This window comes from Microchirus variegatus (assembly GCF_963457635.1).
Source record: "Microchirus variegatus genome assembly, chromosome: 7".
Taxonomy (NCBI): Eukaryota; Metazoa; Chordata; class Actinopteri; order Pleuronectiformes; family Soleidae; genus Microchirus; species Microchirus variegatus.
This window is the reverse complement of record NC_139808.1, coordinates 11,213,446-11,285,333: the sequence shown is the minus strand read 5'-3', so window position 1 is coordinate 11,285,333 and position 71,888 is coordinate 11,213,446. Positions and strand designations below refer to the sequence as shown.

The window sequence follows — 71,888 nt, the reverse complement described above, 5'->3', positions numbered from 1 at the left end:
TCAGCAGTTTACCGCCTGCTCCGTGCCGTTACCCGAAGGGATCAATATTCAATTCAGACTACGATGACTTTTGCCAATAACCACCTCACAGGCTGAACCGCTCGTTCCTAAAAATCTGCCTCACCTCCACTGCCTTTGTCTCTCCTGCCTCAGACCTAATGAGACGTCTCTATGACAATGACCCATCACGCTAAACGTCACCGCCTTCTCCATTGCTGACACCAGTCAGATGTTATTAACATCAAGTACTCACTGTGATAGTAAAATAGTAAAATAGATAGTAAATCCAGTGCAACTCAGCCATACATAAACATTTTACATAGATAATAATGTTTATTTTTAATTTCTATGGCCAATGGGCGTTATGTCAGCACAGCATTGACAGAGACTCTTTTTAATAAGTTTATCTGATTCTACTTGGTACTAAATGTACAATATTATTGAATATATCTGTGAGTAAATCATGTTGTAAGTCTTCTCTTTCACCCTGGGTCTCAATGGCATTACCTGTATAGAAAAAGGTTAGATAAAAAAGTACCATGTCCTTGTCAATCTGCGTGTGCTTGTGTTTGTCTGTAGATCAAGGTTTAGTTGTTGTTTTTCTTATTTGGACGATTCGTAATAAATAATTATTTTTTCATTCACTTGTCTATCCTAATTGAACGAGGTTTAAATACTGCCAAAAGACTTCAACACATAAACTGCTCATATTTTTACTAATTCCACACTGTGACAGGAAGCGTGGCGGAGGTGGCTGACAGGAAATGTAACTGTGCTGTGATGAAGGCAATGTTTTGTAACATCGTTATTTCCTTCCAAATCAGAATAAATATTTCAGATGGTGGTGATTCAGGTCAACATTGAGGCTGGAGCAGCTTTTACTGAAACATAACTTTGTTAAGTTTTTTATTTTCTCTTCATTAAAATCCCACAGATAACACTGCATGAGCCCTTGGCCTCTATAATGAGCAAAACACTTTCTTTGCAGAATTCTGTGCGCTGGTGTCTTTATTTATTTTTGCAGTCCACAAGCTGTTAAATATGTGTCCTTGACAGTCATTCTTTAAAAAAAAAAACATGCAATTTTTGTATGCTTGTCATTTTTTTTTTTATTATTCATAAACTTTCTGGTGTTGGATGTGTATAATTTGCAATTGTAAGACAATATAAAAAGTTTTGTATCAGCATCAACACATCGTGCACAAAGCGCATGACCTTTTAATTAAAGCCTCTTTGCTCCCAAAACAAAGCTAGAAAAACATAATGTCAAATTTCTCACCAGTGTCTCCACTGTAGTTCCCCATTTTTGCAATGATTTTTTAGACAGAAAATAAAGAACGGAATCATATTTACAAAAAAAAAGAGAAAAAAAAAATACTATTTCGAAGCACAAAAAGAAGCCTCTATAGTCACTATGTAAAAGCTCTTCGAGGACAAGCCATCCAGACAATTCGCACCAATTTCTGCCAAGCAGAGACAAAGACAGTGTGAAGGTGGCTGAAACGCAAACAGCAATACACATTCCCCATTCCACCAGAGAGACGGAGATGGGGGGGGGGGGGGGGGTAATAGAACAAGATACATGGCAGACATCGCAAATAGCACTGACACTGAAAAAGTTCAACAGTCAACCTGAAGACAAAAAACTGAACAAAATGTGAATGCAACTTTTCCTGCATCACTTCTCATGTGTTTTTTGTGATGTGTGGTCAGTTGGATATAGGCAAATAATTTTTGCTCAATATCATTGCAAGATTGCATATAAAAAAGACACCTGCTGGATATGCTTATAATAACGTTAAAAAGCCCTTATGCATCCTGCCTATAACACTGACAGTTGCTGACAAGCCTGTACATTCTCCGCAAGAACAGAGAAATATGTTATTTTTCTCGAAGGTGGCAAATACAAGAACAAAGTTAGTTCTGGCCAGGAACATTTAATGCTCCAGAGAAACTCGAGTGCAGAACTCCTGGGAAGTCCTCATAGGGAATGACCAGATTTCAGACATCACACAAGGCAAATGTTCTGATGCCCAGATGATGTGTTCTACAACAAGCTGCAAGAACTCAAGCCATTATTTTATCTCAGCCCTGGGAAAAAGAACAAATTCCTATTCTTTCTTTTCTCTCCCCATCTTTTTTACTTGCATTGTGACACTTATTGCATGGAAGAGTGAGGTCCTGCTGGGATTTGAACGCTGGACCCTTGTTTACGAGACAAGCACTTTGACCCAGTGCGCATCTGATCTTAGCAAGCTGCGAAAAAGCAGGAGTCATCGGAAAGATTCTGACACTTAAATAAAAGAGGGTGCAATTGAAAAGAAATGGCAGGCTTCATAGAAAACCTGATAACATGGAATAGCTTTTACTCCAATTTCATAAACAGGGCCCTCACTTGAGGATTCACTTACCTCTCATTTAATGAAAGCTAATGCTGACTTGTCATCATATATACTACTATACCTGAGCTCTTATTTAAACATGCAGACGTTACGTAAGTTCAGTTATTTTTTGTATCTGTGCACCTGAGACATTTTGAGAGAATGTATAGCTTCCTTGCCAAAAAGGTAGTAGCCGATCAATATTTCATGCCTTGTGCCTACTAAAGGATCCAGTCTGCGTACAGATGTTGTCGGCATTAAAGTGTTGTTGTGGAAAGGGTATAAGAATGTGCATTATAGTGTCTTTTTTTTTCAGCACAAACTACACAATATATGAAAAACATTTTTACCAAACATACCGGAATAGCACAAAAAAATCTGATTGAATATGTGAGATTTGGAAATATGTCACAGTTCAAGGCTCACTTTGCTCATTTGTATGAACAAAAACAAAATCAAAACGGTCTATTTTGTGACTTCCACACAGTTATTTATTAATGTAATTTTTTTTTAAAGACTGAAAAATGTGACCTTTAAACACAACCCCCCCAGGATGTCCATATAAGGAGTGGTGTATTATTCCCACAGCAATTTACCATGGGTGCACCTGTGTCGCAGGTTAAGGTCTTTGCAGAATATTGTAAACTCTCACAAGAGTGATGTGACTTTGAACAGTTTTGTGCTTTTCTTTTTGGACCAAGGACAATTTTTCCTATTTCAATTGGTCACTTTCTTTCCAATGTCACATCCATATGTTCAACATTGCTTGATGGATGTCTCACAGAAAGTTGTTCTTTGTGATGAAAGGGCAAAAAGATACAAGGGCAGCGGTTTCACAGAAGCAGCTGTTTCAGACGTTTCAGCTCCTCAAGTGAGCACCAAGTTCTCAATATTGAGTACACCAAATTTTTATTTAATCTTAATGTATACTTACGTATGTAACTTTAATTTGTTTCTGGTTATGTGGAAAGTCATTTACTCATATTTTATTTCATTGGACTGGCAACATTTGCAAACAGCTTAAAATGTTTGCATGTTTTGTTTTTTTGTTGTTTTTTTTGTGAAGTTTCAGTGAATAAACAGAACTGGGGTGGGGGGTATACTTTGGCAGATATCTCAGGGGCTGTGAACACAATGTTCTAACAACCAAATTAGAAGACCAAAGGAAAGGCATCGTTCTCTAATCATAGATCATCTAATCCTGTGGTACAGCCTCCCTGTAAAATCCTGATGCGTTTTTTTTGTTTTCAATTGTAAGAGGCTGTTTGTCTACATCCTTCCATTTCTATATCAGGTGTTCCATGTGAATCTGAGGGGAGTATACGTTAAGATGCGAATGAAAGTGATAATTTAATTTAATTATCAGATGACAGCGAAATGAGCAGAAGCAGTGGCTTCTCAGTCCTGAATATGCAAAGATATCTGAAGTAACTTTTGCTCATGCAATATGTACCTCCACATACAGCATGGTAATGTGTTCACCGCTCCTCTGTCCTGTGCTACCACTCTGCTGCCTTACTCCCCAGAGACATCTGTGGCATTATGAGCTATGAGAACTGCGGCTCTTTAAGCCTTCTGGCCTCCTGCAGAGAGGATGCTGCAAATCCACCGCGCACAGGACGGAGGAAGCCGCGAAGCACACCAGGCTTTTACAACAGGTTGGGATATGTAAATGTCATTATTGTTTTGTTTGTTTGTTGTTGGTTTGTTTTCAATAAATCCTCTGGCTACGAGCTGCTGTCTCATGTATCTTTTCATTGATTAATATTGCATGGTTTCCAACTTGACTGTCCAACCGGGGGCTGCATGGTCCCTTTATAAAATGTGAAATGGTGAGGTAAATTAAGGCCTAACTGCAGTGGCGCCAGTTAATTATTAATTTGCTTTTCAAACAATCCAGGCCTACGTATCTTTACAGACAAAGCTTCTGATGTGATGGCAAGGCAGAATTAGCATTCAGAGGACCTTCTGGGGCAGAAATAAATGATTGTATATACCTGTCACGGAAACTGAAATGCAAATGGAATTCTATTACAGCCTCTTTTTTTTTTTTTTGCTTTCTCAGAACTGTGTTCACTGTGTGTTTATCTTGGAATTACCATTTTTATTCACTGAAAAAAATAATTATTACAGCAGATGTGACTGCGCTGCACTCTGCCACTCTTTAGCTCAGGAGGACAAGTACACACGCGTTACACAATGAACTGCTGATACTGTAGTGTCTTGATGCATTCAGGGTTTTAGTTGAGTTTCTACGCTGGGGTTGACTCACGTAATAGTGTGTGAAGGTTTATTTAATTATACCTAGGTAAAAAAAAAAAAAAGAAATAAAAAAGTATAAAAGAAATGAATGAACAAGAAAATAAAAACCTTATATGAGTTTTGTGTCGTCCCTTCCAAGTAGCTAAATCTAATTTCTGAAAGGTGGCACTTGCATTGTACTGCATAATCCATCATTTAACACAGGCATACAAGGCATTTGTGTACGTGTCTCCACAGGACAGTCGCTGCATCCTTAAATTCCTCCACACACCTCTGTATATTAATGAGAATGCAAGTGCTGATGGTTTTTAATCGCGGCATCAACGCTCAAGGTCTCTGGAGTTGCTGAACATTATGTGTACCTGCACCACACTCTGATGCTCTGTGTCTAACCGTGTGTGTGTGTGTCTACTTTGCATGGAGAAAATTTCATAACTACCTCAAGCAGAAAATAAGCAGTGCACAGATAATATGCAAAAGTGCATTGTCCAGTGTGTCGTATCTCTGCTTCTCGGTGGCATACAGTGAAAATCCTGTCGACTATCAGCAGGGAACCGACTGTAACGCAAATCTCATTGCATAAATATTCTCATAAATGATCTCCACGGTGATGTATCCAGCACATTCAAGTATTTCTGGCTCTGATTTAGTTTTCGCTATGCTTTCATTAGGTGTTAGCGCGTACATACACTTCACTCCTCAAGCTGACAAAGCTATATAGTTATGAATTCATGGATAAATGGATTTGCTAAATCTCGCAGAAAATGCCTGCGATGCAGCCATGGCATCGCAGAGACACTAATGAATGCAGCTAAAACCGGCACATAAATAGGATGAATGAGTCATTGACCCAAACAGTCACACATGATGAGAATCGAATTATAAAAAGATAGAAAATGTTTAAATCTGTCCAGTTCTTGCACAGACACAAAAAAAGTTATTGCAGCGTAAAAAAAAAAAAAAAGTCTGAAAACAAAAGTGATTGTTTTGTTGTAATAACCTCCCTGTTACATGATGCAATTGTTGAGCTGCTTTTTAGTGACACAACACCTGTCCATGAAGTGTGGAACAGATATTTATGTTCCTCTCATTTATCACCATAATAAGGCCAATAAATAAGCATTTGCAAAACCTGGCTCACGATTAAACTAAGCACATTGGGTAATTCTCAGCTGTATTCTGTGTTCAGCATTAATTGCTACATTTTGTGCATTCTAAAACTGGTTTTCTACAGACATAGAGACAAACAAACAGCGCCATAACTGTAACTTCTTTGACAGAGGTAACCACAATGGGCAACATGTTAGTATTTATAGCTTCATGTGCCGATGTGCCTCAGCACATCCTCATTTTGTGCCTGTAGACTGTGAACTTTTCTTTTGTGTCTTAAAATTGAACGGAACAATGGGTCAGAAACGTGTTTCTTTTTGATCCAACACGAGTCTGGACCAACAATGTCTCTTTTACCGTGTTGGTTCACAGCTTGAGCAAGAAGACAGATCAAGACATGCAGACACACACTGAGTAGAGGGAGGCTTTTATCCAGTGAGGAAATAAAAAAGACTGCCTTATGCAAATGTGTATGTAAGGTTCTTTGTTTAAGCTGCTTATTGTGATCAGTCGTTATGGTTCCTCATTAAGAAACTTTCGAGCAGCCTGCAGGTTTAATGTTGGTTGACAAAAGAGACACAAGAATTGAGCAGCTGCCTCCTGTGAAATAGCCAGCTTTGTGTCTTTTATCTGTGACTTTTCCACAACTTTAATGGGGAGCTTTGTGCAATAGTTTAGTGTTAACACTGTTAGCGATGGCAGAACGAGTCCCGCAATTTTCCAGATTGGACATTAAACCATAATTACTGTGTATGACAATTAACAGTAGTGGTGCAAAAGTATAATTGGTTAAAAAAAAAAAAGAAGGACCATATGTTCATGATTTATTTCAAATTTGAACATTTTTGGTCCAAACATTTTGAAGTAAATTGTGGGTCACGCTGTATCTATCTTTAAACTATGTTTTTAAAAGAAAAACACAGCTAGAATTGTGTTTTATAAATGTTAAAATTTGTCCACAAGGTGCCCCAATCATTAATTACGTGTAGGGCTTTTATGTTTATTCTTGTCTGTGAGCAAAAAACATTTCTTATTATTTTCTTTTTACAAGAATCATTAACCTTGCAAAGTCGGCAAGTGTGTTGACAGTTTGGCAAACTGGCTTTGAGGTATGAGCTCTCTGAGTCTGAGTCTGTGCTTGGGGTATGGGTTTTTTTTTTTTTTGATTCACACAGAGGATTTTATTCTCTGTGAGATTGAGATCTCGGCTTTGACACAGTAAATACCACACTGTTTGCATGCGCAGGTCCTATTTATACAGCAACTCCCCATGTTCATTATGTTGTCCTGCCACTCTGTGAAAACTGCAGAGCATCTGAGCTGCTCTCAATCTTTAAGCCACGCAGGAGGTGGAGATAATGATAGGAATTCAAATGTGTGCACTCATTGCTGGTTTGACTGACACCAGAGCCCGAGCCCAAAGAGTCTCGTGTTGTAGCGGCGCTCATGTCTCTCAAATGTTATCGCTCAATAGAAATGCCATCTGCTGAGTCTCATAGGTGCAAAAAGACAGCGATCCAAAATAGAAGCAGCAAATTACTGTGTCATGGCATTGCTCTGTAACACTGTGACAGATTCAGTACAGATCTGAGATGTCTTTTCTTTACTGGTGAATATGCTTTGGTCACAAATGTTTTAAATTATTAGTTTTATCTCCAGTATAGTAATGACAACACTAATGTCTGTATGTCCTCAGGATAGGAACCTGTCCATGTCTTTGATATTTAAAATATGTGTCGGGAACAGTGTGAAATTGCCTCTTAAAAACAGATTTGAGTTGGATCAGAGCCCGAGTGGCAAGGCCACAAATAGCAGGAGATAAATCTGCTGATGCGTGTTTTCCTGCATGGCAAATCCACATGATTACCGTGCTCGTCTGTGTTTGGTATGAATGATTTTCTGGGGCTCAATCAGTGGCTCAGTCATTCAAAAATGGATCTAAACTAACCTCTCCCCTCACTCAGGCTTGAAAACTCTGATCTATGGTACTGCAGCGGGAATTGACCCTCATCGGATAAACCGCTCCAAATTGCCTGCCTGATATATAGCTGGCCCTTGTTACCACTCGCTCCCCTCTTGTCAATTTTCCCTTCCCCTCAAGGTCAGCTCTCCACGCTGTTGGACAAAGTAGCAGAACAGCTCTCGTGTTATTGCCTTCCTACAGCACACCCCGCTCCAGCCCGGGTGCCTCCACCCCCCCCCCCCCCCCCCCCGAGCCCCTGTGGTCCAATCACATTTCAGATACATTAATGACTACAACCACCTTCTTGCTGCACCACGGGGGTTAGAGGGGAAGCAATATGTTGACAACAGAAAATCAAGGGGATACAGGGTTTAGAAAAACTATTAAAGCCAAAATAGTCAGCTCTCTCTGATGCCTCAGAGGAGTTTGGATCATATCATTATAGTCCCAAAAGTAAACCGACTTTAATAAAAAGGTTAAGCAATTATAATTATTAATCTTACTAATTATCAGTAATTTAAATCATTAATAGTCGACCACTTTATCGCCCACATGAGGGAGCTGGAGTCAACCCCACACTGAACAGGACACCAGTCCATCGCAGGGCCAACATAAAGAGAGAGACAACCATTTACTCTCACATTCACATCTACTGTCAGTCTAGAAAGTCCATTTCCAACTAACTTCTGTATGTTTTTGGACTGCAGGAGGAAACTAGAGTACCCAGAGAAAACACGTGCATGTACAGGGAAAACATGCACCCAGACCTTCTTGATGTAAGGCAACAGTTTGCCCAAGACATGGGGTATAAATCTGTGCAATGATAATTACTAAATAATTATTGTTATCACTAACTTGAACAGGCGACCTGTAAGTAGAAAAAGTGGTTGTTCATCACAGCCGTCCAAAACGCAAACTGCATGACTGTTACCGAAGAAATGATTCAACTACAGTTTGTTCAAGGCTATAGAGGAAGGTTGTGATTGTTTTTTGTTTTAAAAAAATGACTTTGTGCAGTCACCCATCCACCACAATGCTACTGTACTGCCACGTTTGCACACTAGAGACACTTATATTCACTCAGCCATGAGAAATCCACATCAAGAAAACAAAGCTAGTGATTTTGTTGTATGTTGTGTGTTTTTCATATTTTCCTTCAAACCCAGAACACAATGGTCATAAACCATATTATATATTATTATATGTCATAAATATATGTATATTATTTGTCATAAAGCAATTATTATCTCACTTCTGTAGAACTTCTGGTTGTAGCACACAATCTTCCTCAGCAGATGGCGCTGTTCAGGTGTCAAAAAACAACCAAAATCCCTTTAGGGCAGCTATACATTAACTCTGTGTTGAAAATACTGGCTATGTGGTTCTCAATAAATGAGAGTTGTTGATGGTAACACACATATACAAAAAAGATGCACCCATAGAGTAATTGTAAGCTAGCAGGCATGAATAAGAAATCATATATTGTTTACTTATTTATTAAATTGTATTTGTTACTGTAAATGGGGAAGAAAGTGCGTAGACCTCAATGATACACACAGTATCATCAAAAAATAAATTGTCAATGTATTTGAATGTAAATAGCTGCTTTACGTTCAAAAGAACAAGTCTGGCAGGTGTACAGACTGGTCCAGGGGGAGAGGAACCAAAGAGGAATGTATTACTACAGCTGTCAGTTTGACATAGTTTACAGTGGAGCCCAAGATTAAAACCTTTATGGCAGGAAGTATAATAGAGCCGGATGTGTTGTCGACACAAAGGAGTACTTGAAGAGGGTGTGTTTGGGTGTGTGTGTGTGTGTGTGTGTGTGTGTGTGTGTGTGTGTGTGTGTGTGTGTAGTTCTGACCTCGGGGACCAAAACCGGTTCCAAATTGGGCAGAACCTCATTTCTATGGAACAATTTCAGGGCTGAGATTTGAATTGTGGTGGGGTTAAGTTTACAGGGAACGGCATGAATCCGTTATGGTTAAGGTTAGAGATAACACATTGTTTAGGTTGTCCAAATGAATGGAAGTCAATGCACAACCTGTGTGCGTGTGTGTGTGTGTGGATGTGCTACCCGTGGCTGGAGTCAATTTAGAGTGTCCAAGTAATAACGAGCAATGGGGATTAGGTAACACACTCAAGGGTAGCAGAGCCCTTGACTTGGTGGGGATTCAAACCAGCCACGGTTCTGCATGTGAGTGCAGTTGTGTAGGTTTTGTGTATTGCATGAAACTGACCATCATTAAGTGCGTTAATCCACATGTGATAACTGTGCTAACTCTCACGCATCTTATAAAAGCATTATATCTTTTAGTCAGCAATGTCCAGCGAACTGCTTTCCTGTGGAAATGACGCATTGCTGTCATGGCCAGAGCAGAGAGACATGCATTCACTTTCAGACTCAGTGTCTCAGTGACTCTGGTGCCTGTTCCAAAGAAGTAAATGTCTCCCAAAGACTTTTTTTTTGTCTGTGTGACTGAGGTGGAGGCACCACAACCACAGGGCCTTTTCACACAGTGAAAGCTCACCTGTCACCACAGCCACTAAATGAAACAGATGCTTTCCTACCTGTATGAGAGCTAATTGGCTTTCGCAACACTCTGCCCTCACTCTGACCCTTGCAAAGTCTACACTGTCTCTCAGTTCAGAAGAACAGGATTTACTCCACTCTCATCTTTACCACCATGCCTGGGCTGAAAGGTCAAGTCCACTTACTTTTGACCTGTATGTGTCAGTTCTGGGAGCCACAGTGCAATTGCATTCTGTCCAGTCACAGCTGAAGGTGGTGCAGTGTTTATCCAATTCTGGTTTCACTGCAAAAAAATTTATTTTGAAGCTTTATTTTATTATTATTTCACCTACTTTGTAATGCATGAATAAGAAGAATGTGCTATGCAGTTGATGGAGGGCACGGCCTTTTTGCTTTTGAAAACAATGCAAATCATTCACAGTAACAAACAAAGAACACTGGTCGTGTTTACTAAGAACGTGTCACTGTACTGTAGCTCCTGTACGTTATAGCTATGTTTCACGTAGCTGGGCTTAGAATTTAATCCCTCTGACAATGCTATACAGTGTTGTACAGTAGTGGTTCTTAACCACTGCTGCAGGGCTGCTGTATAGCACTATTTGGCCTTGGAGCATTTCGTTCCAGGCAGAGAAATATGTTGATTCATTAAAAAAGTTGAATGAAGTTTGTTTGTTTTGGTAGAGTTTAGAATTCACCTCTGTCGTCACTACCACATTACTCAGTCACCCATTATAGACAAGTTGTTTTTCTGGTGTTTATTTTTGTCTATATATCTTCTGTCGTGAAGTACAGAGCACGTTAAGATGCAGTAAACTCCAGATGAAAAACTCCTCAGTTGGTTGAACAGCATCCATCTGTCTGCATATATTGTAAATGCCATCAGATAATTTCTTCTAATTTGTTAAAATTAGATGAGCTGATTAGATTTTGGTGGACAAATGCACTAATAAGTATGATAAATGGATACAACAATAATAATGCAACCATTTGCTTTTATGGAAGTATTATATGCATTTGTTTTGATTGATGAAATCATGCATTTTACAGGATACAGCAAACATGAACAAATAGAATTATAGCCAAGGTATTATAATATAAAATTATAGTAATACATTCAAGGGAGGACCAAAGCCACGTCCCACTGGTCAGCCGTACTGCAGGTGTTGTATTCAAGTGCAGAAACACACAATTGCATATGTTTTAAATGTTGCATTTAAACTTTAAAATAATTTTCTTATGATGGCTGTGGAATCTCCTGCAGCCGGTTTACTACACACAAATCCCTGACTAAGCATGGCCCTCCCCTGCACAGTCCACAACTCCTCTGGATCTAAGTGATCACTGCTAAAGTGTAATGGGATTAGAATAATTTACTGCAGCGACAGGTTTGGCACGTAGACCACTGATACCCACGCCACACATGTTTGGACGAGGATGACGATATTATATTCATGTTTGCTGTTTGACACGCTCCACACCAAGAATTGGTTACGCCGACGAGCTGCATGACCACAAATATAATTTGTTGAATAGCATTGTATTAGAAGACCAAAAAGAGATAAAACACAAGAGATGAAAATCAGACGAACTAAAGAAAGGCGTGCAGTCGTGATACCGTGACAAAAACAGTCATTTTCAGATTTCAAGCAGATATGGCACACAGTTTTTTTTCATTAATTATTTATTTCTGATTGTTTTCTTTTCTTTATTTGTATTTATATATTATCACTTTGTGATGTTTGAACTAGAAAGTCACACATACAGTGACATTTAAATGAAATATATGAATGGCAACATCAGAATTATTGGAATGGATTCCCAGTACAAAATTTCATGGCAACCAAACATTGTTAATATATTCATAAAAAGTGTGAGCCTCATGCTGTTCTCATACAGAGACAATTTCAAGGCATGACCAAAGTCTTTAGAATTCATCATTTATCAGTGAAAGTACTGCAGGTGTACTTTAAGAGGTCATGCAAATAAAAAAAAAATACTATCATTATCAGAAAGTTGCTGTGTATCTTTGTTCCATTCACATGGATGCATTCTCACTCACTCACTCATCATCACATCACCACTCTATACTCTGGATGCATTATGCATTAGCATTAATCCTATAATATATTAGCATTAATCCTATAATATATTATATATGCAAAAGCCTGATTAAAGTGCTTATCTCATTTTCTAGCTGTTAATGAAATAAATGATATGTATGGAAATTTTAAGTGGCAACTGGTCATGACATCACCAATAGAAATATGAACTTCAGTTTTGGAGCCATGCTCCGCCTTGGTCTCCGCCTGTATCTCCTCCTTTCTCTCCTGCATTCACCTTTTGCATGCAATCAGTTCACCTGCGGCTGGAGTGCACCTGCTCCCAATCTAATCATCAAGCCTCTACTTATTTCCTGGTTTTCCTGTCTCTTGTCACCAGATTGTTACAGACCTCTGTGTGGTAAATGTCTTGGGTCTCTTGAAGAAATCTGGTTCTCTCGTGCTAAGTTACTTTGCTTTGTTAACTCTTTGTGCCTCTTCCGGCGTGCATGCTGCCGCTGCCACTGACACGTTCCTTCGCCCTGAATTCACCTTCCAGTTCCTGCATTAGTCCATCTCATCTGTAAACCCGTTCATGAATAAACTGTTTAAACTGGAATCTGTCTTCGCCTGTATGCTCTTGGGCCAAGCACCACCTCGTCTTGGCGCTCAAGATTCGAGAATTGGCCAACATCATGTTGACATTTTGCAAAGTGCGCAGACATTCCCTGCAACCAGGCACCAATTGGACAACACTAGCTGTAAATCACTTATGTGTCATGCTTTATAGTCCATTTCCCTCTAAATGGGAACATAATTTACAAAGGTGACATTATGTGCTGTTGAAGAAGCCCTGAAACTAGTGATTGAGAACAGCAACTCATCAGGAAAATGTTAACCAGTGTTATAAATCATGTGGGAAGTAGGATAATTTTCCCATAGACATCATTCAAATCGTGTTCCTTTGCAACCAGCTGTGGATATTCACTATATTCTAATTTCCTGGTTGGCTTCAGGAGGAATCCAAAAGACTGCGTTCATTTTGTTATAAGCATTTTATAGAAGTTATTGATCCTGTATTTGTTATATCCCTATATATCAGAGTTGTGATTTAAAGCTGTACTGCATCACTTTTAAATAAAAAAAAGAGGTGTTGAATGGTTTAACGGGATACAATTCATGCTCCTGCTTGCCTCTTTGTATAAATGCTCCCGTGGTTAAGGCTGATGTTTTTGCTTGACATAACCTGTTTTCAGATGAAGGACACAGCATACAAATATTTCTTACATCATTTCTGTTAAAGAAGATCACACAAAAGCAGAATACTAACATCAACAACAACCCAAATAACTAGAAGTTACACTACACTACAGCTTTCAAAGGTTTCTGGGCCACAAGAGATTTTCTGAATTTAAAATGGGCTGTGACATTTGGAAGTTTGGGAATTGGCTATAGTCTGTATGTATCAGTGTCAAGTTTAATTGCAAATCGACAGTAAATCACAGGTGTCATAAGAGATCATTATGGGGATTGTGAATGACAGTGAAGACAGATTTACAGAGATATTTTGCTCTGAACTAAAACTGACCAACTATTTGGCAATGCCAATAAAAAAAGGTTCTTTAAAAAGAGTTTACAGCCCAACAACAGATCTTGAGTTTTTAAAAAAGTTTTTAAAATATTATTTTGTTACACAAGCTTGTAAGTTAGAGTTGTGCCAACTCAAAATTCTGTTTTCAAATTAAAAAACTAATCAAACTAATCTTTTGTTCATTAAATTAAAAAAATACATTTTGACTTTTAACTTACAAGTTTGTCTAACAAAATAACATTAGTTGATAGACCTTTTTAAAAACTCAAGATCTGTTGTTGGGTGTGTGTGTGTAAAATCAAAAATCAAAAATATTGCCAGTAACTTTTGAGTTTTCTCAACTTTTTTCTTTTTTAACAGTGTAGGTTTTAACACATTGTAGTTTTATAATGTCTTTAGACTTTTAAAGCACAAAAAAATTGAAAAAAAAATTGAAATTGTGTTTTTGGGTGACTGTGTGGAAACATGAACATTTTTGTCCCAAATCCTTCTCCCAATCCTCCCAGCCCATGCAGAAAACAATAACTTATGGTGGCACTCTATAGAGACCTCTGTTTGAAAAGTAATAAAAGTTCTTATAAGTGAAAAATGGAGTGGAGCAACATAAAACAGTGTAACAAAGAGAAATTATGTATCAAGGGTGTCAAGAATGTGCAAGAACTGTTTTCAACAACTGCCAGTGCTCAGGCCTTTCCTTTTCCCAAGCACTGACTCATTAATGTCTCCTCTGGGACGTTTGGATAAAGGCTCGACCAGGTCTGACCTCTGAGGGTTCCAGAAATCTTTCTTTCAGGTGGATGAGGCAAACAATGTGTGTGTTTTTTTTTAAGTTAAGTAGATTTCTTATAGTTACAACTTCCATGATTAAGTTGACTAACACATCAGCGTCCCATAAAGCATCTTATCTCTGAGAGTGCAGACATTATACGATATCCTTTTGGGTCACACATGCTATAGGGCCATGGAGTCAAACTGTGTGTGTGTGAGAGAGAGCTCAGCACATGACAGAGGGGTGGAGATATTATTGTGGGGGCACAAAACTAAGCCTCCCACAGCCTATAAGAACATGGCGTACCTCACCCTTCTGCACCACTGTGACCAGGCTGTCCAGCTGTTTGACCTGGGCACTGAAGAAACCCAACTGCTCCACTTTAGTCACTGGGAACAGATGAAGTCTGAGCTGGAGGTGCCACTGCTGGACTGTCACACTGGATAAAGATCCACCGATCAATTCTGGAGTATCTGTGATCCTATATGCAGTGATTTTTTCCCCACCTTTTTTGTGTATTTCATACATATTCAGACTTACTGAGTCCATTTCAATAATGTCTGCAGTGTGTTAGTTTGCCTCGGAGACTTCTATTTATCTGCAGAGCTGATCTGGTTTTGTTTGAGAACTTCTGCCAAGGTAAGATATTTGACAAAGATATTGTCACTTTAAAACAAACTACTATATTCTTGTTAAGTTGCTCATTGTTTTCCATTCTTGCTCAATGATAAATTTAATTGTTGTATTGTAACGTTAGACAGAGTTTTTTTTTTTTCCTCAAACATTCGACGATCAATAATCGGTGGAAACAAACCCTATGAATGTCAAATATATGACCAGGATATTATTATCAGTTGCACTTTTCCTAATTTTGGTTTATTGACTTCAGATTATGTTGTCTGTTCTGTAAATGTCCTCTGCTGGGCTCACACTGCATGCTTTGTGCTGATATCTGTGTGTTGTCAAGTGGCACTTTAAGGCCACTCATTTTGAATGCTTTATTTAGACCTTTACAGTGTGAAGAGAGCAGGGGAGCCCATTTGTCTATACTTAAGTCTTTCTCCTACCTGGAGTTGATGAATCAACTGTCCTCTTTTCCCTGAAATGTTTGATTTGTTTTCTTCCTTTTCCTCCCCACAAGCCAAACATTCAGTGCTTTGTAAAAAAAAAGTTTTTCTGTTTTATTTTTGCAATTTTGCCATTTGTTCTGAAGTCCTGTCTGTCTCAACTTGTCCCTCTATTTATCACCTATGTCAGTGCTGGAGTTTATCATTCTTTAAAAATACTGGCAGAGCACAGAATGACCCTAGAACAAGATTCTATTTGAGACGATACCATCCTCAGCTTCAGTTAATTCCCTGTACAATAACTTTCTTGTTGTTGTACAGGCCCTCTATTTTGGAGAAGTGTCTTCAGTTCATGAAATGTGGATACAGTTGCATAATCAAACTTTAATTTAACATGAATTGAATGTTGATTGTAATTAACTGCTAAGAAATAGGCCTAATTTATGTACAGTATTCATTGAGTAAAGCTAAAATAGAAAATGTGTGAACTTGTCAGTATATGGTGTTAGAAGTTGTTGTACACTGTAATAATAGCTATAGAAAATTGCACCATCCATATTTATAATGATGACCCTTGCTTTTCACTGTGTTATTCTCTTTGCCAAAGCTGCCAATCCTTAAAGCACGAATGATTTGGATTATTCTGCATCCAAAACAAGGGAATAAAAAGTGTTCAGTATCCACCAGAGTTTTGTATGCAGGGTTGCTTAACTCAGCACTGACTCTGAAGAAAAGGAAGGATACCAGTCTCATTACTGGAGTCTTGCTACTGCTGAGTCTTTACAACAGTGACCAAACCAACCGGATCAATAATACAGCTCCAAGTTGTCTGTTGTCTCTTTGAATACTGAGTAGACAGTGGTAGAAACCAGTTATGGCTTATAAAGTACAGTAATGAATTAAAATAGATAACTTTTGCGCCATGTCCTGTGCTAATTATAATGTAATATTGTATTGTGAAAGTTGCATGTTGTTATCAAGTTTGAACAGAGCTATTGCTATTGCAGGCCCGTAGTGTTTATGCTGTAGGCTATATAGATCAGAGGCTTCTAACTTGCGGCCCGTGGGCCACATGCAGCCCTCCAGTCCATTTCATGTGGCCCACCACTTAATATCGAGTTATTTCTGTATCATATTTTTACTAATATATTACTTTTGCATCATAAACACATTGCCATTGTGAGCTATACATTGTTGCACATCAACACAGACACGTTTATTTTGAAAATATTTTCAAATAGGTGATCGTTGAGATATCATGGTAGAATTTCACCATATAAATTTAGGCTAATATCGCACTTGAACGGCCCCCTACTGGCCAGACTAGACCCTCAGTGGCCCCAAGGTCATTTGAGTTTGAGACCCCTGGGCTAGATAAACTACACCAGCCCCAAGTTATTATCAACAATATTTTTATTTTTGATATTAGTAGGTGTAAATGTGATCTTTACACCACAGACAAACTCAAATAACCTTCTTCCACAGTAGAAATGTGTTCACATGGAGCCGTAGATCAAAAGTAATCGCTGTGTGTAGGCTTATTACACCAATAAGTTACCAAAAAGCAACATAAGAATGTATTCTTAATATTATTTATGATTTACATGAACAAATCTTTGCTCATCTAATCAATTAAACGTACAGAATCTTATGTTCAAATATGCAGAATTTACTTCTTATACCCAAGTGATTACTATGTAATTATTTTGATCCATAATGTCTGAATAAATAAAGAAGACATCCAAGTCTCTGCTTCTTTTCCATTAGCCTCTTATTGTGTCTTATTGTGGAATAATGCAGAATGTGCATTTACAGCTGCATAGCAGCAGCTAAAATCCCAGCTCAATAACAAAAGTTCTTTAACACATTAAATATTCACTACTTGCTGCACACAACTGGCTTATCCAATAAGTTTTCAGGGAGCCAAACTAATTTATCAACCAAATCAAGCCCTCCTTGGCTGGAAAACATTACATCATCACCCAGTCCCAAGGATCGCACTGAGCCTTTGAGTGGTGTAAATTCAACCTGCATTTACGGCCTGATCAATGTTCTCCTCAAATAGTCTCCTCTGTGTATACAATACAGTAAGCTGTTTGACTCTGTGGATGGACTCGTATTATTAATCACTTCTAAAGTGAGACTGTAGACGATCAGTGGGTGGGAGCTCTATCAATATCACGCGGGGAGCGATTCGAAGCGAAGCGGGGCTGAAAATAGCATCGTTGCTCTGAAACTCTTTTCCTTTTGTGACAAATCTGATCTTTGGAAGTATGCACAAGGTAGAGGAGTGTGTTCTGTGCACTGGCTTATGATGCACATATTGATGGTGAATGTGTGAACGTTAATAGCTACTTTGGTTAGTTAAAATAAGACAAAGCTAAATCTGTGGGCTTATATATAAACAAGATTGCATTCAGTACTGAGGTTATAAAGATAATTAACATGGCTACAGTTGTATCAAGAAAGGTTGAAAAGGACTGCACACAATTGTAATAGTCATTGAATAACGTTCTGCTCTGGCATTTCTTTTCTATTTCTATCTACCTAGGTAACAACTAGGTAAGAGTTTTATTAGTTTTAAAAAAAGAACTATTCATTGGTGGATTGTTGTATTTGAAGTAGCTTTAGTAATAACATGATCTCCTTATACCTCCTTATAGTTCATAATGGTACATTTTAAACATCCCACACACCAAAAACTAACTAAGAACTTTTCTCTCTCCTGAACAGGGTGTCATATTTGTTGACTGTGCAAACTTAAAGAGGAATTTTTCTGAGCAACGATGGCGCCTGCCATTGGTGGTCCTCAAGGATACGAGCCCCCTGAAGGTGGCTGGGGATGGATGGTGGTGGTCGGTGCTTTCATTTCCATCGGTTTCTCCTACGCATTTCCAAAGTCCATCACAGTCTTCTTCAAAGAGATTGAGGTGATCTTCAACGCGTCCAGCAGCCAAGTGTCGTGGATCTCCTCCATCATGCTCGCAGTGATGTATGGCGGAGGTGAGCTACGATCTCAAACAGAACCTGAAAAAACATGGGTTTGTTTGACATTTAGCACATCAGGATTTATAGATTGAATCGATTTCTGTCACTTCGCACAACTGTAAAAGATTTATTCCGGCAGTGTTCTGGTGAAAGCCAATCCATTATTTCTGCTCTAACACGGACACTCATCAATCAATCAGTTGATCAAACTTAAATGATACAGTGCTTTTCAAACAAGCAAAATGAAACTCATGTTCTCCTTGAAATCCATGTTCTCCTTGTGTGTGTGTGGGTTTTCCCACAGTACAAACACATAAGAGGTTAATAACTGGATGCTCAAAATTGTTCATCTCTAAACCTTGGCTTTGCGGTGGACTGGCGATCTGTCCAGGGTGTTTTATCCCTGTACTTTCCCTTTGTTAGACCGACAAGGGTTCGGTTGTGTTCGCACTCTAATAAGTTGAATTAAACACTCGGTGACGTCACACAGATCTGGCCGTGAAGTCCCATGATGACAAAGCTTCATTCTCATGCGTTCTCAAGAAAAGGATCAACAAGGAGCTCTCCCTCCCCCAAGACCTCCGACTCTGGAATCAAAACACTGCACCTCGTTTTATTTTAATGTCATTATAATTATTTAAAATCATGACGCTAACCTCTTTTTCGAATCTCAGAGAGTTTCAGTAAAGTTCCTACGTGTATTGTGCCAAACTGATGTGAAGTGGAAACTATAGCACCACATAAAACACTTTATATTGAATCCTCTATTCTAGCACGAGGGTAAAAATTTATTTGCAAGCTCTGCAAGCAATCAAATTAAAGTAGACAGTATTTTCTAGTTAAGTTAGAACTGCATCTACTGCATTAAACTTTTGAAAAACTTTATATTATATCTCTGTGGTGTTCAAGGGAAGTATCCAGATACAACCCGTTAAAGGAATCATGCTTTATTGCATTAACTGGGTGCTGCATGATTACTTGCACACAGAAGAGGACATACTTTAATTGAATAGGGACAATTACATGAATGTTTCTTGTCATTCGCATAACATTGTGGTTTTAAGCTTCTGTGTACCTAATGTAATTCCCCCAAAAGTGAATTATGCACCCGTCCTTACAAGTTTATGAGTCACGGTATCATGGACTGTTCAAAATAGGGGTGTAACACTATATAACAACTACAGTGCTGAATGTTTTCTGTGATGTGGAAGAAAGGAATACAGATAATTTGAGTCCGTGGAGTCTGTAATGCTGCCGAAACCTATAAAAAAAGCAGATTTTACAAATCACAATAGACATTCTCTCAATTCAATGAAAATAGCAAAATAGGCAGTTCCATACCAAACTGAAGGGCCTAAACCGTAATGAAACCTTTCAGTTGTGATACATGAACCGCAACAGTCGTTTTGTTCATGTGTAAAGCAGCAAGATGAATGTAGCTACACCCTAATGAAAGGAATCTATTAATGATAATAAAGGTGTTAATCAGTGATGCGAGAAGATGACAGGTGACTCTGCTGCTGTTTCTCAGGCCTTCTGAGCACTTCAGCGGGAGTTCATTAACAACCGCACTCCTGCATACTTTGTGCTCTTTCTATTTTGGATTCATTACATTTACAATACTCTACACGGGTTCATCTCCAACCTTTTTTATTCTGAGCAACTACGCCTGCACGGCGGATGGAAGAAACTCATTGTTGGAGTGCAGTCTCCCTGTATTACAATTTAGAAACCCTTTGTCTTGCACCGTGCTGGCAAATGAGTCTGGACAACCTCTAAACAAAAACTGTCAGTTTCTATTTAGCGTCGCAGCGTAGTGCAGAGTTTTGGCAGACTGGCACAAGTGTCTTCTGCGTGGACCTTCATACTCATTTAAGCCAGTTGTTGTAAGCTGGAGATGGAGATGGTGTTTTGCGACCTGGACCCTTTACATTTCAGGCATTTGTTTACAAGTCATAGTGATTTTCTTGAATTGATGTTGAATCCAAGGTGCATTCATCATCATCCCTCTCACACACATGCACATGCACCCCCACCCACTTGTCTGAACTGGGGTACCTCTAAGAATCATTTTGAGTCCGTTTTGAGTCCATTTAGGAAGATTTCACAAACAAATTATACTTCTGTCAATTTTTATGAATCTGAGTAGCAAATAAATGATTATTTCATTACAGCGTTGATGGTTTTCCTGACAGATTGCAATATTAATGGCATGAGAACACATCCACTGCAGTGCAGCACTGACAAAACAGGAAGAAAAAAAATTGCAGAAGTTGGTTGAATTTGGTGTGCCACAGCTGTGGCACCAGAGCCCTCTGGTGGTTGTATATAGAAGTGTGCATTGATGATTAAATGCAAAACCATCACCTCAGCCTTTTTTTACGTGAATGTGTCTGTCTGTTTCTCTGCTGTTTTAGGTCCTATCAGCAGCATCTTGGTTAATAAATATGGGAGTCGTCCTGTTATGATGGCAGGAGGGTGCCTGTCTGGATTGGGCCTTGTTGCTGCCTCGTTCTGCAATTCTGTTGAAGCCCTGTACTTTTGTATTGGTGTGGTGGGAGGTACCTATTTTTACCCCCCCTTTTTTATACTGTAAAGTTTGGTCATGACTCACCCATTTTTTTTTTCATCTGTGCACTGTTGCCATCTAGTGTTCCAATCAATATAGTCATGTGAAAAATACCAAACATTTCCAAGTATTTTTTTTTTATGCATAAATCCTTATATTTGAGGTCAGATTTAACTATGACACATTTTGTTATTGTTTTAGGCTTGGGATTGGCCTTCAACCTAAACCCTGCTCTCACCATGATTGGAAAGTACTTCTACAAGAAGCGCCCCATTGCCAACGGCCTTGCCATGGCAGGCAGTCCTGTTTTTCTTTCCACCCTGGCTCCTTTAAACACCTGGTTCTTTGACCACTTTGGCTGGAGAGGAAGCTTCCTGATTCTCGGTGGTTTGCTTTTCAACTGCTGCGTCGCTGGTTCCCTCATGCGACCTATAGGACCAAAACCCAAGCCCGTAGAGAAGACCACAGAGAGGAGGACTTGCATGCAGGTCATTAACAGCTTCATTGACCTCTCTTTGTTCAAGCACAGAGGATTTTTACTCTATATCATGGGCAACATTATCATGTTTTTCGGCCTCTTTGCACCGCTGGTGTTCCTCAGTAATTATGCGAAAAGTAAAGATATCCCGAAAGAAAAGGCCGCTTTCTTACTGTCTGTGCTGGCCTTTGTTGACATGGTCGCCCGGCCTTCAATGGGTATGGTGGCCAACACCAAATGGGTGCGGCCCAGAGTTCAGTACTTCTTTGCAGCCTCTGTACTGTACAATGGGGTGTGTCACGTACTCGCTCCAATGTCAGTAGACTACAAAGGCTTTGTCATTTACGCTATCTTCTTTGGGTTTGCATTTGGCTGGTTAAGCTCAGTGCTTTTTGAGACCTTAATGGACCTGGTGGGAGCGCAGCGTTTTTCCAGTGCTGTCGGTCTGGTCACTATTGTGGAGTGTGGGCCTGTGTTGTTAGGGCCCCCTCTACTTGGTGAGTACATCATCCACTATATGACCTTCTAAATTGACTGACATTATGATTAATGTATGGGTGTTTCTGTTTGTAACCTGATTTTTTCTTTTACAGGAAGATTCAAAGATATCTATCATGATTACAAGTACACGTACCAGGGCTGTGGGATACTCCTCATCGTTTCCAGCATTTTCTTGTTTTTTGGCATGGGATTAAACTACCGACTGCTGAAAAAAGAGAAAAAAGAGGAGGAGAGTAGGCCCAGGGTGGGCGAACAGAGATCCAACGGGGACAATGCTGCTAACGAAGTGGCAGAGCGTGAGAAGAGAGAAGACTGTGTCTAACACTCGGTCTACACCATGTTATGAAAAATTCATATTGTCTCTGAGGTGTGTGTTCTCTAAAAACACATATACTCAGATAAACACTTTGTTTGATAAACAGACAAACAGTTTGTTTTTGACGACTGCCATAGAAATCATATTTGCAACACTATGTAAAATATTTACACACCTAATAAAGCCCTTTAAAGTCCATTTAACAAGATGCATATCGCACCTCTAATATTCTCAGAGGGATTATATATGTGTTTTATAGACTATTCCAGTTTATATTCCAGCCTCATCTTGTGTGTCATTATATATTAATAGTATGATTTATTTTATTAAATATCAGATTGTATCGCTAAAACTCTGTACCCTCACTGTAGCACATTATATATAATTATCTTCTAAAATGCGTCATAAGATATTTTTCTTTTACTATAGAAGGCTTGCAGTGCAGGTTTGTATTTTTTAATGATGCTGCATGTACTTTCTTGCTGATCCTAACTTTGCTTAGATTTAATAACACTGTGATGACACTGTTTACCATCTGTAAACACCCTTAGTGCCTTTATTGCTTTGTATATTCTACTTGATGTCACGTGAAATTATTCATGCCAATTCCCAGTTCCTCTTGGAAAATGTTTTTTGTTAGTTTAATATGTCTTCACTTGATAGGAACATGTACTACTTCTTAAAAGTTACTATATATGAAATACATCAGAAAATGAAATACACTGGAATTTGACAATAAATCTAGTCCTCAACGTTGTATGGTTTATTTCCTGCTGCCATTCACAATGATTGTTACAAAGACGTATCTCCCAGTTCGTTCTGAAATTGTGATTTCTTGGCAAAGGCAAATCCATTAACTTCTGCTTTTATTACTCATAATTACAGGTCTCGATTAAATTAACGACGAGTATTTGTTCAAAGTGATGAGCTTTTCAGTTCTGATTGTGAAGGAATGACTTATTGATGAGCAGCCATTACCAGGTCAATAATTGGACAAATGGACTACCAAATAATATATTTGGTGACATCGGTACACATCTGGGGCATGAAAAATTAGGAAGGGATTCAATGTGCTGCATAATATGCCATCAGAGAGCACAAACCTCTGCAGGGGCTGCTGAAATACCCACAGTATAATGGAAGGTTGACGCCTGTTTTAAAGAAACATCTGGATCAACCATTTTTATTTGTACTATAACTTAATATGCTTTTGCTGTTATGCTGACCAAAAACATAACTAAATGACAAATTACTAAAAAAAAAATTCAAAAAAATGTCAATTTACTCAAACATTAACATCAGAACTTATCTCTTTGTTTATTTTAGGATTAGGATAACCCAGGTAAACAGGTATTTTTGATCTGCTGCTTTGCTAAATTAGTTTACCTGCTCCTGCCACATAATTAGCTGACACACAGCGTAACAGGTGTGCCTAATAAAGTGGCCGGTGTGCGTATTGCACGTTGAGGATAGCTACCGTTGCCGTCATCAGCTACGTCAGACCGAAAGCCAGTTAGCTGGGTCACTGGTTTTTTTTCGTTATTCATACTAATTAGTGAATATTACTTAATTAATATTGAACAATACCAACAACAGGTGGGTAACATTTTGTTCGTTCTCAAAATAACGTCGTGACAACAAAAGTGCTACGTTTTTTTCCCTTGTGTCGTTGCCTCTTATGCTAATTTCAGGTGACAACGGTTAATTTGCTAGCTACAGGTACGGTGACGGTTGACGTGCTGGTTGAAGTGGAATTGCAGTAGCAAGTTAACGTCAGGTTAGGTCAGTAAGTGGAATTAAAACATGTAAGTGCTAACTGACATTATCTATTATTTAAAAAATGTCTTCCGTATGCTAAAGTCTAAGTACGTCTGCAATAAAGTTAGGAAATTACCTAACGAGTAGAATATATTATTATTTGAGTATTTGGGCTACTTTAATTTCTGTGTGCTTTAGCTTATTTTTTAAACACAGCTATAAAATGTAAACATTTGTTTTCCCATTTACTGTTTACTACATCTTCAGGGACATACTTGTATTGTTCTCAACAATTGTTGAATGCCCTCTCAAATATGTTAAATTGTATACATAGTCACAAAAAACAAAATGCAAATATAAGAATAATGCCAAAAACTTTACCACCTGAAATATCATTGTTTAAGGGTGTTACCTTTGACTCAAATATTAATTTACCTTTTATATTGTTCTTTTTATAAAACAAGAATGTTGTGCTTGTTAAATATGCTGTTAAGTTCACTGCTCAAAACAGAATGATATATAAAGTAACAACACCTGATAGTATTTTTGATCTTCTGCTGTTTGGCTAAATTAATTTAGTTGCTGCCACAGACCTCGAGACTAGGTCGGGTCTCAGGAGATGTTTTTAGGTCATCAAATCAATGTGATCTTACAACCTGTAAGAATCCAATTTGATCCAGTCTGGCCATTCTCCTCTGACCTCTGGCAAGAACTTAACAGCAACTTTTGTTAATTTTTTTGATATGAATGTAGCATCACTGAGGCCAAAATGTATTTCCTTCAGGGGGACTATAAACTATACCATATTGTACGTATTACATCATTGTACATCTCCTACTATTACTGTACTTTACATGAGCTGGAACTGAACTCTGTGATCATTTCAGGATGGATAGAGATCGCAGTTTCAACTTTAAACTCTTGGTGCCGCCTAGGGTGAACAGTGGACAGGTATCTGCCATCAGGCCTCAGGAAGTCATTAAGAAAGATGGTGATTTCATGAATACAATGCAGCAGGTAAGTAGACATGCATACAACACAAGATATCATTACAGGAGTGTTCAAAATAGAAGACTTTGGATTTATTGATCTTATGAATCTAATTTATGTCCCCATTCTGAAATGTGTTCATAAATAAATATTCTTCACATCAGTTCAGATTATAATTAAACCCCAGATCGTTCAGATTTACATGTATGAATGATGGCCGATCATTTCTTGTCGTTTAAGCGAGACAGGGACAATTCCAAGCAGACACAAAAGTGAAAGTGCTGACCCCTGTTGACCAAATGCTGTACTGATGTTTGTGCAAAGAGTCACTCATTTTTTTTCTGCATCCCCACAAGTACTGCAGCCTCTTGCCTACATGGATTTTAAATTTGGGACAATTTGTTAATGTGCAAATATTATGTAGGATACTATATTGTAGATATTTCATGCAGGTAAGTTTCATTCGCCAATAGATAACCAACTGCAAACATCATTGAACCAATGAAGGAAAAATCTTTTGATGACATACTTTAGCTTTATGTATGTACAATTGTGCTTGAATGAAAGGAAGCAGATTTTCTCAAAAGCAGTAATCGTTAATGCAAATGATGAATAAGCACAATTGTTGTTTCCCCTAGGGTTACGGTACATATTTTGACAAAGGGCAAAATATGCCTTTTTCCAGTATGGCTACGCCAACTAAACCATCAAGACAAGGTATTTTCTAGCAACACAACACTTGCTGCATAATTTCAACACATCTTACTGGCAATTGTTGTACATGGTATGAATAATTCATTATTATCGCTCCTCTAAAGATGTTCCCAAGATGAAAGTTGTGCCACCAATGGAAAAAGATGAGGTAATTTAAATGTACACAAATGTGAAAAGTGTATTGAATGTACTCTGCTTGTGCAACGTGTATATTCTGAAGTGCCCCAGTTTACTTACCATCGCTGTGGCCATTTCCCCAGAATAATTGCAACCCTGGACAGCTTTATGCCAAGCTGTTTGATGAATTTGAGAAAATTAAGTGTTGGAAGGTCAACGCTGACTCAGACAATGTGCAGAAGGAAAGGAGACTCCAAGAAAACAAAAGAACAATAGAAACTCAACGCAAAACCATTCTAGAATTGCAGGTGTGTGCTTCAACAATAGGCTTTCTATCTCTTCTTCTTGAACATTATTGATGATTGAGGAACATCATAACTACAACATGTCTGTTTTCTGGTTTTACAGTTTGCAAATGAAAGTATTAGCACAAAGCTGGAGGAACAAATCAGTGAAAAAGAGGATTTGAGAAACAAGTATGAAGTAGTTTTTAAAACACAAATAAAAATCTGTTTTGAATTAACTTTTTTTTGTTTTGTTTTTTTTAATGCAGAGATAACGCAACCAGGAACTTGTGTAATATACTCAAACATACCTTTCAGCGGTCTGCTGAGAAAATGCATCTATGTCAGTAAAAGGAAGTTTTATTTAAAATATTCTAAAATTATCTGACATAATATCAGGGGTATTGCCAGATTTAAAAAAATGTTTTTTGTCATCTTGTAGTTGAATCTGAGAGAGAGGAAACACATCAACTTTTTATGGAAAACACTGAGCGTATTCAGGTAAAATACCTCCAAACTTGTCAGGATTCAAAAAAAAAAAAAAAAGCTTTATTTGTTGAAGAGACATGGTGGGTATTTTTGTTTTTGTAGAAAATACTTGCAGCATTTGAAGGCCTTCGAATTCAAGTAGAAACCGACCAACAAGAAATGCGGAAAGGTATCGCTCTGAAATTACGTATGAATTCTTTATGAACTGACAAGCATTTAATGGCTTCATCTTCTTCCAGTAAAGGAGGGCCTTGTGCAATTTGAAGAAATGAAAGACAACTATTGTGCAGAATATAAGATGAAGGAGGAAGAGGTCTGTTAAAATATGATATGTGTGTTATGGGATTGGTAACTTCTAAACATTAACCTTTGAATCAAATTTTCATGAGTACTGTTGCACTGGCAGGTTGCAGGATTTCAAGCAAAACTTGAGAGAAAAGAAAATGAACTTCAGAAAATCCTTCTTGACCTCCATGAAACCAAAAAGCATTGCAAACAACTTCAATGTGAAACAGGTAAGAACGTGATTGGATTTCAAGACAAGGTTTTTGTTTGTTTTGTAAAATCTCTGGTAAGCAGTGTGGTTAAAAAAGCTAGCGTGACCCTAAAACTGGGTTCAGATGTTTGTGTTTATCCCATATTTTAACAGATTCCTTGCATAAACTATACATTATGCATGTTAAGAATGTTTAATTATTAGGGATTTTGACAACACCAAAGAACATCCATCCTGTAGATATAGTACCATATTTACTGTCCTTACAGATCAACAATATAAACTTCTCAAAAGCTCAGAATCGGATCGGGAAACTCTTCTTCAGAAACTGCACACTGCTGAGCATGACTACGAGGAAACTCAGGTGAGTATGTTGATGTTTTTGTTTTCTGTTCTGAACTTTTATTGAAACATTATCTATCGCCTTAAAGAAAAAATATGAAGCCACTGCTACAGCCATGGAACAGAGAAAAGCAGAATATTCACAGATCCTCCAAAGCAAGGATTTAAGCTTGCAAGAGCTCAACACATTTAAAAGTCAACAAGCAGAGAAGCAGGAGCAGTTTCAGACAACCATTAAAGAGCTACAGAAGGCATTGGCTTTGGAGATACAAAGGTATTATTAACGTCTGAAAATGCACAGTATCTTCCAAAGAAATTACATATTCTACTCATGTCATTCTTTGTTTTCACTTATTTTCAAGGTCTAGAGAAACTGAGGGTGATTTAATGGCAAACATCAAGGAACTTGAAAGGACAAACACCCTTTTATGTAAGGCTTGCTGTATGAAATATGTAGATATTTTTATTTGAAGGTCTGTCAAGCTGAAATAATATGTTTTCCTCAACAGGCGAGAAGATGGAGCAGAGTACAAAGAAGGATGGGCACATCAAAACCCTTGAAGATGAGCTGGTAGAGTGTGTTTTTATTGTCTTTGCTTTTAAATTAGCCCATGGCCTAGTGCAGTGATTCCCAAACTGGGGTACGCAAAGTAATGGAGGGGGTACATAGAGACAAAACTGTGGTTTTCACTGTGGATCATGAAGAAAATGTGAACACTAGAGAGGGAGAAGCCCCCCAAAAATGTTTTTGTAATCAAACAACAGAAAAGTCACTGAATGTTGTTGTTCTTAGGGCATAAAATCAAAATCCATTGAGTCTCTCAAGTGTAAGATCCATGAAAGTGAAGTTATAGTGAAGGAACTAACAGCCACACTTTTGAAGAAAACAGAAGAATTCCAGCAACTTGAGGTGATATTTCTAACATTTTACATGCTGTTTGATACTGAAAATGTATATATGCAAACATATACACATTGTATTTGTACAGAAAGAAGCAGATATTGCCATACGTGAAAATGATCTACTGAAGAAGGAATGTGAAGCTGCTGAAAAGGCACAAGAAGATTTGAAGAAGTTTGCTGTGAGGTTCAAACTAAATTATTTATTTTTTTGCTCCAGTCCACTTTAGGGAAATGTGTTGTATAAAGAAACAACATTTAGTGATGTGCTTTTTTTATACACTTTCAGATCAAAATGCAGGAGCTCGAGGAACAGTTGTTGATTGAAATAAAGAAAAATCAAGAACAAGAGGAGCATCTGAGGAGAAACATCAACCTGCATGAGTGTGTTCATAATAACCAACCAATCCATATTATTAGCTTATAGAATTTTGTTTCAAACTGTACATATCCTGGTGTCTAATATTTGATTCATATCATTTAAAGAGTAAAATATGAAGAGCTCTTGTCCAGCTTTAATGAGCTTCTGTCTGAGAAGATGGCCATTCAACAGCAATTGGAGAGTGGATCCTCTAATGTGAAAGAAACTCAGGCAAATATGAAGGTCTTAATCATTGTATTATAATCTTAATAATACGGTTTTCACGTCTACAATAACAATGTGCAATGTGTGTTTTTTGTTCCATAACTCCTAAAACTGCTTTCACTCAACAGGCAAGTGAGGAGAAGGCTGTAAAGCTCACAAGAGAAATTCAAAGATTTGAAGAAGAAAACCAAAGCTTGAGGTCAGTTTGAATGATAGAGTTTTTACTCATTATTTTTTGACTGTGCTTTTGGTGATTTATATATATACCTTATGCCTTACCTTGTATACCTTTTTAAACAGGGAGGAAGTATACTCTCTTAAAACCAAAGTCCAAGGGAAATGTCAGAAAACGGAGATGCTGGAGAAGAAATTGGGAGAAAATGTAAGAATGCTAACCAAATGCATTTTCTCACGGTACTTTAATAAGACATTTGTTGTCAAAGCCTTAATGTTTGTGTTTTGTGCATAGTGGAAACATCTGCTGGAGAAAATTTCAGAAAAGGAAAAACAAATCAAAACAATGGAAACAAAGGTTAATTATGTCTAGAAATTAAAAATGTGGTTGTTGTTCAACATAGTCTGAATCTAACAGAACTGTTTTGTTTTATTTTCAGGTGAACAATCTGAGGAAGAAAACTGAGAATAAACTAAAAGTCCAGGAGGAATACCAAAAAGAGGTTTGTGATGATTGTGAAACATTTTTATATTGTAGATATACACGGCACTTTTTGGCTGTCTTGTGTTAATATATTTAAATTGTTCACTTGTATATTTTCAGAATAAAATACTAAAGAAACAAATAGAAACTGATTCTGCAAAAAACAGACATCTTGAAAATGAGGTATAGTGATGTATATTTTTTTTTTCTTCCAACTTTTAATATTGAGATAATTATTGAAACTAATATGTATTTTCCTGTTTAATGTTGATGCTTGTTTTTGTCCAGATCAACAGTCTTCAGGATGAGTCCCAGAACCTTAGAAGACTCCATGAAGAGGAACATCAGAAACTCCTTAAGGATCTTGAATATAAAATGAGCTCTGCAGCAGAACTTGATAATGAGGTTACTAAATAATTTTATAAAGTCACATATGCTATAGTGTCACATTTATAGCTGAGGATAAATAAATTATTAATTCCATTTTTGCCTCACAGGTACAAAAGCTCAGGTTAACAGCAGCGGAGGCCGTTAAGAACAAGGAAGATGTAGAACTCAAGTGTCAACACAAGATTGCAGATATGGTCACACTCATGGAGAAACATAAGGTAGAGTTATCACTGAATATCCATCCATCTTCTTCCACTTTATCCTCCACACGAGTGTCGCGTGGGGAGCTGTGCCAATCTCAGCTGACATAGAGCGATAGGCGGGGTACACTCTGGACAGTTCGCCAGTCAATCACAGGACCACATAGACACAATCATCCATTCACTCTCACACTCAAGGCCAATTTAGAGTGTCCAATTTACCTAATCCCCATATTGCATGTTATTGGACTGTGGAGGAAACCAGGGAGAACCCAGAGAAAACCCACGCACACACGGATGCAACGCCATGCAGAAAGACATCACTGAATATGTTGGGTTTAAAAAAAATATATCTTGCATAGGAACACATATCGCATTATTCTTGTCATCACCAGAGCCAATGTGATCGAATGGTTGAAGAAAAGGATGCAGAGCTGGATAAAAACAAGAGGAAGGAGTTGGAGGCTGTTGCCCAAAGTAAATCACTGGTATGAGACTAAAAAATAACTTCAATGATTAACACAATTTAATAACAATGAGATAATGAGTCACTTATATCATTTATTTATTTTTAGGGCCTGGATCTCTTAAAGCATCAGACTGAAAATAATCAGCTGAAGAAACAGCTGAAGTCAGAAAGAAAGCTGACGGTATGTTCAGGATTGAATAAAATGCAAAAAAATATATTTTGAGAGACAGTTCATTTTTACTTTTATTTTTCTGTAGGAAAACCTACAGAAGGAGCTAAGTTGTTTGAAGAAAGAGGTGTCATTGATAAAAATTAACCAGCCACCAGACGCACGAAGCAAGCAGGTAAGCGCCTGTACAAAAGCATATTGGCGACCACTGTGATCTTGTTTGTCATCATTTAACCAAGAGGGTGTGTTTTAAATTCCAGTCACCTGCTTCAAACTATAAAAGAGGAAGAAGGTGTTCAGAGACTCCAAAAGCGAGTGCTGCAAAGACACATGTGTTTGACTTCTCCATGAGCAGGAATACACCCACCTTCAACAGAGATGGTGGAAATGCTGTACTTTCAAAGAGTATGATGAGCCCAAAGGTATATTTTGTAGTATTTAGCAACATCGACGCATTAAATATTGCAGTTCAATGTCCCTCACCCCACATTATCCAATTAAATTTGCATCATAGGACATTGGGAATGATGACATAAGACCTCTTAGAAGTTCGAGCCAGAGAACCTCAAAGATCAGGGTACTACACAGTTATTATTCTGACATTTTCCCCAAATGAATAAAAATGTGAGTGACCTTTGCTGACATTTACTCTTTGATTTCTCTTACAGTCTTACAGAATAAGAACACCACCCTGTGGTGAAATAGCAGCACTTTTGGGCAAGATCACCGTTGAGCTCGACCCCAAGTCTGACAGCTCAGATCGAAATGATCTCTTGGTGAGTCTTATTTTTGTTGTTCCAGTGTGTATTGCTAACTGTATTGCTGTTGTGAGTATTATATCATTATTTGAGCAATATCAGAAAAACTGATCTGACCTTGTGTTTCTTTTGACAGACCTTCACAAATATATCTACTGTTCCATCCCGCAAACTCAACATCTTCCAAAAGGTAACACACTACCAAATGAATACCATCTGTATATGTTTTTTTTTTACTTAGATAAATATTAAATACATCATCTGGTTTATATTTAAACACCACTTTAACCTTATTTTCCACATGCAGAGCCCCATCACTCACAAATCACCAGGGAACTTCTTGAAGTTGGCTGCAATGAAACGTATGAGAGATGCTGGTTGGACAGCAGTCACTGGCTGTGACAAGAAAAAGAGGAAAAACAATGAGACAGTCTTTGCATAAGTAGTCCTGTTACTGGTCAGATATAGAGTATTAACAACATATATTACATTGGTTTAAGTTCATATTCCAATGGTCCTCTTATGCATATAGATGGTTGTGTTCTGTTAGGGATTAGATAGACAATATTGATCTTAAAAGTCGAGTTACTGACCAATGGTCTTCTTATGCATATAGACAGTAGTGTTCTGTTAGGGATTAGATAGACAATATTGATCTTAAAAGTTGAGTTACTGACCAATGGTCTTCTTATGCATATAGACAGTCGTGTTCTGTTTAGATAGATTAGATAGACAATATTGATCTTAAACGTCAAGTTTATTTCTAAACATGCAGAGACAATTCTGTTATGAATTAGTTCAACAGTATTACTAATGATATGCAAATATTGGTTTGGTATTGTGAGCCACTTATGTTACTTGAGGCTTTACTGGTGTTCACAAAGTTCATATTGTTGGTGGTGAGGTTATTACTATCTTACTGTCTTACTTTAACAATCTTAATATATGAATCCATCCATCTCTATGACTGGCAGTGATGCAAGTGATATTAGTAAACGTTTGTTCAAACTGTTCATATCCATTCTTGTCATTTTTCCCTTTCTCTTTGCCGTTAGCCTCCAATGTAAATTTCAATATGGCACTTTAGCTTTGGAATTGATGAATGAGAAATGTATCCAACGTGACAACTGTCTCTCCTTAGTGAAGAAACTGGAGGCGAAATTGAGACTGGTCGTCTTGGGCTGTCGGTACATTATCGTAGATGGGATGGCCGTCATAAAGTCCTCCAGAAATCACTAGTGTGTCCTCACCAGCCACAAAAGCATCTGTGGAAAAATCACTCAGGTATTTAAACTTCTAATAATCAGTCAAACAGATTGTACTGATTGTGTGATGAAGAGGGAGCTTCTTACCTGGGTCGTCAGTGTTGGTGAAAGGTTGATGCGAGTATTGGGATTTCTGTTTGCATCTGTGAAACATGAATATCACAAAAGCCACAGCAAATGTTCCCAGTACAACACTGAAGACAATTGTGATGTTCTTTTCTGAAGTGTTGAATCCAACACCTGTTACAGTGGAACAAGTAAGCAGCAGAAGTTAAATTTAAAAAAACCATGAAACAAGCCAGTAAACTATTACATCGTAATGGCCATGCACCGGGATACATACCGTGTGTTATCCTGTCGTCTGACGTTGACGTTGTGTTGGCAGTGTGAGATGTATTTGCAGTTGTAATCACTGTAGTATCAGGTGTAGTAGTTACTGTAGTACCAGGCGTACTTATGTCAACTATTGTGGTCTGGCTTGCTGCTGTCATTGGGACAGTAAATGTTGTTGTGTTAATGTCAGATGTGGCTGTTGACAGCGAGGTGCTGTTTGTTGGAGGAGTCAACATTGCTGTGGACTTAGAAGTCTGAGGTTGGACTGTGGTGTCGTTGAATGTCTTATTGGCCCAGGTGACGGTGGCAGAAGTGGTTGTTTCCTCATTCACGTCTGATGTTACGTCTGTTGTGCTTTCTGTTGTTAAGTCAGCATGTGTCGCTGGCGTGATCGTTGAATTCGTTTCCACAGTTTGTGCCTTAACCAAAGACATGGCCAGAAGGCAACAAGCCAGAACATGAAACAAGATGGCACCCATGTCACTGAGTCCTGTACAGGGAAAACATTGGCATAAAAACACTGTAAACGCTGGGTCTGGGTTTTAAAAAAGAATCTCTCACTTTTAATCTAAAAGATACCAAGCCTGAGATTGACATTTTCAGATTACATTAATATAGTTGCAGCAAGAAGTGGTTTTATGAACTAAATGTGACCGTGCACACACTGTCAAATTACATAATACCAACTCGGATTCTTTGTAGCTATGCCAAACATTTTTTTTCTCCCTAAAGGCTTCAACATTGAACCCTTTGATTCAATTAATTTTACATAATTCAATGTTGTAGAAAAACAGTCTGGCTCACCTCGTTCTGTTGGCACAAATGAAAACTACGCCAGTTCACTTCCTTGGCAGCAATGACTCTGCCTCCATGTCATACTTGACTCTCCGCTTCCTTAAAATTTACAACGACTTAAGTAGATTTCCTGGCAGAGTGGCAGGTCAAAGTGGGCAGGTCACTCCTTTTCTAAACTTCCTCTATTGTGTGTTGCCAAGGAGACGAAAGACAAGGTTATTACCTAGAGCAAAGCTCAATCTCCTATCTCTCTCTTTTTCTCCGCCACTCTCACTCTCTCTGCGTCACTCCCTCTTTCTCATTTCAAATACTATTGACTGCCCAGATTTCAGTGGAAAACAAAACATTAAATAAACAATATTTTTATCTAACGTGTATAATGATGATGATGACTATTATTACAATTATATTATATCTTTATTGATATATTACAAAACAAGTTGAAAAGCACTCAACAGATTTTAAGACACAGTAAGTCGATAAAAACAAAGAGAACAACACCAACAGTAAAACACATAAAACAAATCAATAAGAAACAGGACAAGATAGATGACTTGTTTTATGACTGACTTATTTACAGTCCAACACAAAGGAACTTTGTACAAAATATATTTTTTTCCAAGTTGTGACTGATTTGTACAGACAATAAACAAATACACAAAGGGCAACATTAATGTTGCATGTAATGCTTTGTGTGTGAAAGATACAACCCTGCGGTGGACTGGCGAGCTGTCCAGGGTGTACCCTGCCTATCGCCCTATGTCAGCTGAGATAGGCACAGCACCCCCGCGACCCTCCGGTAGAGGATAAAGCAGTAGATAATGGATGGATGAATGATACAAAACTGCGATCAGGGAGGATGTCTGAATAAAGGGCAATAAAAGGAAAACATTTACTAAATAGGAAATGGGAGCAAAGGGTGTGGGTTTTTCTTTTATCAAAGTTTATGTTGTAAATTTGCTATTACAATGTTTTGTGGGGTTTTTTTTTGGTTTGTACAAGCATTGTAATGCATATTTAGCAACCGTACTGTTCATTTTCTTCCTAAGACCACATCAGCAAATATATATATGTATATATGTGTTGACAAAGACCCGTTACAGTTTGGTAAATTTTTCAACACTGCCGCTGCTCTTCACATCCAAGTCCATGAGTGCTGAACTGTTGGCTTCAATGAACACCAATGTTTTGTCCTTTTCCGTGACCTCCTGTAGTGAGAAAGAATAACGCGATAAAATCTGATGCTGTGTTTTCAGTGAATATATAACAAATGAAACCATAAACATCTACACACATAGAACTCTTAAATATCCACATTACAGAGTGCTTCAGACATCAGCAGCAACCTGCTACTCTTAGAAATAAGGGTTCCAAAAGTGTTCTTCTGCAAGGGCTGAGGTTCTACCTGGAACTATTTGCTTCTGCAAAACCCTTTCCCGAAGAAAGGGTTTTAAAAGGGTTCTTGGTAACACTAAGGGTGATTATACCTGGAGCCAAAAAGGGTTCTCGTATGAGGACAAGCTGAAGAACCTTATATGGTTCTACTTAGCACTTTTATTTCTAAGAGTGTACTAAACAAAGGGGTCAATGTTTTACCTGTGATTTGCTGAAGCAGCTGAAACAGATCAGGTCACTCTTCTTCACAAACACGTCAGGGTTCACGTTCTCTTGTTTACATCCACCTAAAGACACAGATTTGCGAAGTCATAACTGTAACACAGGAAAACATTTACAGAACGGCTGCATTTGTTTTTGCTCTCTGTCTCACCTGTGACCATGCTCACGAGCAGACCAACCACTATCGTGATCAGTGCACCCAGGACAGCCAAGTACAGATAGGACAGAGAGTACCAATTGTCGGCCAACGCTGGTCTCACACTAAACAACAGAGGAAATCACTTTAGTGAGCAGACTATTACTTACACTTTAACTGCCTTTAGATGGCAACACAAGCCCTCAAGATAATTGCTTTCCATTATTTGTGCCACCAACAGGAGTCACCTATGCATGGTTAGTTTTCATGGCATTTTAACAAGTCACAGTTTGAAAAGTGAAATGTGTAAATAACCAGTTTAATTGAAGTGAACTATATACTTTTCCACATTCTGTCACGTTACAACAACAATTTTAAGTGTATTTTATTTAGGGTTTTATGAAAGAGACCAATGCAAAATAGTACATAATTTAAAAGTTGTGGGAAAAAATATTACATAGTTTTCAAATGATTTTCAAATCTAAGTGTTGTGTGCATAAGCATTCACCAACCCCTTTATTGTGAAAGCCCCATGTTCAATCCAGTGCAACCACATGCCTTCAGAGGTCACATAATTAGTAAATCAGGTTCACCTGAGTGCAATCTAAACTCAGTATAAATGCACCTGTTCTGTGACAACCTCGGGGGTTAGTTTGGGAAGTTGACTGAACCAACAAGTTCAGTTAGATTTCAGTGTTATAGGCTGGGAACAAGAAGTGGGCTCCTTTATTTGGCAAGGGTAGTTTTCAAAAGTACTTTGAACCACTGTGGAGTTTAGTAAACTGGGATATTTGGCCCATATTGTCATAAATTGTACTTTTGAACAGTGAAGTAATTCATGTCTTCTAGTAACAAGCCAACCATGTTGACAAACTAGACACAAAGAATACATGAGGTTTTATTCAATTACCTAAACAGCTCCTGTTATTGCTGAGTGATGCATTGATCAACTATAAAGCTTTAAAGGTTTTTCTTAGATATACATCTAGGCTGTGTTTGGATTGTTTTGTCATACAACAGGGTGGCATGTACGTGTCAGCAATTTTTTTTTTTTTACTTTAAAAGTGGGTGTGCCATATTTGCTTTAAGTTCCATTTGTTATCAGTGTGATCTGCGTAGAAGTTAATAAGGTTGAGCAGTTGTTTTGTTGCGTGACTCACTCGGCCAGCGTGGTATGGGTTACAGGACTACTGGTCCAGGGAGCTGTCGTTGTAAAGTTGTTCATACAACCCACAGTGGTGAGGGGAAGAGGAAGTGTCTTCTCTGCTGTTGGCGGGAAGACCTGGCCTCCGATCCCCACCCACAGAGTCAGTGCTAGACTACAGATCATTCCCACTAGTCCTCCCTAAAAAGCAAACATGAATGCAATCAGGTAATTCATCGATGTGTCTTTTTTCATTGGATGGAGTTCTTGAACTCGTATGTTTGAGAAAATACTCACTGCAGCATTTGCTATGGGGAAAAACATGCCCAGCAAGTACAGACCCAGGAGAGGCCCACTGATCATGCCAAATATGGACAGAGCTGCCTAGAAGTAAAAGGAAAAAAGGTGTCGGGAAGCTTGTAGTTCCTGATATTCAGCTGATGGTGGTGCTGTTTACTGCTCAACGGGGGGCAGAGGTTTACCTGCAGAACGCCTCCCATCGCTGAGGCAACTCCAGCCATTCCAATACACACACCCCCATAGAAAACACCTGAGAGATGTTTACAAAATAACAAGTGTCAAATATTTAGTGTGACCTTCCCCTTACCTTTGAGCAATGTAACACAACCCTGGCTCTGGTGCCTGGAATGAAACCCTGGTGTAGAACCTGTTTGTCCTCCAAGAATTATCTTTTGTGAAAACGGTCTGTTACACCAGGTTTATTCGAGACGTGCTTTGAGCATCACATACACGTGTTTAAGTCGCATCATTCCAATGGTGACCAAATTTGACAGACATAAAAACAAAAAAGCTGGTGGAGCCCTACGACTTTAGCACAGAACTGTATTTACAGTGAAAACCACAAGGCTAAAAAGCAGATGCAGGGAGATCAACAAGGACAGAAACAAGAGAGACATTAAAGAAAAAGAAATTTCAACCTAGATTCTTGTCAAACCAATTAAATGTTTTCCTGTAAATTACAAAGAAATGTTAACTCATTCTTTCACGTCATAGTCATCATTTATCCAGCTTCTGTGAAAGTAGTGATAAAACAACTTACTCAGGCCCATGTTCAACCAGGACGCTTGTCTCTCTGTGAGCTCTCTGCACACAGGAAAAATGAAGTCTTCCACAGTGACAGCGACCAGAGCGTTAATGCTGGACGACACCGTGCTGAAAAAAAACCCCCCAAGAAACGGCACAATTGATTAATTTTAATGATAAATCCGATTACACATAAGCTTAAAGTCAGATAGGATGCAGGTGGGGCTATTTTGTTTTGACTAAAATGTATTAAAATTATATGATTTAAAACCCTTAATTTGGCTTTGAAACACACTACAATCACTTTATGTCACATCTTTGGGAAGAAACAAATTGATTTTCACAAATGGAACATTTATGAAAAAGAAGTTGGGGAAAAACAAGAATCTTTAAATAATATTATTATAAATCATAAGGTGCTGTAATAGAGCTGCAGGCTCCCCCTTGTGGCAATTGAAAAATGCATCCTAACTGTATTGATAGGTTCGACAGCATTTTAAACCACTCACATGAAATGGTAATGATTTTTTCACATTCACGTTATGCCAATATGGAAGTTAACTTATTGTGAATACTTCCCCATGTTGCACAATAAAAGCCTCACCCTGGCGACAATAGCTTTGTTAGTAGCAGAACAATGACTGGTGTAAAACAATAAACTTTTCCTCCAGGCCTCACCTAAGAGTCCCACTGTAGGCAGCAGCCACAAACAAGCCAGGGATTCCAGGGTATTCTGCCAGAATATCCATCACAAGGTATGGCAGCAGCTGGTTTACACATATAAACCATGTTCTTCTGTTAACTTCAATACTTCTTAGATAACAGTTACATGATGTCGGGGTGAAAAGACAACTACACCTGGTCAGAAGTGGTTACGTCATGGTTTGAAAGTGGGTCACAATTCTTGTAAATGGAGTACATGACGAGGCCAGAAACCACAGCCAGACTCACTGTCACCCATAAGCCGACCATGTTCAAATACAGAGCCCTGATGGATGAAAAGGGAGACGTGTCAGTGCATGAACCTTTTGCTTGGGGTGGGATTTACTGCTGCTGTGCAGGAATGCTCACATCTTTGCATGCGCCAGGGACTTGCAGGATATATAACGCTGCACCTGGGACTGGTTGATTGAGTAGATTGACGCCCACATTATGCTGCCACCGATCACAATGGTCCAGAATGTGTGTCGCTTCAGAGGATCGGGGTCAAAACTGATCAGAAAAGATCAACAACACAAAGGATACTACTCAATATAATGTGTTGAGCACATTTCTCCTAAACTAAATGGTTTTCAGTTTCAAAAAAAATATATTAGCATTATTTATGCTTCCTTACTCAAGCAAATTGAGTCGCCCTCCCTGTTCGGCATCTTCCCAAACCTTTGTCAGGCCTCCCTGCACGACAGCTCCTCTCGCTATAACAGCCACAAAACCTGAAAGCATGATCACCATCTGAAACACGTCCGTCCAGATCACTGCTTTTAGTCCGCCCTGAATACAAACCCATGCAGGAGATGTGTCGACGTTTATTATATCTGTTTTCATTTTCATACAGATAATCATCTCGTTAAAAGTTGCAGTATAACCACCGTGTAAAGCAGTTTAAAGTTGGCAAATTTTACACATGAAACGCTTTTTAGGAAATTAAACAGTTACAAACCAAAGTGCAATAGAGGATGCACACTGCTCCTGTAGCCACCAGCACGCCCCACAGATTAAGTCCAGTGACTGAGTGTTAAAAGGGGGAAAAAAGCTCTACCATCATTCATGTAATTACATGAATATTGTGTACAAGTACATAAATATATAATATGGGCTCAGATTAATGTCAATAAGAGGTTAAAGTTATGCTCACAAGCACATGTTCCAATTGGTAAAATACGTCTGCAAGAGAGCATTCAAGGCTGAACATTAGTGGATTTGTATTCATGGATAATGTTCAGAGATTATATTCTGAAGCCTTTCATTTTGAATGAGCATTCTGCATAGACAGTCAGTGTTCATGAAGAAATAGTCAAATGTGAATGGTCTTTTATACACATGAAATAGTTGAATATCCTCTTGCAGATTTCACAAACGTGAATTATTTCATTGCATTGTTTTACAAGCAAAACATCTTGTTGACGCGCATGTTGACCTATGGAACAGCTCTGTTAAGAAGGCTTAAACTCCAAAAGTCTACCATTGTTTTCCTTCATCTTACTTTGATTTAGTGCCAAAGCTGGAGCATAGATGACCAAACCGGTGTACAGCACCTGAGGAAGAGATGCAACCATTATCTAATTAGATAGAAGCACAACAAGCGAGGGATTCATATTCATTGGTTCTTGGAAAAAGGATCAAGTTTTACATAAAGTCAAACAGACAAAAGGCAGGTGCTGTTTTCAATAATGATTATTTGCTCCACTCTACTCTGATTTGTATTTTTACTAGTTTACTAGTTTTTTTTTAGTTACCGTCTGCGAGATGTACATCGATGTCCCCATGATTCGGATGGGCCGACTGAAGCGCATCTCCAAGTACTAGGAATACAAGGGATCGTTGACAGTTACTTGCATAGTATACACATCCAGTATTTTAAAAATCTTTTTCTTTCTTTTATTTTGCTTTGTAAAGGAAATCAACTTTTATATGTATTGTATATGTATGACTTGCCAAAGAAGCTATTGGATCATTAAAATAATTTTTTAATAAATCTCACCTCATAAGCGCTGGTGATCCCTAAACGGTAGAAGAATGGGACAAAGATCTCAGCAGAGATGGCAGACATGATGGCGTAGGAGATGGTGAAGTACCAGAAGATAGCTCCAAACCGGTAGACCTCTGTCGGCGTGCCGATCACTGTGATGCCAGACATGAAGCTGGCAGTCAGTGACATTGCAACCGGCACAGCCGTCATCTGCCGTCCACCCAGCAAAAACTCCTCGCTGCTGGTCTCCTTGCGGGTTCGTATGGCCTGGAAGAGCCCAATGCCAGCTGCGACCAAAATTGTCCCAGCAAACACCACATAATCCCACACCGAGAAAGTGGGCACAGCTCCTCCCGTACCAACCATGTTCGCTCAACACCGGCAGCTTCCTCCAGCCACTTTGTCTTTGACCTGTCGTGAAGAAGGCTTGGTTTGAGTAGGGATTCCTCTATTTTGCAATCCTGCTAATGTTTAATGGTCTCTCCCAGCACAGTATCCTGACACTGTTCCCAAGTCCAGTCGCATTATATCCCAATAACAAAGACACAGTAAAGCAGCAGCAAAGAATTCATCGGTTTACTGTTGTCTGTTGTTTCCTACACGAACTGTCCATGACACTCTTCAGTCGCCTCTGGTCTGAAACACCCAGGAGATTATAAAAGTTTACACACTACAGTTAATAATCCATCAAGGACACATGGCTATGAAGTCGCCCGTTATTCCAGTGATAGTGAAGGAACAGTATTATTGCCTTTGGCCATGTTGTCCTGGGAACAAACAAGAAAGGTTTTGTTCGTCCTTTTTTTGAAATGGAGTGACACTGTGATGCATCGAAGAGTTGTTTTGATATGAGCCCAGGTTACTCAGAAGACATATGAGAATTCTACACTTAATAGTGATATTTATCAACAGTTGGCATCAATAGTGTTACATTACTGCTTTCTTCTGGGATCAATCATTCAATACCTGAGATAAGAGAGTCCTTTATTCGTCCCACAGTGGACCAAGTAACCTCATGAATCATCTTCTGTTTCTCGTCGATAGTTCTTGGTCTCTTGGTCAAAACCAAGCTTCTTTACTTTTAATCCTAATTAGTGCCCACTTTGAAGATCATAGCAGGTTAATGAGAAATAGCTCACGCTGTCAGTGTTTGTAAAGGTGAGCAGGGAGGGCGGCGACCTCTCCGTGCACTCTTCCTGTTTTCACTGGACTGCAATAATTATCTTATTCCTAGTCACTGATTCACTCGAGACTGGCAATGCATGCCAGATCGGTAAGTTAAATTGAGGGTGAGATAAATAGTAAGACTGTAAAACGATGCCTTATCACTGTGACGAAACAAACTATCTGTCAAGTAAAGACAAGGAAGTCTCATAATGTTGAATGAAAAAACTGTGAAATTTGAAGTCAAGTCAGTGCTTTGCTGTTTGTCTGTATCTAAATGCAGATTTTTCTTTTACTTACCGTGAGAAAAGACGTGATCATCCCTTTCCGTGCATGTGTCTTAGTTTGAGGACATGCTGACTGCTGCGTCCTTGTGTCAACATGCACATGTTGTCTTTAAAGAAGTTAATTTTTATTCAAATTGAGGCTAGATTAGGGTTTTTTTCTGAAAGGGAGTAAATTCCAGGTTAAACTGTAACTTGTTCTTCATAAAATTCACTCCCCCCCCAAGCAGAGACAACACCTTTTGGTGCTTTGTGACATCTAGCGGCGGCAGCTTCAGACACAATCGGGTACACAGTAGCTGCAGAATCCGTTGCGTCATTCTTCTTGATGTTTTGGACTTTGTCCCTGAACGAAATCATTAATTCATGTCATTTTACATAATGGAAGGAAGGTTTAGCTCTTCCTGTTGGTCACAGATAGATGATAAGTGCAAGATATGATCATGGGGATTATATAATGTCTGTGGAGCAGGGATGGTCAGACTCAGAGCATCATCAGGGCTGCAGACCACAGTGCTCGTTTAGGTGACCATCACTTGCAGAACAAGCAATACCCTATCTACAATTTTCATTTAAAATCGTATCATTGCTGTTATCTTCTCTTTGTCTCGTATATTCCATGCAGGTCCAAAATCGGGTTGGACTCATCATGGAGACTGCTGTATTTAACTGCTGGCTCCTTTTCCTGCTCTTCAGCCCAACAGTTCCCATGTGTTTACCCACAGACTTCACTCTGTACGTGGAGAAGCCAGAGTGCGACTATTGTGTGGCCATCAACACGACCATCTGCATGGGATTTTGCTACTCAAGGGTAAGAAGAATACCAGACCAGGGCCCCTGAAATTACTTGTGCTGTTGTTTTTAGTAAACGCAGTGTATGATTCACATCTTTTTGACTCACTCTCAGTTTGGCATAGAGCTTGGTTTAAGAAAACCCTGTTGGTCTCATGAGATTTGGCTGTGAGAATAGTCCATCTGAGAGTTTACTGCTATTGTTTACATATTCTTCCTTCTTACCCCTGTTATCTCCAAAATATCCAAAAATGTTAACTAATCTTGAATATAAGATGTACAACACTTAATTTTAACATTTAAATGCCTTTAAACATATGTTTATTACACAGCTTTTCAGATTTGCAACATGCTAAAGGTTTTTTATTTTTTATTTTAGACAATCGACATCTTTGTTTTGTTGTTTGTAAAACAAAGAAATACATAAATTGATTGATCTCTTATCGGCCGTCGGTTTTTCAAAAAAGGCAGATGCCGATATCGGCATCGATAATTGGTCTCAAACAACTGTTGCACTGCTGTATCTGAAATAAAGCTCAGAAAGAAATGAGTTCGGGACAAGTCTCCTGTGTTTGTGTGTGACTTGCAGGACAGCAACATGAAGGGCATCCGCTTCCCTATCCAGAGAGGCTGCACCTATGACAAGGTGGAATACCGCACCGCCATACTGCCAGGCTGTCCCATGGACTCTAACCCTGTCTTCACCTACCCCGTGGCTCTCAGCTGCCACTGTGGGGCCTGCAGGACTGACAGTGACGAGTGCACACACAGAACCAGCACGGACAGAGTGAGGTGCAGCAAACCAGTCACACGTATCTACCCATATCCTGGTCAGAGCAACTACATGACGCCTTTCTGACCTGTTTTCTTTTGTTCTCAACCTTTCCTTCATTTGTTATGAATATGTCTGTACTGTTACACATTGTATTGTTCGTTTGTTGGCCAACATGTCCGTGCTGTTCTCAGTTTACAAACAGGATTCCCCCTGGTGTGTGTTTCTGATACATCACAATGACAATGTGCCCTAGTGTGTGCGTGTTTGTGTGTACAATTAAAGGTGAAGTCTCTCTAAATAGCTCCCTGACTACGCTGTGCTTCATTCAAACACGTCAACTGCTGGACTGTGGTAGCTTTCTGTGTTTAAACGCATAACAAACGCGTGACTGTGACGCTCCACACTGTCACCTTGGGAAAACTATATTTGCCTCCGGAGTCATCCTGGAAATCACATGATTGTTTTCACAACACCGCTCATGAAATGGCTTTTCACTGTTCTCAGTGTTGAACCCAAAACGTGTCATGACACACATACACACAGAGGAGTCAGAGGGTAACACCAACCTCAAATAAAATAGTCACAGCGGAATAATTTTTCATAATCTCAAGATTAGTTTGTGGGATTTTCCCATTGATAAAGGGAATTTGGAAGGACAGCTGCAGATTATAAATAGCTCCGTCGCTTAGAGTGGAAGAATGTTGAATAAGTCCATCATGGGAATATGTCACATGCTTTCTTCTTCATTTGTTTTCTAAGATGTTATTATGACAAATCAAACAGGCCCTAACACCCGGAATTCATACATAAAACTGTTTGTTACTGAAGGTGTACTTCCTGTTACCAGTAGGTGGCACAATGACAAAAAAAAAAGAAAAAAGAATAGAGACTGTGTGCTATTCTTGCAAACAAGTCTTTAGGCCTCTACCATGGTTGCCACAGTAACCTACATAGGATCAAAGGAGGGTGGGGGCGGAGTCCGTCGGGGTGGAAACCTGCTAGTTTGCCTGAAAAATGAAATAGAATTTGTTCTTGCATCATATCCATTCATAATACAGTTAAATTAACATTCTGTTTGTATGTATGTATATTCAGAATGTAGATCATCTTCTTTAAAAGTAATTATTTTCTTGGTTAGAATTCTGAGCTTATGAACATAACTGATCAGAATATAACAAAGGTATTTAGAGACAAGTAGAGTTCAGAAAGGTCACTTTCATCAGCCAAATGGGAAGAAGGAAAAACTCCATCTCCATTTAGACAAGACACACAAATCTTCAAAAAGAAAAGATAATTACATCAACCCTTGAAGGCTTGACTGAAACTGGATAATATCCGAGTGAAATATGGATGGAAACCAAAAGAATGCTGACATGCTCCGTAGCCTAGAGGAAGCAACCTGTATGGCAACCTGACAGAGTGCTTGTCAGCATTGCAGTCAGCTGTTTAAATATTTTATTTATAGATCTCATATATTGTTTGGTTCTTGTTCATACTCTTGTAAAATAATGGGGGTGTGTGAACTTCAATGACTCCTTTGCAGAGAAAATGAGTCAAAAAACACGCCTTTGACAAAAATTCCAATGAAAAATCCCATCATTCTCTGTCCTGTCCACTTCTTACACTAGTGAGCAAATGTATTTCAGCAGCTGGAAACAAGTCTGCTAGTCCTAAAACATGTAGGGTGTAAATGTCATTGTCTAAAATAGACCATGTTAGAGTATATAATACATACATCATAAGAACCATGTCATAAGACTAGAATACAACACAATACACATCAACCCTGCAAAACTAATGACATTCCTTGCCACACCTGCAGTTCAGATGCTAATTCGACTGCAACCACTTTCACTCATTTGTTCGACGTGTTTCACTCATGTCTACCAGCAATCAGACAACCAAACTAAATGTCACTTATTTCTGCCTCAAACAAACAAATACAAATTTGGCATGTCTAATTGTGCAGTTCTAATGCAAACAAGTTCCCCTCTTGCCATTGTGCACAAACACACACCTACATTTCTACAGCTATATAGGACAAATCGTCCATATGCATACTGCTATAGCAACTATACAATCCTATGTTGTAGCAGGTTACACCCTCATCTCTCAGCAGCACTTCACCTCCCCTATCTAAAAAAAAAAAGGAAAGATGTTACACAATCTTTTGACTTGAAGCCATGAAGCCAAATTTCATGGGAAAAGTAGCTCACCACATCAGGAACTAGGTCAATGAGAATCAACTTCATGGCATGTTTTCTATACAATCTGTCAATCGCCTTCATAGTTAAAAGGGTCGGATAAAACCACCCTCGCAATAAAATTGTGCAAATATACCCTGTAATACTGTAAATCTGCAGCTTTACAATGACTGTGAGTAACAGCCATTTGTCAGTCTCCCTCATGTTGGAACTTGTTGCACTGTATCTCCTAATGTTAATAAAGAGTAGGAGTGTGATGCTTCTCTGGAATAAGAAACTGCTGCAATAACTGCCAACTAAGATAGAAGACTATTGCTTTATTTATTATTTATTTATTTATTTATTATTTAATACTTTTTCTATAGGCTACTGTAAGGAAACATTGTGTCTCCAGCTGTGTGTGTGTGATCTCATGTTTCTTTCCACCACTGGGTTAGAAAAATGATTTAACATCGTCTGTAGTCAGACAACAGAGGACAATAGAATTGTGTCATTTTACTGGTGAAGCCCGGAACATTCCAGAATGAATTTCAGTACTATGATCTTAGCCCAGAGCCCAAAGTGGCACCAATGATGTCACTGAATATAAAACCTAATTTATCCGTATCTACTTAAGCACTGGTGTTCGTAGACTTAAGATAAAATACTCAAGAAGAAGAAGACAAAGGTGCCTATCATGTTACACCGTTCGCCGTCTCTCTTTGCTGATGTATGATTGGCGGATCAGTTTGACTGACACACGCGTTCTCCAATGAAACAGAGCGTATGTCAAACGTAGCCAATGAAAGCATCGTATACACAGGAGATAAAACATGATTGGTTGTGACTCGTCGGAATTGTGGAGTTGGGCGTGTTTCGCCCCGCCCACCGGCTTAAACTCAGTGGAAATTTCCTACCTCTCTGCTGTGCCTCTGAACCGTGCTGCTGTAGTTACTCACAACCCGAGAGCGGAACGACTTTCACTCACAAAGACAATATTTTCGGTGAGTCTAAAGCTTTTAATACATAGTTTATGTTTATGTGATAGTTTTTAACATGGAAAATTTCCTCTCGACTGCGTGCTTGTTCGGTTTTGACAGCGGTTTTTCCACTGAATGGGCTTCTGTACTCATGCGGCCTTGCTAACCTCATCAACCGTTATGCACCAAACGTTAAACGTTTTATCTAAAGGCTGCGTGCAGCTTATTCTATTATTATTATTTTTAACCGTGTTATTTTCAACAACTGTCTGAAAAACACACGTGTGGATAAATTCTCGTGCATTTAAAAAAAAAAAAAAAATTGTCGGAAGCCTTTTTCGTAATGTCATGCAGTGACAAGCACAAAATTATGTAAATAATTGAATCACTCTGGTTTGGCTTGGTTATCGCGTGTGATTAAACAAAATGTTTGTTCTGAAATATTTTGTTAAGGAAAAAAAAAAGTTTTTCTAACGTTTTAATTCAGTACAACGTAACATACTCGATGCATCTGTTATGCAAGTACTTGATCTGCACTTATCAGAGGAAGCGAAGCATTTGTTTACTTGAATGGCACTGACGGCGATTATTTTAAAACCGTAAACATTGGGGGGCCCAAATTGTAAAACTTAAAAAAAGAAAAAAGGAAGTGGGGAAAAAAGGCGGCCCTGCCCATATATGGTGTTTCCGGTATGTGAGCCAGGACACACACTCTCGCTGCACTACTACTCGTATTACAGAAATAGAGCTGCAGCATCACGGTCCCGTGACTCTGAGCAGAGCCTGCGCAGTGTGGGCGTGGCCTGTATCTACTTAAAACCTGCTCTGCAATCTTCCAGTTTATTCCGAGTAACGGATGCTCACTGTTATCTCTGTCTAGGACTCTACACATCTGTGTTCCACTGAAGAACTCTGAACATATCTACTTCGCTTCTACTTCTTCTCGTATCATCACTTATTTCAAAGTCATCATGTCTCAGCAGCAGATCAGGTAAGTCTTATACCCTTGTTTTTAGCACACTAAAGTTAAAGCTGCGACTGAATATGTGTAGGTTTGTAAGAGCGATAAATACTGAATAGATTAGTGGGCTCTTAAGACTTAAAACTTTTTTATGTTGTTTGATGTTCAATAATTTTACATTTAATAATTATATTAACACTTTAAATTTCTGTTTTGTTTCCTTTCAGTCTCCCAGCCAAGCTCATTAATGGAGGTATTGCTGGCATTGTTGGTGTTACCTGTGTCTTCCCCATTGACTTGGCAAAGACCAGGTTGCAGAACCAGAGACAAGGTCATCAAGTCTACAAGAGCATGTGAGTATATTTAGTGACGGCCACGATGACAATTCTCTCTGACAAATCTACTATGCCCCTGTGACGTCTGTCATCGCTCTTGCTAATCCCAAAACAAACTTGCTGGGCCATAGAATGCATTTGAGTCATTCCTCCATTGGTCAATGGCGGCTATTCACCCCTATCATTCCTTTCCAGTGAGGTGGCCCCTCATTCCTAAAACAGCATTTGGAGAGTGGAAATGTACTGCTCTCTTTAACAGTTTAGGACCTGCATTCCCATAGAACAGGCTCAATAGCTCAACCTCAATTTTTGTGAAATACAGAATATCTGCCGTGAATTATTTTTAATTTATACAATATGATGCTTGTCAGTAAAGTTTTCTCTCTTGTTCCATAGGATGGACTGCCTTGTCAAGACAGTTCGATCGGAAGGCTACTTTGGCATGTACAGAGGTAAGATTTGTACATGTTTGATTTATGCACAACCAGGAGACTAGAACACATAGATGAGGATGAAACGTATATATACTAAAGGGTACACACGATCTTAATACATTGTGGGTTTGGATACAGTCTGTATTAAGTGCATGGTGGGTTCCTTTAATTGCATCGACTACTGTATGACTGTGAGTTGATTATGAGAAGGAAAAGCTAAAAGCTGTTCTCATACAAAGTGGGTTTGTAAACTTTGTAATGTAGCATACATGCAGTCGGTAGGAAAACTGTTTGAATGATGAGTTTATTGATTTAATGAAGAAACACACAATTCATATCTTGTAGACCTAGTTTTATATGAGGAAACTGGAGACCTTGTTTTTTTTCTTGGCCTCTGTTTTTGTGAGGAATGCTGTTTGTTTGCATCTGTGTTTTTCATATTGCAGACTTCGGTCCCCTGGGATATTGAAGGCTAGCCGATAAGGCGCAGCCACGCTGGAGGCAAATCATTAAATGGTTCTTACAATATTGTTCATTTAAAACTATAGGCACATGTTGTTGTTTTGCCATCTATTTGTCCTGTAACTTGACTCCTTGTCAATAACCCCTTTGTTGTCTCTTCACTGTCCTGTCACATTCATGACAAATCCTTCATTATTATTATTGATTGTGCACTTGAAAGGCTTTGGTCAATCTTTTTAAGCTTTTCCAAAGCCTCTTCACACAGTGTATAGTCCTGGATTATTTCTGTCCTTCCACTAACATCTCAGCATTTCTGTCATCTTTTATTTACATTAACCAGTTCACTTAGACTTTCTGTAGTCACATCTCCCTAAATGTTTTCTCCACATAAAGTCAGCCTTGTTACAAACTGACTTTCTACACTTCATTCATGTGATGTTTGCTTTGTCCCATTTCCTTCCTCGTCTCTTGTCTTTTGCTTGTTTCTCATTTTTCCCTCTGAAATTTAAAAAATGTGATGTCTTTGAGATTTTGCTGTCACATCTTTTGTAATAGAAGCTACTGTAAATTGAGCTTATATTGTTTATGTGTGTTAATCAGCTGTATAATGGAATAATTATTCTGATGTAATGACTTTGACCAGGAGTGTTTTTTTTGGTGCATGTGCTAAATAGAACTCAAGATTGTGACACCAGTGCTAACTGTGCATTTGTTTTTTCTAGGCGCAGCCGTAAATTTGACACTGGTTACCCCAGAGAAAGCAATAAAGCTTGCTGCTAATGACTTCTTTCGCCATCACCTTGCGAATAACGGGTGAGTAAAGGCAAATTGCAAAATGGTTTAATGAAAGTACAATGAAAGTCTGAATTTGTTTGACTAAGTATTTCTCTTCAATGTAACAGAAAGGGACTGACAGTGTTCAAAGAGATGATGGCTGGTTGTGGTGCAGGCATGTGTCAGGTCATTGTCACAACTCCCATGGAAATGCTCAAGATACAGCTACAAGATGCAGGCAGGCTTGGTGAGTGGACTATAAGCCTTATTTCTTAATATAAGAAATAAACAGTAAACACAAGACGAGTTACTCGGCTCGCAGCCAACCCCGACCCCACTATCACTCTTTATATTAATGTATGTTGGTTTTTTTTTCTTTGCTCAAAGCGGCCCAGCACCAAAAACCAGTCATTATGTCTTCCACAAAGCTTGTGACGAGCACCAACACGATGCTCAGCCGCTCCTATAACTCTGGCACGGTGGTGTCCGCTCCACCACGAGCCGTGTCAGCCACGCAGATCGCTAAGGAACTGCTTCAAACCAAGGGTATCCAGGGGCTCTACAAGGGACTTGGGGCAACACTGATGAGGTAAAGACAAGGAAGCGATTGCTAACTTGTGAGACCAGTTACTCAGGGTCTGGGTTCCAGGCTGAAACAACTCTTTTTTTCATTTCTTTCAGAGATGTTCCCTTTTCCATTGTTTACTTCCCTTTGTTTGCTAACCTGAATCGGTTGGGCAAACCAAGCCCCAAGGAGTCCTCGCCATTCTATTGGGCTTTCCTCGCTGGCTGTGGAGCAGGATCTATTGCGGCAGTGGCTGTTAACCCTTGTGATGGTGAGTTTCACATTTCTCAGGCTTAGTAGAATCTCTTGTTTGCTTAAACCTGATCTAAATATCTGTTTTATCTTTTTTTTTTTCCCCCAGTGGTGAAGACAAGACTTCAGTCTCTGAACAAAGGCGCCAGTGAAGAGGCATACAAGGGTGTTGTGGATTGCGTAAGGTAAGACCTAAGTCGTGATTACATAACATGACATATGTTACATGAAAATGCTGTGTGTTAAGAAACCATGTCTTCTGTGTCTGCAGTAAAATCATGCAGAAGGAGGGACCGTCTGCATTCCTAAAAGGTGCAGGATGCCGGGCTCTGGTTATCGCTCCTCTCTTTGGAATTGCTCAGGTTATGTACTTTGTTGGAGTTGGAGAATATATCCTGGACAACTCTCCTCTGAGCCTCCTGTCAGCATAAACAAACCATAATGGTTTACTAGCTATGCATAGGACCTTCTGGATTCAGAGGACTGAACAAGTGGCAGCTTAAAACCACCAAATCATAGCAAATTAAACAAAAAAAACCCACACATAATCCTATTTGACAAAGTCAAAAAGGTGTTAGGCCCTCAAATTTCATCTTGTGTATGGTCCGATGCTATGTTGCACTTAAATTTATTTTAACAACCTTTTCAATAGGCTGTGGCCAATGTTTGCTGTTAGCCTGACTGTGATGAGGGACTGAGAGTCGCAGTATTATTCTTTCTTTGTCCTGAGACTGTCCCGTTTAGTTTCCCTCTGTGAGGGGAGGGGAAGCTCACTTCATCAAAGAGCTGTACATGTTTATGTGTTTTCCTCCATCGCATATTATGTTGTATGTGTTGGTTGAATTTGTTAAATATAAAAGTTTGCCGTGTTAGTTTTGTATGTTTTTCTATTGCCGTCTCATGTTACATAACCTATGCATTTGGTCAAATGCTTCTGATTACAGACTCAGTGAGGCCTTGCAAATGGATCTGTTATTATTTTTATCCTTTTTTCTTTGCATTTACAGCAATGCCTTGTTTACCTGTTTGATATGACTGAGCATGAACCTTCCATGTGATGTGGGACCATACGGTTTGTCAAAACCATGAACAGTGTCCTGTTGAATACTTGATCTTTGTATCTTAACATCTGCAAAAACTTGATGCATACATGCACATCATTTATTATCTATGTTATGTTTGTTCACTTACCATCAGTGTAGATTTAAACATGCGACTGACAACCCACCACCAGTAGTTTTTTTGTTTATGCCTTTTATTGGGCATTTATCTGTGATTAAACAATGCTTTTGGTTAAGCATTATTATAATAATCATGTGAGAAATGACTGTGGTTGATGGCTTTTTGTACATTCTGTCCATATAAATATATATTCATTAAAATTTGCAATGTACTCATTCTGTGTTCATGAATCATTGACTGAATGGATTAACACCATAACTATGTAGGCTTATATACTGTGTAAACTATGTATTATTGTATGTCTATTATAGTTTAGCCGCATTAAAATAAATTATCTTTTACAGTGTCATGGTTACAGAAGAATCCCTTTCCTGTGGTTGTTTAGTATTCTATATACACTGATCAGTCACGAGATAAAAACAAATTAAGTACATTTATTTAGAGGTATACGTTCATATACCTCCTTCGTAGTGGCTGTTACTTTCAACTGCAGACCACGTTTTCAGCTGAATCCGACAATAATGGTCTGAATAGATCATAGATTACGTTCTAGCCAAGAAGTTTATTGTGAAATGATTCCAAGGTTTATATATATATTTTTTAACTTGCAGGGGTTCCTTGCTGATAAAACAAATGAGAATGCACAGCCACATGGTGCAACAGCCCCACCCAGTGGTCTGATTGAATTTGTGAAATTTGAAAGTTTTGTCACAGTTCAAAGTTCGCTTGGTGTTTGCTTTTGTTTTTAGGAACAGAAATTAAAGAAAAAAAAAAGTCTATTTTATGAACTTAGCACAAATATCGCTACTAAGTGATATCAAATGAATCCTAATTTTGACTCAACAATATAAGAAGACAAAAAAACAATAATTTTGTAAAGCCTGAAGATGTGACCTATAAACACAGGATGTCCATACAAGAAGTTGTGTATTATTTCTGCAGCAGTTTACCAAGGGTGCACCTTAACCCTAACCCTCCAAATTAACATAAATCAGTGCATTTTCAGAAGAATAGCTGCGCTAACCCATGTGTGTGTGTGTGTGAAAATTTGCATCCCAGAGCTGCGCTGCTCTGCAAAGCCATATGTGTGGGAGAAACGTCAAAGGCAGGAGACAGAAAACAGCCAAACACATCAGTAAAAGCACCCACGTTTGTTTTTTTATTATTATTATTATGTTAAACAGTATGACATAAGCAATGTTACTCTAAAATTCACATCTTATTGGCACACCAACAAGATTCAAATCCACACAAAATGCAAACTAAGCTCACCGTTACAGTTCACGCGTGATCTAGAGGAGCTTGGGAGGAGGTGTTAACTCATTACCTTTTACTTTAAGTTGAAAATGTACAGTTTATCATCAGACCTCCCTAACCCTTTGGGTTGATATCATATCTAAACTTCCACTATTGTGCTTCAAAGTAGCAATACTTTAGATTGGTGACAGGGAGCAAGCACAGTTTTTATGTACAGGGCACGCAAAGGGAGACAAATAGTTCAGTAGCTGGAGGCTCGTACGTGTGACTAAATAGGCACAAAATGGAAAGTCAATCTGCAAAGGTTGTCCTCAAAACATTTAAGCACACAGAGTTTGAAGACGTGCGGCCTTCACGTTACATAGAGATGCATACAGAAGAGGGCACAGAATAAATAAAGTTAAGAGCAGGAGTCCATATTTACAGCAAATACTCCTCAGTCACAACATTCCTGTGTCAAAGAAGGCCTTGTGTATCATGGTGTGGCTGCAGTGCAGCAGCGCCTGGCAGTGGAACAAAAGGATGCTATAACCAGGGAATGTCACAGAGTCGTGCCAAAAGTGGAGCATGTGTTATGGAAAAAGAACGGAGAGAAACAAATCAGCATTTCAGTGCTGGTGGAGTCAAGAAGGTGTGCCGATGACGATCCGCTGTGGTAAATTACAACAATGAAGGCGATTATCTGGGGCCCTGAGTTAAGAGGGCGTCACCCCAAAAATGACTGAGTGTATTAGTCCACAGCTACAGCAATCCTGTGACCACGTGACTGCTGTCGAAAGATTTGTAATTTTGTGTCGACACACAAACCATGAAACGTTGACGTCTGATTCAGGAAGTCAAGACACGAGAGAGGGTATAAATTAGATAGGACAAGGGGATTGTTGGGATACGTTCAGATTACCAGATTACCAGGGATTTTTCAGGGCTGTGTGGACACAGAAAATCTGATTTTCTGATCAGATATGTGTCACTTCAGCGTGTGGTCGTACATCAGATATACCATATGTGGTTATGTCAGAATACATGCTGCGTTTTCCCACTACACCACAGAAGCACTGCAAAAATCCAATGTTGTGATAGCTTCCATTCTTCGAGGATTTCCTCTTTAGGGGGGTGGGTCAAAAAATGGACGCCGTCATATCTGACGATGCAAGACACTTGTATTCATGAATGTGAACCATCAAATCTGATCTGAAATGAATGAGATTTGATTGTACCTAGTAATCTGAAGGTAGCTTCTGAACTTTTGCTTTCAATTCAGGGGTGGGGGGGGGGGTTCAGTCTGGTTGACACCCCTCTGATTGGTTGATTATGATTCTTGATGTAGTCTGGTTTATGGGCTTTAAGGTGTGCGTGTGTGTGTGTGTGGTGGGGGGGGAGGAGGTTAGCGGTCAACTCACCAGCTATATAACCTCCCTGCTGTTCCTGATGGCACAACACAACACCATACTGAAGATCATTCCTATGACCTGAAATCACACACCGTGGAAAAACCAGTAAGCTCATCACTTCATTTCTGTGACACACATGTTTTTGTCAGACTCTCACCATGACGCCCGCGATCCCAATCCCGGTGTATCCAATGATATGCAGCTTTTCATTGAGGAAGTCTGTTATTGCAGAGAGGCAGTCCTGCAGAAGGAACCGAAAAACATTCACACGCATTATTGTAGATACCACAGAACGCAGCAATCCTGCTGACTGAGTCTGAGTGCTACATTGTAAAGGGGGGCCTATACTGCCACCATGTGGGCCTAAGGTGTTACAGAAACTATAAGGGTTTACCTGGGTTTCCGGTGGGAAGTCTGCACACATGTCATTGGACACGTCTGATGTGGAACCTCCACAGCAGTTCAGCTGTAAGTGAATAAAAGAGTTTGTTTACCTCCCCTGAAAAATGCTTTTTGAGATATCAAGTTCAAAGAATGGCACGGAAGGACAAACAAATGGAAAATATAACATATATATAAAACTGCTGTGTATGATGCAGGTTACTGAACATCACGTCCACATTTCACTCACGGTTCTGTGGTAAATGTCTGCGATGGTAGAGTTGCTGGAACTGGTCACGTCGGCAATGGAGCTGCTATAAAACTTCTGCACCTCCTCAACAATCTGTGAGTGAGAAAAGACAATAATGGATCGATTACAGTACATGTGGCTTTGAACACACGATATCATCTGATAAAGTTCAACCACTCTGTACCTGCTCCTTGTTCAAGAATCCAAACACGCCAGCGGCAATCTCTGCACCAAAGATAATGACGAGGCAAGCGAAGAACTGCAGAACAGAACATTTTTCATGAGCGTGGCTTTATTAGAAATAAGAGATGGTTTCATTTACTGATCAATGAGGCAAGATGTATTTCCATAAACGAATATTGCACATTCTTGTTGCATACAAGTTGACATTGATTAAATACTGTTGGTTGTACTGACAAATAACTGGAAATAACAGTCAAAGAATGCTCAACTTCCCTGAAACTATTTAATTATTCTTATATGATGGTTACAAAATACAGCTATGAATTCAAACTCACCGATGCAAGAAGACACTGGGACTCACGCACAGCCCCGAAGCAACCGAAGAACCCAACAATCATCATCAGGCCTCCTGCACCAAGTAGGATGTACACGGCTGAAAAAGAGGGAAAGACAATAATCTAATGACTGCAGTTCACAGTTTCAACTAAAGATGGCAGTATAACCCAACCGCCTTCACCTTCCATGAAGCTCGGTTCATCAAAGGACTGTTGTTGTGTTTGAGTACCAGAAGACGTGTAGGTCGAAAACTCCATAGTAGCCTAAAGCCTTATGAATTTCCTCCCACGCTTTATCCGCGTCTCACTCTCTGTATACATTTAATGATATACAGACTTCCAAGGCCATACATTACATATAATATAACATATAAAAGGGGAAATTCACTTTTGTTTTTTTAATTAATGTTTTGTTTGAAGATTTCTTTGAGGTTGAATCGTTTATTTTGATTCCAGAGGTTAGCTAGCTTAGCTAGGTTAGCTAGATTGACTTCTGTCAAGCTTATTAAAAAAGACTCTTTAGACTTTGTTCAGTTTATTATGTTGATGTGTCATTTTAAACTTATTGTAATAACGACTGATAAAATAAAGGCAACTTAACTAAAAGGCACTAATAAAACAAAAATAAATACATTCATTGTGTCCTTTAATTGCAATACATTGACCCTGGTTGTGTTGAAATATGCTTTATAAATAAATAGATTTCATCTGAAATGTTATTTCAGTTGTGCCCCCATTAGATACATGAGAGCAGTTATGTGTGTTGAGTGAGTCCAACAGCTGATACCACTGAACAACTGTGTTTAGCAGCTTTTTTTTCTATAAGTCTATAAGACTTCCAGATTACTCATCTGATAAATTAGTTTTCTAAAGATGGAAAACAAATACAATCTGTGTGGGTGGAAAAAAAATACAAGGCAAATACAATTGTTGTGGGTTCGATCGCTGCAGAATTAGACCTCACATCCTCTTATCCTCCGTGTGCCTCAATGGCGTCACCTCGGTCTGCTTCCCCTGCTCCCAGTCCTCACTACAGAGCCCTTTAGACTGTAACTAAACACTGGCCCTGTCCCTGAGGTCCGTGCTAAGGGCCTAATCAGTGACACAGACATCAACCACTGCAGCATTTTTAATTAATCCACATGGGAGAATGCAAGCTGTTGTTTTTGCTGCTGTTGAACAAAAGAGGAGGTAAAAGACGCTGAAGGGAAATGGAGGAAAGGGATGCACTGCTCCAAGTCTGGGTGTCTGGCGTAAAGAGAGGAAAATATAATGGGCCGTGACAGCTGAGACTGTGCGCACACAGTGGCTGGTGATGTTTTCCATCACTTTAATATCACTTCCTCCTAGTAAAAAAAAAACACACTGATATCTAGCAGACGACTGCCAAGTGCACTTCTCTACTTTGTAAAGCTGCTTGTTAATAACGGCCGGCCCATGTATGTGTGTCCACGTCTCTTATTCTCACCGTCTCCATTTTGCGCATACTGCCTTTAATGTACTGGAGGAAACACAGGGCAACAAAGGTGACAGGATGGAAAGTGAATCACCATTAGGGAATGCTGCCTCTTGGTCTTTGTTATGGCATCGGTCTGTTTAGTGTCCCTGCTAAAGCTGCATGGTAACAGCAGCGATCTGCCATTCTGCTCAGGATAATGTTTATTTTTGTTGCTCAGGCTCCTCCGTAAAAAACATCGATCGCCCTCAGGATCGATCACATACATACAGTTCTGTATGTAGATAAACAGATCAGCTGTAGTCGATCATCTCCTGCACTCTGTTGTTGCCAAGAATACACATTGTTATCATTCTGCCTCTGTTTGGTCTTCGCACACACATAGAGGATGTAATCAGATTATTTGTAATATGCTGCTAACATGCAATACTATCAGACCCGACTGAGGGAGTATTTGTGTGTATACAGCACAATTTCATGGGCGCTTCTTTGTCTTTTCAGTCACACTCTTGTGGCATGTCGTCACACCCTGCGTGAGATGATGAAGATAATAGTGATGATAATTATTGTCATTAAGCTTTGAAATGCTCCTGCTCTATCTTTCTCTATCTGAGTTTTTCCTAACTAGATGTGAGGGTCTAAGTGTGTCACCTACTGTCTAAACTATAAAGCCCTTCCAGGTTGTGTTTGCGATGTTGAGCTATACAAAAGTGTCATGTGTCACTATATTTAAGATACGATATTATCATATTTATCAACAAAATATTGACTTTTTTATGCTAATCCACCAAATGTTTAATGTTGTAATATCACTATACAAAATATCGTGATATTTCACTGTATCCATTTTCCCCACATCCCGAGTCCACTGCTATTCTGAGAGACCCTAAACACTGCTATTCTGAGAGAGTGTAGAAGCAATCAGTAATGTGCAAAATCATTTTTAATTTGTTCAAAGGTGCCATATGTAAGAATGTGGCCAAAAAACGGTTACTACATTCAAATTCAAAATACAGAGGTCTTTTAGGATTCGTTTTCTGACGTAACTGGCAACCTGTGGTTGCTCGGCAGCTGAGACTCTATTGACTGCAATGATTGGTAGATGGCGGTAGGTGGCGCCACATGCCAAAACATGATTTGCAAAAATATTTTTTTAAATGCAAATATTTTGGCTGTACTGTTGTTGTTGGTGAGTTCAGTATGTTATACGAATATTATTCTTGAGTCTCTAGGAGGATTTTATGGCCAGTTTCTTTAGATTTCTTTTTTATTTTTAGCAGACAAAAGACACATTTACGTGTGACCGCTATTTAATTTTGGTCAAAACATACAGTTATAGCGTGAGTCTATGTTTTATATTGAAATACATCTTTGAAGCATGTTTCACACCTGATCAATATTCAAGGCAGTTAACATCACATCAATATATAATACGCAATTATTGTTGTTTTATTGCTATATTCAAGCACAGGGTAGTTGATATTTGCATGTAAACTGAAAAGTATCTCACATTATAATTTACATAAAGAGATAACAGTGAGAACATGAGTTAATGCTCTTGTACTGTACAGTGAGTGTTCAGTTGTGTCTTGCACGGTGCTTTTTCTTTTTCCCACTGCATGATAGCATGATAGTTGCTGAAGGTAGACAGAGTCCTGTCAGAGTCCTGTCAGAGTCTTGTCAACCTGTCACTCATGTCCTGAGTGAAGCAGCCACTTCCATGAAAGCTCAGCAGAGAGATGAAGTCGTCAAATAACACCATTTTAGGTCACGGTCTAAATAGAAGTAAGTCCAGTAACAAGAATAGGCCTCATTATAATTATCTACTCCTACACAGAGTGACAGAGCCACACACACACACACACACACACACACAGAGACACACAGGGAGCGAGAGAGAGAAGCGTCTATTGTATTGAGTCCAGCTACACTAGTACGCACTGAGGAGTGTTTGTCCTGTTGACTGTATATGTTTTAATCATCCACTGTGTTGTAGAATCTCTGTGAGACGTTGAGCACAAAAGTGGCTTCAATATATTTCAGCAAAACTTCATTAATCAGCTCGAAGTGCATTTGTCACCATTTGTTGCTGATCGATGGATCAGCATAACTCCGGTGGATCGGCTGCGTACATAAATACATTAACCAGTCTCTCCACAACCCAGGAAAACCAGAGCACTAACAGTAATGGTGCATTTGATGCTTTTTGCCTGAAATGTCCCAAGATTTGAAAGGGAAAACACTTTCCTCTTTAACGGGGCCGTGTGATTGAGTAGCCTTGTAGTACTCAAGCACTTGGGCCTTATGACGTTGAAATATGGTTATATTAAAGGTGCATTATGTAATAAATCCAAAGCAACTGGCCATAAAATCCTCCTAATATGTCACAGAGACTCAGGAATAATGTTCATATAACATATTGAACTCACCAACAACAACAGCACAGCCAAAATATTTGCATCAAAAGAAATATTTTGCAGACTGCAAATCATGTTTATGTTTTGAAATCATGTTTTGGCATGTGGCGCCACCTACCGCCGTCTACCAATCATTGCAGTCAGTAGAGTCTCAGCTGCCGAGCAACCACGGGTTGCCAGTTACGTCAGAAAACGAAACCTAAAAGACCTTGGTATTTTGAATTTGAATGTAGTAACCGTTTTTGGCCACATTCTTACATATGGCACCTTTAATGCTATAACCACAGGTCCGTGTGTTTTTTTTCACTTACTCAGTCAAAGATAAGTAACGTAACTAAATGAGGAGTGGCGTGTGATTGGACAGCTGCAGAAATCGTGACATACCTATAAAGAAGGTGTCGGGGGCGCCGTCGTCTGTCAGGAGCTCCACTATTTCTGGGTCAAACCTGAGCCAAAGTCCCACAGCCAGCACCAACAAGCCTGACAGCTGAGGGATGATAAAAACAATACTCATGTCATCATCACAATAGCAGTGCAACGTTCCCACGTTTGGGCTTAAGATTCGATCGCCTCGCAGTTAAACTGAGGTTCATGTGTTTTTGTTTTTCGACTCTTCGGTTAATTGAGATTCTGCAGGCATCGCTCTCATCTTTGTCTCATCAGTAAAGTGGTCACTGGTACTCAATGGCTGTTTTTTTTTTTTCCTTCTCCAGTTCATTCTTAGCAAACCAGTAATGGTAATGAGTGACTAATGGTTTTTCAAAGAAAAAAGAAGAAAAAAAGGAAAGAAAATCCATTATCTTCAGGCTTCTTCAGACTCTCAAACAGAACTGAATATGTGTTTTAATAACACCATGTAATAATCCTGTTTTTCATGCATCTACTAAGATTAAATATAGATCAACATTTACATTTAAAGAAATATTTATGTGAAAATGCTTCTTGATCAGCTCGATATCACAGATCTATCAGTCTCAGGCTTTTTGACAGAAAAATGTAGGAGAAACTTCTGTTAACGCGTCACCCAATCAGGAGCTAGAACTCCACAAAGAGGCGGACCTCTCTGCTCATTAGGGTTTGGCTGTTTGTCAGTGAATAAATGATCCCAGTTCCCCTTTGTTTATCTGCTCGGGTCTAAGGAGGGAGATATCTGCTGTCAGGAAAAACGACATTGAGAGAATAAAAGGCTGAAAACTGAACAGAACACTTTGTATGGCCCATCCAAGTATCATGACTGAAGCTCGTACCAGCAGTCCATCTCCCATGGTGCATTTCAGCCACAGGCTGTGCCAGCCTCACAGTGCCTGAGTGATGTAATTCACACTGGCATTGGCTGCTTGTTTGGCTTTGAACCCCAACATGACAGCGTACTGTATGGACCCAGCTGAGCTGTGCAACCACAACAGCTCTGCTTTCAGTCCCAAAATTGTTGCAGACAAAGACGCCACTGTCCGATTGGGTGACACAAGCGATCATCTAACGGAGCGCAAATGAGTCAGTGCAGCCACTTAAATCCGCGCATACTGTATCATTTTGCAATAATCCTTCATTTCAGTCTGCATTTGGATCTCATTGGATTCTTGTAAATGTGATTCTGTGGGAAGAAATCTAAAAAAAACACAACTACTGTTTAATGTCCACAGCATCCATGTTCATGTTGGAACAGAAGCTTTTTTGTTTAAGTGAATTCGTTTTTAAGGCTGAACGATTTTGAATAATCATCTAATTGCGATATGATTCGCGATATCCGAGAGAATGGTGATTTTTTTTTTTTACTTTATTTCATTTGAAAAACAATTTTAAAGTACTATTGTCTGATATGTGTGCATATCTGTAAGAAACAAACATGTTCTCTTCAGTCTGTAGAGTAAGAGTATGTGTGTCGCGCCTCCTGCCATTTGAAAATTGCAGTACACAGGTAGAACCTTTTTATAAAGGTTCCACCTGGAACCATTATGGAGGGTTCCACCAAGAACCATTTTTAAACCCTTTATTCCGGAAAGGGGTTTTAAAGGGTTTTCTGGATCAAAATGGTACTTACTGGAACCATTAGTGTTACCAAGAACTCTTGAAAAACCGTTTCTTCAGGAAAGGATTTTGCAGAAGCAAATGGTCCCAAGTAGAACCTCAGCCCTTGTAGAAGAACCCTTTTGGAACCCTTATTTCTAAGAGGGTAGGCCGTATTGCGATTTCGATATCATTTCGATTAATTGTTCAATCCTATTAATGTTAGACGAAAAGCCACTGCAAACTATGTACAGTACACAATGGACTAATGTTCCAAAAGAAATGTCTGTCGTTACCAAAACAGTGAACATTCAAAAGTGAAAACTCTCAAATCACATCATTATAAATAATAATAATAATAATAATGTCCTGGAATTAATAGAAAGATGCAGGCTCCTCCTTGTGGCGCTTCAAAAATAAACCACTAGGACTGTACGGTGGCAGGCTATACTCAGCTTTCCCAACTCACTCACAGGACAATTGTAATGACTCCCCCCATTCATGAGGATCCTAAAATTCATCACAATGAACATATAGTAGGAGCGTTGTATCGTGATGCCTGATAACATCGTGGTGTGTGTTTGTGTGTGTGTTTATGTCCCCGGGGAGCCCACAGTGGATAAGTCACAGCACAACGCCAAAAATCATGAGAGAGCATCTGAACAGTGGGTGTGTTGGAAAAGTCACAGCACACTGCAGCTCTGTCTGTACTGTCTGTCAGTGTGAACACAGCACATGAATCATATCACTGTTGTTACACTGACTGATGGGCTCTTTATTATCACTGGTGGATGGATGTGTTTAATGGGGCCTCCAGGAAATGAAGATAACTGATTTATTTACAATGAGAAAGAGGGAGAGGGTCATGCAACAGCATCTTGGACCATTTTAATGTTTATCTTTCTAGTATGTTGTATTGTTTTACAGTTCAAGTGTAATTACCATGTAAGGTAAACAGACTGTGCATAGTCTTTATTTATGTTCTTTATAATAATATTTCACCACATAATGCCAATAAATAATCGCCCTTTGAATTGAATTACATTGAGAGGAGACCACACTGATATCAGCACCACTCCCCTGTTCTCCGGTGAATAAAGAAACCAGGTCAAATTATCCCAAAAGCCATAACGACAGCGACAGTGTTGGGCTGCAGTGTGCAGAACATTTCACACACACACACACACACACACACACACACACACACACACAACACTCACTCACACCACGTTTCCACACGCACAGAACAATAAACATCACAAATGTGATCAAGTTGCGTGCACGGGGGACTTACCCAGAAGATGAAGTTGAAAACGAAGAGCAGATATTTCACGCATTTCATCCCTCCCTGCACTTTGCCCATGATGTCTCCTGCTGTGACGCTCGCTGCTGGATCTTTTGGTGTTTTTTTTCCCCGCTGAAGCTGAAGCCGGCGCTGAACGCTCTCCTATGTTGCAAGTCCTCGCTTCCTCCACTTGAAGATCAAACACCATGCAACGATGGAGACCGACAACAACATCCACACACACATGCACACGCACACACACACACGCGTGCGCGCCAAGACCAGCTCACAGGGCTGCGCGCACACGTCGCCTGGCGTCTCGACGTTGCCCCGCCCATCTGCGTGCGCGCGCGCTGAGGTGATTAGGGTGGGTGTTCTTTTCACCAGGGACCACGAACGGAGGAGGAAGTCCCTCGCGACAGAGGACAATGTTGATTACAGTGTGTAATATCACCATGTCTAAAAAGTCTGTTTATTTCACCTTCTATTCATATAATATTATATTATATAGTAATTATAATATGTACTATCTATATGTATTATATATATACTATTATACATTATCAGAGGTGGAAAAGTAATGAATTACATTTACTACATTTTTAAAATTGGGAATTTTGCCAGTGAATGAACAGATGAATGAATGATGAGGACAGGAAAAACAGTAAATTTGAGATTTGTGTCCCTTTTTGCACGACACAGGAAATAAATAACCCCAACCTTGTTAAAAAACTAACTTTTAAGCAAGTTACTTTTATTTACTTTAACTTGAGTACATTTTATTTTACTTGTACTTAAGTAAAAAAATAATAATATATATATATATATATATAATATATATATATAGTAGTACTTTTACCTAGTAGAATATTTCAATACTCTTTCCACGTCTGATAATAGTATACAACAATAACAGTGGGAATAGCCCTTTTCAGATGCTTTCTATTGGGGTCAATAAACTAGAAATTCAAGTAAAAACAAATAGTGCAAGACCAAAAACAGAACAAAGACACAGAAAGTCAAGTCAACAAGTGTAGAATATGCATCATCAAGCACAGACTATCATCAAATCTCAAAGACAAAATGAGAAAAAAAAAAAGAGGCAGAATACACATCATCAATCATACATTATGTTTTATGCCTCATTTATTTTAATTTGTTGTGATGACTTTATTGCAGCGGCAGCTGCTGTTATAAATTATGTCTAAGTTCACATTTTCATCTAATTTACTTTGACTCTGGTTAATTATCACTGTTAAGATTCAGCTCTAAGTTACTTGTACGTCTTATATTGCTTATATTGTATACACCTATAGATGATGATAATACAGTTATTATTGATGTATTAATCATACCTGAATCTCGTTGAACTACACTAACCTGTAGGAATTGCCAAACAAACAAATAAGCTGGAGTGGTTGATTGAAGATTCGGCAAATACATCCCTCAGTTTACTGTAATCACACTTTTTTTGTAAAGGTAAATCATGTGTATGATTAAACACAAAATTATAAAACACACAGTACATTCAGTTTAAAGTGCTGTTTATTTTGTTGAGGAGCTATTTTGTGCTGTTCATCAACACCTTGATCTGACACAGATGCTTTTAAACCTGCCTTACATTTCACTGATATTCATATTTATTTTGAAAACATGGGATGTTGTCTACAGTGTGCACATGATGATGCACTGTGACCTGGAGAGATGTCCCAGACTGATATGACTGAAGCGTAAACTCCACTCAAAGGACATGACCTCAGTGTCCTTAATGAAAGTGTCTTGCAATGTTTGTCAATCAAATGTAATAGAGTTGTGACAAAATGGCTTGTTTTTGTAAACGGATACTGTTTTTAAATGTATTCATTTTACATAACATCATGTGCGACAAAGAAAGGGATCAAATTCACATTTTTAAGAAACTGAAACTACACAATCTTTGACAATATGAATCCAGCACAGTAACAAAACACCAGCTAATTTTGTGTGAATACTGAGTCCAAACTATACCTATGTTTTATTATGCTTTCATATGTTTTTCAGTCACTAGCAACTCATTCCATATTTGTTATGTTATACTCATGACATTCCCGCATTTGTACAATTTATTTTTCCTATTATTTATACTACAGACTAACTTGTGTTGTCACCAGGGTATCGTTACTAGATAGAGTGTTGACATCACACAGTAAGCAGGGAATGCTACTCTTATTTTCTGTCAATTAATCCATTGATGGTTCCTGTTGTTTTAGATAGAATGACTTGGAAAATGGGCAAACTTTCAAACAGTACAGACAGGGAAGAATGTGTGTTTGCTTGCTTGACATAATATTAAAGTTTAAAGAACTTTGAACAGCAAATTATCATGAGCTGGACAACAAGGCAGCAGATGAACTTTAAATTGAGATTTCCTTGAGATTGGTTGCAGCGTACTTATGTCTACAACTGTTTGTTTATCAGTATTGCATATTATTGTCTCATAATACTATAATGTGATAAAGTGTTTTATAGTGTCGCCTTTCCACACCAACTTTCAGACCAGCTCCTGTGAATCACCAGAACTCCTCAGTGTCTTTGCTGTGGGCATGGGGTGGTGTTGGTGGTGGGGTTGGGGGGGGGGGGTCAGTTTGGGTTCACGCGCTCTCACAGTCGGGCTTCTTGTGTTTGAGCTGTGCCTTTGTTTGCCGCGCTGCTGTGGGAGGGAACAGCAGGCGACTCCCTGATCGGCTGCCAGAGAGGATCACGGGACACATCACATCACTGCAGATCTGCCCACTCCTGCTATTTTACTGTGGTCACATGACAACCGGGTGCGACACAGTCTAAGGATTGATTGATTAGTTGAAATATTAGATAAGATAGATAAGATAAGCCGAGCCAGATTGTCCTTATATTTATGGCTTGAGTATGTAAAAAAAAAAAAACAGTACATTCAGTTGCAGGGTTTATTTTACGGCTAATACGTAAACAGATAATAGTTGATTATTGTGTAGAATTCCGGGTCGCTTCCATGTAGCTCCAGTCAGTGGACAGCATCAATGTCAACCTGCTGTCAGTTTGGTCAACCAATCCTGTCCTGAATTCAGCGCTGATATTCCCCTGTTGCAAATATGCCCCAAACTGAAACCATATCCTCTCCAGATAATGAAGTCAAATTCCCATTACTTGTTTCCCAAGTCCCTCTCCTCACCCTCCCCCTGACTGCTGGATATGTAAATCTGGTGCAATAATGCAACCTGATCTCCATATGGTGCAGAATGACTCATCTTCATGATCAGAGGTGAGATATCAAACATGGTACCAAAAATAATATTTTACTCTTCAATATCTTCATGAGGTCAGGTCATTGTGGTAATCAAAGGTAATTAGTGCTCTCACATTGTCAAAGACTGGAATATAAATATGTGATGTGGCAGTGTACACTGGTGCTTATCTACTAACTATCTGACTATGCTTCAGTATCAGTATCATGTGTCAACAAGAGTCATGTGTTTGTTGTCTTGCCAAGAGGGAAAATCTCAATGAGACCTTTAAAACGAACAAACAAGCATTATGTGGCCGGGTGTCTAGAAATGTCTGTCTCCATCTAGTGGACAATAAGAAGACATGCCTATCTGACAAAAGGATGCAGCATAGCAGCAAAACAAATAAAAATATCCATCTCATAATATTTCCTATATGTATACATATATATATAGATATATAGATGGCACAGATTAGTTTTGTGTGCAATTGCTCCTCATCTCTTCACAGGAAAGGAGATGTTGGTGGAAGAGTTATAGCATCCCTTGGATCTTCAACCTTTCGCAGACTTCTTTACGCATTTTGAGTTCAGTCTTCCCCCAGGTTGACGAACAAAATGTTTCCCGTCTGACCCAAACAAATCAAAGTAGCTTTCAACACTCACAGTAAGGCCCATAAATATTGCGACATCGACACAATTCTCTTCTTTTTGGCTCTATACACCACTACAATGGATTTGAAATGAAACGAATAGGATGTACCTTAACTGCACACGTTCAGTTTTAATTTGAGGGTATTTACATCCAAATCAAGTGAACAGTGTAGGAATGTCAACACTTTCCTCCTGTGCCTCCCACTTTTTAGGGGACCAAAAGTAATGGGTGACCTCATTATGACCAAGCAGGCCCAACAGGATTAACATTTACTGAACAATAGTAAAACATACAAAACAAACACAATTTTAAATATATTTATTACTATTACCTTCAAGCAAAATGAGAATATTTCAAATATGAACAAACTGGTGAGTGATTTCTGACATATATTACAACATATTAGTGCTGAACCACTGAGAAGTGAGAGGAGGGGTTGGTTGGTGCTCTCAGGTCTTGATTTGCCCAGCATCTACCGCAGTGCATTATGGGACTTGTAGTATGACTGGGATGTGTGCTACTTGCCACCGGGCCATTCACATGAGACTAGACAAACGTTTTGTTGGCCACTGGCCTTGAGTTTGTCATGTCTGAAGTGAGCTATCCCTCTCAGTTGACAGGAGCATGAGCTCGGATTCAAAGGTTAAATAAATACATGGATTTTTGCACCTGTCAGTCAGAACTAAGGAGTCTTCTTCAAACTTTTACAAGCTAGTCCAGTCGCCTACGGCTAACTACTGAAGGAAAACAAGCCTCTGGAAACGTGAACAAAACCTGTAAGTTACTTTATTTACTAACTACTTCCTCTTCCTTCATTCGATATTATTCCGGGTTAATTTGGTTTATTTATATAGTTTAATCCTCCGCGGCCGTCAGTGTGTGACGCACTTGCCAGTACGACATTTACATTACTTCACTTCTGTGACGTCAGTGGGCTGCGACAACGCGTGACCCCCCCCTGTGTTTTCGTTCCCTTTGATCTTAAAATGTGATGTCATGTTTACCTCAACAGTGTGTGTGTCAATATGATGGAGGCCACCTGTACCTCATATAACACCAGCTATCTTCATAAACCACCCTGAGGAGCAGCCAATTTCAGGGGGGAGAAGTGACAGCACATCCCATGTTCTACTCAAGGATGAGAGACTTATCTACATAAGACACACTGTAAGAGTATGGTTTTATATATTTAAGCATTCTTTGGGTTATATGCATATTAATTCAATGTTTGACAAACTGTAAGATAGTAAATCCGGACATGGCTATACACAGCTCTACAGTACAAAGACCAAACACATCCTATAGATGTATTAGATTAAATTAGTTAGCTTAGTTTAATAGGTCTTTCTGTCATTCCTGCATAATTTGGAATTTTAAGCACTTAAAGTCTGTGTGAAGCAAATGTAGAGTTTCTCCTCTTCTCATATTTCATATGATAGAAAGAAAGTGGCGGAGAACATGTGAACACAATGTTGTGGAGTAATGATTTAAGGAGTAAAGACTGAAAACATTTTCTGTTCAGAACTTTTTTAGTCTTGATGACACGGCCACAGTTTGCATATACCTTCTCAAACTTGGCGAATTTTATCAGTGATTTACCACTGACTCTTCCTAAAAGCTTTGAGTATAGTATGTTGTGAACAAGTGTTTTGATACCGCTGCATTTACGTAAATGTTCTGAACAAACGCTTGGCAAACAGCGATGTTCAGCTGCTATGGTTCTACACACTTTAGTGGGGACCATATCACCATTTCAGATCAGAGAATGTTTCTGAATTTAACATGGTTTGAAACCTACATTTTTAGGTTTCAAAGATCACCTTGAAAACTTTGATTAAACTTTTCAAGGTGATCCCACATTTTTGTCAGAAGGAAAGTCCTCTGATTTTTTTTCTTCTGAAAACTCACCAAACTTGGTGTGCACATCTGGACCAGCAATCTGACCTGATCCTGATTTTCGCAGGAATTATAGTTTTAAAGACACATTTTCACATTTTGTGTTCCCACTAGCCACGCAGCAGACGTCCGCTCAGACGGACGCCACTCTCACTTTCCTTTTATCTGTTTGCAGGTTACCGTGGTAACCATGGCAGAGGCCAAAAGTGTGTTCGCAGGTATAGCACACAGCAGGCTTCTGCCTCATATCTATTCTTTTAAGGGCCTTTCGGTCCACGATGATAACCTGCAAAGCCAGTCATTGCGCCACCCACTGGCAACAGGAAATACCTTCAGTAACGAACATGGTTTCATTTACATGAGGCTTTGAGGGTGCCATGCATTTGTTATGCGCATAGATTGTTATTATTGGGGCCACGCAATGACCATTGTGGTCACTTCACACCCTGACATGCATGGGGCCTGTTCAGTACTGCTTACAGCCCTAGTTGGGTTTATATTTAATCAGTATTGGCATACATGTGAATTTTCACTGATACTATCATGATATTGAATTCTCAATCTTCATTAGGCTATGTTGTGAAAGTTTGTTGTATACATTTTGACCATCTCTTATGTCAGCTGGAAGGTTTTATTTAAAAATTTTTTTTATTTAAGGCATGTGTGATTATGCTTGGAAATAGTCATGAGTCACAAACGGTAGAGCTATTAAACAGGTGCTTTTGTTTTTGTTTATAGCCATGTTGCGAAGAAGCTCCCGACTGCAAGCCTCAGGTTACTATGACACAGATGGTAAACCAGTAATTTCTTATAAGGAAATCCTGAAGAGGTAAGCAGACGCACATTTGTGTATTTTGTACAATACGTGGTGTGATCAACACAAGTCACCGATTTGAACACATTGAAAGGTTTCATTCTTCTCTTCTTTTTCTTCTTCAATACATCAGAGTTTTCAAAAGGCGTATATTTTTTCGCCGCAGAGACAACATCAGTTACAGTAATGGAGCCATGCAAGGCTACTACATGAGTGTCCCCTTTCAATCCAGACCAAAGATTTTCTTTTATGCCCTCTTGGGTCTCTTGTGTTGTGGTAAGTGGATCTGAAATACAGAAAGTTTGTTTGTGTTGCAGTCTGTCTCATTAGCATAACTCAAAAATGAATGAAGGATTTGGATGGCATTTTATGGGGATGTACTGTAGGTTATAGACCAACAAGAAATAATGAGAGTTTGATAGTGAATGTATGAATCACCACTGATTGTAGTGACATTGTGTGGAGTGAGTGGCCTTTGCCTTATGGTTTGTGCTTTCTGAAGTTCCAAACTTGTCTCTTTCCACTCGCCAGGATTACCTTTCCTTCTTCATACTTTGACTGGCATCCATCTGAATCCAATACCCTCAAAACTGCCATTCCTCATTTCTACTCCAACCAACAGCTCTACAGATCCAAATTCATTGGATTCCTCTATCGTTGAGATAAATGTATGACCCACAAAAACCGCTTGACTTTCTAAACTAAACTAAACCGAATGCTGCCACAACACCACATTAAACAAATCTCCTCTCCCTTACAGAATTCACCTACACAATGCAAACACATGTGGCAGCAAAAAGAGTTGCAGGATGAGCTGCTGAGGTTGAAAAAGAAAATAATGATCCTTTTCCCAGAAGCAGACTCACTGCCCAACTTTGCTCTAGAGACGCTTGGTGAGTTATCTCATTCATCTTTATTATATCCATCAAACATCAACTCTTTAGATTCAAAACAGCTCGATAACTTGCTGTGTGTCTCTGTGGGTGCAGGAGCAAGAGTTGTACATTCTTGGACGTCAAAATCCTACCAGACATCTGAGCCATATTTGACGATTCTTGGAATACCTATATGGCGATCACCTGTGAGCGCGAGTGTTGTGATTCAGGTCAGTACAAACACAAATCACATATGGCTCTTTTCCACTATGGTACCAGCTCACCTTGACTTGTCTCTCCGCGGTTTAGGTTGGTTTTCCACGATTGAAACTGCAGTTTTACACAACACACACAAACAAGTGACTAGTGACTTGTAAAGCAGTTGTTTTCAGGGTAACAGAATCATTAGAATCAGTTAATTAAAACTATTTGTTCAGTACTTCCTCCATGACCGGAGCACAGATCAGCAGTGTTGTCGCTAAATACACCATACTCCTTTGTTAAATATTGAGTTTTAGACATTTCCCTGGTAATTGTTGGAGGTTAAACCACGTTTTTAGGATTGTTAAGTAACTGAATTATGGTTCGGCATTATTTGGCTTGATTCTTGTCGGACGTCTCTTCCTGTGACGGCAATCTGACCAGTCAGTGGCCAGTCTGGCAACGTCACACATAGTATCACCTCAGCTTGCTTTGAACTTCGCCAGAGCAGGTGCTAAAAAAGTAGTAGTTCATGCAGCCGTATGCTAGTGGAAATGCAACTTAACCGTGCTGTGCCAGGGCGAGACGGTGTTTTTACATTTTATGTGATTGGAGGTTGGTCTTATATATTAGCAAGCTATCAAGTATATATGTAGTATGTATATGTACACTTTAACCTGTAGAAACTGATTTTAACCTCTAGACATTGTTATTTTAAACCTGCATACATGTTTCCCTTATATATTCCCTGTATATGATAGAAAATAGTGACTGAGGCGTATCTAACTATCATACTAGTTAGCATAACTCCTCTGACAATATTAAGGTATAAAATCCCTCAGCATGCTTTATCTGCAGTTTACCTGTTCACTCGTGAGTAAGTGTACCTGCTCACATGAGATATCTTTTTCCTCAGGATGCAAAAACACACAGAAAAGCTCTCACACTTTATTTAAAATGTATAAAGATGAGGAATTTAAGTACATAAAAAGAACAGACTCCTGCTGGTCGAGAATGAGCAAACGAGAGGGCAAGACTGTTGCTAAACCAGCGACCAACAGCGTCGTTAAACTGTGACCAAAATGGGGCAAGTGTTGCTTCTCGTCTTTTTTATTTTTTCACTTTTTTTCTTTTGTCTTTCCTCAGGGACACTCTCCTCTGCTTCCAGGTCGCTGCTGGCCCTTTTCAGGTGCT

The 71,888-nt window shown here is 39.0% G+C and overlaps 6 protein-coding genes across 7 annotated transcripts; 4 read left to right on the top strand and 2 right to left on the bottom strand.

Annotated features, from left to right (window-relative positions):
* Positions 1-18,501: 18,501 nt before the first annotated feature.
* slc16a1a (solute carrier family 16 member 1a) lies at positions 18,502-22,573 on the top strand (the record flags this gene model as incomplete). The annotated part of the gene is made up of 4 exons (XM_083892661.1): positions 18,502-18,718; positions 21,121-21,264; positions 21,474-22,247; positions 22,344-22,573. 4 exons carry the CDS (start codon positions 18,502-18,504, stop codon positions 22,571-22,573), a joined length of 1,365 nt encoding a protein of 454 aa, XP_083748787.1.
* A 2,640-nt stretch (positions 22,574-25,213) lies between these two features.
* Positions 25,214-32,329, top strand: sycp1 (synaptonemal complex protein 1; the record flags this gene model as incomplete). The annotated part of the gene is made up of 31 exons (XM_083892660.1): positions 25,214-25,342; positions 25,954-26,032; positions 26,134-26,177; positions 26,290-26,454; positions 26,555-26,622; positions 26,700-26,773; positions 26,873-26,931; positions 27,022-27,088; positions 27,159-27,232; positions 27,326-27,434; positions 27,685-27,779; positions 27,847-28,031; positions 28,120-28,187; positions 28,267-28,328; positions 28,747-28,839; positions 28,947-29,041; positions 29,144-29,261; positions 29,372-29,442; positions 29,544-29,625; positions 29,713-29,775; positions 29,858-29,920; positions 30,022-30,084; positions 30,190-30,306; positions 30,399-30,509; positions 30,887-30,979; positions 31,067-31,141; positions 31,218-31,304; positions 31,390-31,551; positions 31,798-31,905; positions 32,024-32,077; positions 32,195-32,329. The coding sequence occupies 31 exons, from the start codon at positions 25,214-25,216 to the stop codon at positions 32,327-32,329; spliced, it is 2,868 nt and encodes a 955-aa protein (XP_083748786.1).
* Positions 32,330-33,024: 695 nt separating this feature from the next.
* Positions 33,025-41,276, bottom strand: slc5a8l (solute carrier family 5 member 8, like; the record flags this gene model as incomplete). The annotated part of the gene is made up of 17 exons (XM_083892659.1): positions 33,025-33,152; positions 33,240-33,295; positions 35,382-35,488; positions 35,877-35,962; positions 36,049-36,158; positions 37,194-37,378; positions 37,475-37,561; positions 37,660-37,727; positions 38,238-38,350; positions 38,900-38,988; positions 39,080-39,209; positions 39,293-39,433; positions 39,558-39,712; positions 39,882-39,949; positions 40,425-40,476; positions 40,678-40,743; positions 40,923-41,276. The coding sequence occupies 17 exons, from the start codon at positions 41,274-41,276 to the stop codon at positions 33,025-33,027; spliced, it is 1,995 nt and encodes a 664-aa protein (XP_083748785.1).
* A 1,731-nt stretch (positions 41,277-43,007) lies between these two features.
* On the top strand, positions 43,008-44,009 carry tshba (thyroid stimulating hormone subunit beta a; the record flags this gene model as incomplete). Its single annotated transcript, XM_083892737.1, has 2 exons — positions 43,008-43,169; positions 43,740-44,009. 2 exons carry the CDS (start codon positions 43,008-43,010, stop codon positions 44,007-44,009), a joined length of 432 nt encoding a protein of 143 aa, XP_083748863.1.
* Positions 44,010-47,037: 3,028 nt separating this feature from the next.
* On the top strand, positions 47,038-52,228 carry slc25a55a (solute carrier family 25 member 55a). The gene is made up of 10 exons (XM_083892501.1): positions 47,038-47,112; positions 47,969-48,079; positions 48,277-48,402; positions 48,781-48,836; positions 50,003-50,093; positions 50,183-50,301; positions 50,442-50,643; positions 50,736-50,890; positions 50,981-51,056; positions 51,143-52,228. The coding sequence occupies exons 2-10, from the start codon at positions 48,060-48,062 to the stop codon at positions 51,300-51,302; spliced, it is 1,005 nt and encodes a 334-aa protein (XP_083748627.1). The 5' UTR covers positions 47,038-47,112; positions 47,969-48,059; the 3' UTR covers positions 51,303-52,228.
* A 1,023-nt stretch (positions 52,229-53,251) lies between these two features.
* Positions 53,252-63,142, bottom strand: LOC310930132 (tetraspanin-2-like). 2 transcript variants are annotated; one of them, XM_083893058.1, is made up of 9 exons: positions 63,025-63,142; positions 60,108-60,210; positions 55,851-55,948; positions 55,517-55,591; positions 55,333-55,425; positions 55,096-55,167; positions 54,859-54,942; positions 54,711-54,779; positions 53,252-53,960 (listed from the first exon to the last, which is right to left on the bottom strand). In XM_083893058.1, exons 1-8 carry the CDS (start codon positions 63,091-63,093, stop codon positions 54,714-54,716), a joined length of 660 nt encoding a protein of 219 aa, XP_083749184.1. In that variant the 5' UTR covers positions 63,094-63,142; the 3' UTR covers positions 53,252-53,960; positions 54,711-54,713. The 2 variants fall into 2 exon arrangements, with proteins under 2 accessions (XP_083749184.1, XP_083749185.1); XM_083893059.1 differs by having other exon boundaries at positions 53,252-53,835.
* Positions 63,143-71,888: the final 8,746 nt, after the last annotated feature.

Bases quoted from the DNA above. Each gene is read 5' to 3' on its own strand.
- LOC310930132 (XM_083893058.1), bottom strand. From the start codon at position 63,093: ATGGGCAAAGTGCAGGGAGGGATGAAATGCGTGAAATATCTGCTCTTC. The intron at 55,949-60,107 runs GTATGTCACGAT...CCTCTTTTTCAG, and splicing joins CCCCGACACCTTCTTTATAG to CCGTGTACATCCTACTTGGT. The intron at 55,168-55,332 runs GTGAGTGAAATG...ATTCACTTACAG, and splicing joins CAGACATTTACCACAGAACC to CTGAACTGCTGTGGAGGTTC.
- slc25a55a (XM_083892501.1), top strand. From the start codon at position 48,060: ATGTCTCAGCAGCAGATCAG. The intron at 50,094-50,182 runs GTGAGTAAAGGC...TCAATGTAACAG, and splicing joins CATCACCTTGCGAATAACGG to AAAGGGACTGACAGTGTTCA. The intron at 50,302-50,441 runs GTGAGTGGACTA...CTTTGCTCAAAG, and splicing joins ACAAGATGCAGGCAGGCTTG to CGGCCCAGCACCAAAAACCA.